General features: G+C 43.7%; 2 protein-coding genes and 2 long non-coding RNA genes across 5 annotated transcripts; 1 reads left to right on the forward strand and 3 right to left on the reverse strand.

Moving 5' to 3' along the window:
- Positions 1-10680: 10680 nt before the first annotated feature.
- LOC118553916 (uncharacterized) lies at positions 10681-19924 on the reverse strand. Its single transcript, XR_004926270.2, has 3 exons — positions 18630-19924; positions 18357-18470; positions 10681-11432 (listed from the first exon to the last, which is right to left on the reverse strand). It is a non-coding gene; the product is annotated as an uncharacterized LOC118553916 (long non-coding RNA).
- A 5590-nt stretch (positions 19925-25514) lies between these two features.
- On the reverse strand, positions 25515-43046 carry ZNF786 (zinc finger protein 786). Of its 2 annotated transcripts, XM_036121020.2 has the most exons (4): positions 42949-43045; positions 34163-34289; positions 29719-29871; positions 25515-28039 (listed from the first exon to the last, which is right to left on the reverse strand). In XM_036121020.2, the coding sequence occupies exons 1-4, from the start codon at positions 42964-42966 to the stop codon at positions 26004-26006; spliced, it is 2334 nt and encodes a 777-aa protein (XP_035976913.2). In that variant the 5' UTR covers positions 42967-43045; the 3' UTR covers positions 25515-26003. The 2 variants fall into 2 exon arrangements, with proteins under 2 accessions (XP_035976913.2, XP_035976936.2); XM_036121043.2 differs by lacking the exon at positions 34163-34289 and having other exon boundaries at positions 42949-43046.
- Positions 43047-43164: 118 nt separating this feature from the next.
- LOC144379620 (uncharacterized) lies at positions 43165-46475 on the forward strand. The gene is made up of 2 exons (XR_013442926.1): positions 43165-43400; positions 46259-46475. It is a non-coding gene; the product is annotated as an uncharacterized LOC144379620 (long non-coding RNA).
- A 3340-nt stretch (positions 46476-49815) lies between these two features.
- ZNF425 (zinc finger protein 425) lies at positions 49816-60684 on the reverse strand. Its single transcript, XM_036121062.2, has 4 exons — positions 60564-60684; positions 59222-59348; positions 56056-56211; positions 49816-53827 (listed from the first exon to the last, which is right to left on the reverse strand). Exons 1-4 carry the CDS (start codon positions 60579-60581, stop codon positions 51870-51872), a joined length of 2259 nt encoding a protein of 752 aa, XP_035976955.1. The 5' UTR covers positions 60582-60684; the 3' UTR covers positions 49816-51869.
- Between the last annotated feature and the right edge of the window lie 264 nt (positions 60685-60948).

A 60948-nucleotide genomic window follows, 5' to 3' on the forward strand; every position in this document is an offset into this window, starting at 1 on the left:
TCTCAAATAAATGAAATATATAAAAAAATAAAAGCATTTATAGTATAGCAATAGAAGTTCATTCAACAGCAAAACATTATCAAGTTGGAAAGATCCTTCTTCCTTCTTTATTCCTAAATCTCATTGATTTAGTTATGGGTACCAGCAGGCTGGGAGAAGGTCAGAATAGAGACGATATTTTCATAACTATCTCCAAGATCCCTATAATTGACTGTGAGTATAGAGAGGCTGACTGTTAAGTCATGGAACTCGCCCCTAGCTTGTCTCTTTGGCTGCCATTTAACTATTGGGCTATGTTTACAGGTCAGTTTGAACATGTGCTTTCCTCTTCGAAGCATCCCTAGAGAAATGACCCATGGGGAAGTAATCCTCCCCATGTAGATATTATCCAGGCGATCTGCGACATTATTACAGATCCTGACACTTAAGTTAGTCATCACATGCCAAGTATATATGGTCAGAAAACAGTACACTGGGGCACCTGGGTGGCTCAGGTCATGATCCCGGGGTCCTGAGATCAAGCCCCGCATCGGGCTCCCTGCTCCGCGGGAAGCCTGCTTCTCCCTCTCCCATTCCCCCTGCTTGTGTTCCCTCTCTCGCTGTCTCTCTCTGTCAAATAAATAAATAAGATCTTTAAAAAAAAAAAAGAAAAGAAAACGGTACACTGGGACCAGGCAGCTGCCCATCTGCATGCCCCGCACGATGAGGCTAACGATCAATCTGATCAGGGAATTAGACCATGTGGGATGAAACAATTTCTTATATGTGCTTGGAGAACTCAGGAATGGCCCGGACTACCTCCCATGGTTACGATAGAAGGTGAGAAAGCTGGAGGCACCTGGGTGACTCAGTTGGGAGTCCGACTCTTGGTTTCAGCTCAGGTCATGATCTCAGGGTCAGGATGATGGAGCCCCAAGTCGGCCCCATGCTCAGTGCAGAGTCTGCTTGGGATTTTCTCCCTCTCTCCCTCTCCCTCTGCTCCTCCCCCTGTTCTCGCTCTCTTTCTCTAAAATAAATAAATGAATAGGGGTGCCTGCGTGGCTCAGTCGTTAAGCGTCTGCCTTCGGCTCAGGTCATGATCCCGGACTCCTGGGATCGAGCCCCGCATCGGGCTCCCTGCTCAGCAGGAAGCCTGCTTCTCCCTCTCCCGCTCCTCCTGCTTGTGTTCCTGCTCTCACTCTCTCTCTCTCTCTCTCTCTCTCTCTGTGAAATAAATAAAATAAAATCTTTAAAAAAATAAAAAATAAAAAAATAAATAAAATGAATAAATGAATAAATACATAAATAAATAAAATCTTTTAGAAAAAAGGGGGGGAGCTGAAGCTGTCAGAAATAAAAGAATTCATTTTCAGAAATATCTGCTTCTTCAGCCAAACACTGTTGTAGCCAGAGATACACACACCTGCATGTAACTTTCTATCTTACATTTTAAACTCAATACAGCATTATGATCATTTTTCCCACCCTGTTACCTTGTCTTCTGAGGGAACTTCGCTTTTGCTTGAAGGCTCTGCCTTAACTAAGAAAATTAGAGATGGAAATGAGGACCCAGGCACACACTCAAATCCTTTCGCCGTTTGGCTGCTGCCTGAGAATACCTGCCATACTGCTTAAATTCATTCTGTGCACAGGCGTCTGGGTGGCTCAGTCGGTTAAGCGACTGCCTTCGGTTCGGGTCATGATCCTGGAGTCTTGGGATCGAGTCCCGCGGTGGGCTCCTTGCTTGGTGGGGAGCCTGCTTCTCCCTCTGCCCTTCACCCTGCTGTCGCTCACTCTCTGTCTCAAATAAATAAAATCTTTAAAAAAATGAATTATGAAAAAAAAGATTCATTGTGCGCACGGCTAAAACACTGAGCTCGGATTGGAGCACTACCTTTAAGAGGATATCACCATGTCCGCAGCTGCAACTTTTATTGTATCTTCCAATAACCTTGAGTACTGACTGTTTTTGCTGTGATTCAAAAGAGGGAAATGTTCACACATCTAGGGGTGGCCGACCATTGAAAATAAGGCCACGCTAACATTTTTGCAGGAGGTTGTCTGTGACAAGACATTCTTTTCAAGTTTGCAGAAATAGGTAACCGGCACAGTAATTTCATTGTTAAGCCAATGGTCTTGGCCACCACTTCTCATTGTTCCAAGGTGAAGAAATTCTTTTTTTTTTTTTTAAGATTTTATTTATTTATTCTGGGAGGGGGTAGGGGGAGCAGAGGGAGAGGGACAAGGAGGGCCAGGACCCTGAGATCATGATCTGAGCTGAGACAAAGAGCCAGACACTCAGCTACTCAACCGACTGAGCCACCCGGGGGACCCTAAGGTAAAGGAATTCTTTTTTTTTTTTAAGATTTTATTTTATTTTTGAGAGAGAGAGAGAGCATGAGCCACGGGGAGGGGCAGAGGGAGAAGCAGACTTCCTGCTGAGCAGGAAGCCTGATGTGGGACTTGATCCCAGGACCCTGGGATCATGACCTGAACCGAAGGCAGACACTTAACCGACTGAGCCACCCAGGCACCCAAAGTAAAGGAATTCTTAAGATGTTTTTAGATTCCAACTAAGATTTTTCCCTTAGTATTCAAATTTCATTGTCACCAAATGCTAGAAGGTTCTAGGCATTATTGGTATTTGTGGCAATTAAACAGTAAAACTTAAATCAAAGACATAATAAGCTCATATTAGAAATAAAAAATATTTACTGTATTTGTTGTGAAAGGGTAAGAGTAGAGGCTCTGGAGTCAGACTGCGTGATGTTGAGGTTAGACCCTACTCTGTTTTTTTTGTTGTTTGTTTTTTTTTTAAAGATTTTTTTTATTTATTTGACAGATATAGTGAGAGAGGAAACACAAGCAGGGGGAGTGGGAGAGGGAGAAGCAGGCTTCCCGCGGAGCAGGGAGCCCGATGCGGGGCTCGATCCCAGGACTCTGGGATCATGACCTGAGACGAAGGCAGACGCTTAACGACTGAGCCACCCAGGCGCCCCGACCCTACTCCATTTTTTACGCATTCAATATTTATTAAGTACCTACTATGTGCCAAGTAGTTATCAGTGTGCAATCTTCCATAAGTTTTGCAATATTTTGCTATCTTAAAGTGCATTTTTAAAATTTCAAATTCCTATTGTTCCTTGCACAATCAATTTTTGTGTGTTGACCTTGAATACTGCGACCTTTCTAAACTCACAATAGTTTTGGTAGCTTTGTTGTAGATTCCATAGGATTTTCTACATCAATCATATCCTCTGCAAATAAAGACACTTTATTTCTTTTTCATTATGGATGCCTTTCATTTATTTGGCTTTCCTTATTCACTGGCCAGAACCTCCAGTACAATGTTGAAAATAAGTAGTAAGAGTGGATATTCTTGCCTTGTTCCTGATCTTAGGAAAATAATTCAGTCTTTCCCATTACATAAGATGTTAGCTATAGATTTTTAGTAGATGCCCTTTATCAGGTTGAGGAGGTTCCCTTCTGATTCTAGTTTTCTGAAAAGTTTTCATTTTTTTATTTTTATTTATTTTTATTTTATTTTTTTATTTTTATTTTTTTAAAGATTTTATTTATTTCTTTGACAGAGAGAGACACAGCGAGAGAGGGAACACAAGCACAGGGAGTGGGAGAGGGAGAAGCAGGCTTCCCCCACCGAGCAGGGAGCCCGATGTGGGGCTCGATCCCAGGACCCTGAGATCACGACCTGAGCCGAAGGCAGACGCTTAACGGCTGACCCACCCAGGCGCCCCTATTTTTATTTTTTTTAAAGATTTTATTTATTTTTTGACAGAGAGACAGCGAGAAGGGAACACAAGCAGGGGGAGGGGGAGGGGGAGAGGGAGAAGCAGGCTTCCTGCTGAGCAGGGAGCCTGATGCAGGGCTCCATCCCAGGGATCATGATCTGAGCTGAAGGCAGACGCTTAATGACTGAGCCACCCAGGCGCCCCTTCTGAAAGGTTTTTAAATTAGGAATGGATCACATAGTTTTTCTTCTTTAGTCTGTTCATATAGATTATTATATTGATTGATTTCAACAGTTAAACCAACCTTGATTTCCTGAGACAAAGTGCACTTGGTCATGATGTATTATCATTTTTATATTGTTGGATTTGATTTACTAAAATTCTATTGAATTTATACATCTATGTATGTATGTTTTTATTCTTCTCTTGTTAGATTTTTGTCTGGCTTTGATAGCACATAATGTTGGCCTCATAGAATGAATTGGAAAGTACTCTCTCTCAGTTTTCTGGAAGATTTTGTGTAGAATTGATATATTTTTCTTTCTTAAATGTTTGGTAGAATTCTCTAGTGTAATTTTCTTTGTGGGATAGATTATAACCATAAATTCAATTTCTTTAATAGATATATAGGGCTATTCAGGCTATCTATTTCTTCTTGGGTGAGCTTTGGTAGTTAGTGGAATTTCCCCATTTCACATAAATTGTCAAATTTATTGGCATAAAGTTCATAATATTCTTTTCTTATATGTTAGTAACTATAGAATCTGTAGCGAGGTCACCTCTCATTGCTGATGTTGATAATTTTTGTCTTCTCTCTTTTTTTTTAAAGATTTTATTTATTTATTTGAGAGAGAGAGAAACCACATGAGAGGGGGGAGGGTCAGAGGGCAAAGCAGACTCCCTGCCAAGCAGGGAGCCCGATGCGGGACTCGATTCAGGGACTCCAGGATCATGACCTGAGCCCAAGGCAGTCACTTAACCAACTGAGCCACCCAGGCGCCCTCTCTTTTTTTATTAGTCTGGTTAGAGACTTGTAAATTTTATTGGCAAAGAACCCCTTTTTTGGTTGCATTGATTTTTCTTTATTCTTTTCCTATTTTCTGCTCCACTGATTTCAGCTCTGATCTTTATTTCCTTTCTTCAGCTTACTTTAGGTTTTATTTACCTTTTTTTCCCTCCAGTATCTTAAAATGAAAGCCAAAGTCATGGCTTTGTGGCCTCTCTTCTCTTCTAATATAGGCATTTTGTGCTACAAACTTCCCTCTAATTATGGCTTGAGACCATGAATTAGGCAGGTGGAGACGGTCGATATAGGAGAGTCTACACAAGAATTAGAACACACAGGATGAGAAACATAATACGGCTCAGATACACAGTGAGAGGTATTCCATGTAAGGGAGGACCATGCAAAGAACTGGAACGTGGAGAATTTGGGGAAAGGCAGGTTATTTAGTATAGCTGAGATATAGTGACAAGAGGTGCAGCAAGGGATGAAGCTGGAGAAGAGGGGGCCAGATAATAAAAGGCTTTGGCCTGAGGGCAATAAAGAGTGAGTGAAGAATTTTAAGCAGGGGAGTAGCATGATAATATTTGCATTCTACAAAGATACTCTGGTGGTCATGTGGAGGTAGAAGCACCTGTAGTCAGATACACCAGGTTGAAGGTGGTCTTGTGCTAATCCAGGTGAGAGATGGTGGTGGTGGGGATGAAGCAGAGAGACGAAAGTGAAAGTAAAGGTCTAAAATCAGTGTGAAAATGATGACCGACAGAGATGTGTTGGGCAGGGTAACTGAGTCAGTAGCTAGTGGTGCCACTCAGCGAGATAGGGAAAGACAAGGAGGAACTTGGATACTGGCAGGCAGGGACTAGGGTGGGAGTGATGCTGGGAACAATTTCAATTGGGGGCATATTAAGCATAAGATGCCTGTTAGGCATCCGAGTAGAGATATATAGAAGCCAGGTGTATACATGGGTTTGGAGCTCAGGACAAATGCCTGGCCCACGGATGAGCTGGCTACCACCAGTATCTGAAGGCTAAGTGAAGCACTGTGAGCGCGTGGAATCACCCATGGAGAATGTGTTGAGTGAGAAGAAAGTGGAGGATGACACTTTGGAGAACAACAGTATCTCAGGGATTGTCATAAGATATAAGAGAGGTAAGAGTGACATTTCGCTATGAAAGAGAGAGCAATAAGACAAGGAACAACAACGTCTATGAGATTTATCAACAGAGAAGTAGTATGGACTCTTCACGACGTATTTAAAAATAGTAATATGTATTATTTATAGAATACTTGAAAAGTACGAAAAGATATAAAGAAATACAAGAAGGAAAAAAAAAAATCCGTAGGCCAACTACCCAAAGACTACTACTGTGAATATTGTGGTTATCTCCTTCCTTTTTTTTCCCCTATCAGTGCGCATACACATTACACACACCCACATGTCCACATTTTCTTGTACAAAAATGAGATACTAGGGACACCTGGCTGGCTCAGTCAGTAGAGCATGCAACTCTTGATCTCAGGGTCATGAATTCAAGCCCCACGTTGGGCATGGAGCCTACTTTAAAAAAATGAGACACTATCTGTATTGTCGTGGGGATGTATTGGTTTTCTTTTTCCATTAACATTATATTTGACATATTTCCCCCCACTTATGTGGGTACTTTAAAATAGTTGGATATAATAAAGAAATAGAGGCAAGACATGATTTTCTTTTTTTGGAAAGAAAAACCATTTTTTTATTTTTAATGTCTATTTAATTAATTTTTAAAAGATATTTACAGGGTGATGTTTTATTTAAAACCAGAGTCTTTTATGAATTAAAAAAAAAAATCTAATTTGAAGTCCAAAGAAAACATAATAATCCCTCTAAGCTCATCTTTGGGTGGTTTACTCAAAGAAGAGACCCAAAGTGATGTTATCCTGATGGGTATAATACAAACACTATCTTGAATGAGTATTATCAGGCTGAACTTTCAAACTGTCAGTAGGCAAAGCTGTATTTTTCAAAATGTAGTAGATCCATAAGAAAAACCATTTTAAAGAAAAGTTTTTTGAAACTCTTCCTTTTAGGGGTGCCTAGGTGGCTCAGTCATTAAGCGTCTGCCTTCGGCTCAGGTCATGATCCCAGGGTTCTGGGATCGAGCCCCACATCGGGCTCCCTGCTCCGCGGGAAGCCTGCTTTTCCATCTCCCACTCCCCCTGCTTGTGTTCCCTCTCTCGCTGTGTCTCTCTGTCAAATAAATAAAATCTTAAAAACAAAAACCAAAAAACCAACCTCTTCCTTTTAAAGGTAAAGCTTACTCAGAGATGAGATGCATTACCTTATCCCTATTACTGTGGTTAATATCTAGCTGAGCTAACTAGTCACTAAGAGGAAAAAACACCTGTATGAGGATATGATAATTTTCAATGAGGGGAAGACTTTGGGCATTGGCAAAGCTAGAGTCAAACTGAACCTCTTACCTGGATGGGTGCAGTCAAGTAGGTGACTATTTATTATAGTATCAGGGCCACATAATTTCCTGATTTACAGTATGGGGAGAAGCACACTAAGACAAGTGTTCATGGAATGCTAACTGTGGGGCAGGCATCCAGTGAGGCCCAGGGATAGAGTGGTGACCATAATTACTGTCACTTCCTTACGAAATTTATAAACTTAGGAGACTAGTGATCTTTGAGCACTACATGACAAGCACTCTGCTGAGCATTTCTGCATGCATTTTTCCCCCCACTTAAATCCCACAATAATCCTATGGCCTGAGCATTGTCCTTATCCTCATCTTAGAGATCAAACTGAGACTTGAGGAGCCTGCTTATCTTGTCCCAGGTCACACCGCTATTAACTGTCAGAACATATGACAAGTAATACAGGCTATCAACCTTGTGACTCCAGCATTCCTGGTTTTAACTGCCTCTCTGTGATCTCTGACATTTTATTTTTTATTTTATTTGTTTATTTATTTATTAAAGATTTTATTTCTTGGGCGCCTGGGTGGCTCAGATGGTTAAGCGTCTGCCTTCAGCTCAGGTCATGATCCCAGGGTTCTGGGATCGAGTCCCGCATCGGGCTCCCTGCTAGGTGGGGTGCCTGCTTCTCCCTCTGCCTCTGCCTCTCTCTCTCTCTCTCTCTCTGACCCTCATGAATAAATAAATAAAACATTTAAAAAACAAAACAAAACAAAAGATTTTATTTCTTGGTGTGCCTGGGGTGCCTGGGTGGCTCAGTCGTTAAATGTCTGCCTTCGGCTCAGGTCATGGTCCCAGGGTCCTGGGATCGAGCCCTGCGTCGGGCTCCCTGCTCAGTGGGGAGTCTGCTTCTCCCTCTCCCACTCCCCCTGCTTGTGTTCCCTCTCTCACTGTGTCTCTCTCTGTCAAATAAATAAAATCTTTAAAAAAAATAAATAAATAAAGATTTTGTTTATTCGAGAGAGAGAGAGAGAGAGAGAGAGCATGGGGGGGGCAGCGGGGGAGGGAGAGGGACAAGCAGACTCGATGCTGAGCTCAAGCCCGACATGGGGCTTGACCTCAAGACCCCGAGATCACAACCCCAGCTGAAACCAAGAGTCGGCCGCTTAACCAGCTGCGCCACCCATATTTCATAAATGAATAGGTCTTATCATCTATTCTACTCGAACAGCAAAGACGTCCTGGAGAAACCTCAGGGCAGCTGCTGCACCAGCTGAGGAAGCGCTGTTCATACTGGGTCTGCGGGAATGCAAATGCTGGATCACACCGCAGAGACAATGTGAATGGTGCCCTGTCGTGGTCCATCTGGGCTGCTATCGCAGGAGTTCACAGACTGGGTGGCTTATGAACAACAGAAGCTTATTCCTCACAGTGCAGAGGCTGCAAGTCCGAGACCAAGGCTCTGGCAGATTCCATGCCTGGTGAGGACCGCTTCCAGGTTCATAGACATCATCCTCCCTGTGTCTTTGAGAGCTGTGTTGGAAGGGGCCCGGGCGCTCTCTGGGGTCCCTTTTATAAGGACACTAATCTCGTTACTGAGGGCTCCCCCCTCATGACCTAATCTCCCAAAGACCGGCAAGACCAGCTTCCTAAAACCATCACAGTGGGCAGTAGGATTTCACATATGAGATGGGGGGGGGTGTGCACACAGACTTTCAGTCAATAACATACTCCTTTGAGTTGGGCAATCCCTGGCCCTGTGTCTCCTGAAGCAAAGTAGAAAAGGAAGGTTCCCTGTGAAAGGAACGGATTTTGCAGTGTTGCCATCTAGTGCTCAAATCTAATACCCACTCTGTAGATGGTATTTTTACATAATCTCTAAAGAATTCTGTTGAAAAAACAAACCTATAGCCATGGGCTTGATGCACCAAATCAGCCCACTCAGGGATTTGGTCCATCACTTTATTCTTACTACTCTGGTGAGATGTCCACTAGAGCTAATTAGCTACTGATAGCCAATAAAGAAAACCCATCTGAGTTTACGGTCATTTCCAATGAGGGGAGTCTTTGGCCACTGGTAAATGAGAAAGTTACTTTCACAAGCTTGATGCTCCTTGATATTTTAATATGGAATGATTTATTGTGGCTTTTTTTTTAAGCCACAAAAGTAGGGGCACCTGGGTGGCTCAGTCAGTTAAGCATCTGACTCTTGGTTTCAGCTCAGGTCGTGATCTCTGGGTCATGGGACTGAACACTGAGTCGGGCTCTGTGCTCAGCACGGAGTCTGCTTGAGATTCTGTCTCTCCCTCTGCCCCTCCCCCTGCTCTCTCTCTCTCTCAAATAATAAAATTAAAATAAAATAAATCTTTTAAAAAATAAAACTGCAGGGGCACCTGGGTGGCTCAGTTGTTGAGCATCTGCCTTCGGCTTGGGTCATGGTCCCAGGGTCCTGGGATCGAGCCCCTCATCAGGCTCCCTGCTCAGTGGGAAGCCTGCTTCTCCCTCTCCCACTCCCCCTGCTTGTGTTCCTGCTCTCACTATCTCTCTCTCTGTCAAATAAATAAATAAAATCTTTAAAAGAAAAAATAAAAATAAAAACTGCAGAAGCTTGTACACCTGAAACAAATGTAACATAGTGTGTCAACTGTACTTTAAAAAAAAAAAAAAACTTCTCACACACACAAAAATAGTATGGTGATTTAGGGCAACCCTCTCAGGTCCCCTCCCTCTTCAGGAGCTTTGTACTATCACTTTACTATAGCTCAATAAACCTTGTTTTGCTGCCCATCAAAATAATAATAAAATAATGATAATAATAATAATAATAATGGTGAGGGCGCCTGGGTGGCTCAGATGGTTAAGCGTCTGCCTTCAGCTCAGGTCATGATCCCAGGGTCCTGGGATCGAGTCCCGCATCGGGCTCCCTGCTCCTTGGAAGCCTGCTTCTCCCTCTGCCTCTCTCTCTCTCTCTGTCTCTCATGAATAAATAAATAAAATCTTTTAAAAAATAATAATAATGGTGATTTAAGTCCTATAGATATTTCACTTCTGTGGTTTTAAGCAACATGAAATAGTTGGTAATTTTTAAAAATCAGCATGTCTTGATCTAAAAAAACTGCATTTAGGTGAATTACATTGTTATAAAAACTGATCTCATTGTCATTGTATGAAAAGCTCTAAAGAGAAACATATTCAGTAGGTGTTCAGTTTTCAAATGAGCTATGGTTTCTCCAGTTGGTCAATCAAAATATTCTGAAATTCCTTGGAGACTTTTGGATAAGCCCTATTATTTCTGCTGTATAACTATGCAGGGATCATAAGACAATAAGCTCTCTTCCATTTTCACAGTACTTGGATACATCCCTGAAAGTAACCTTGTAAACAAAATGGTATTTAAATTTTAAGCTTGACACTTGTACCTCGTACGTAAGGAAACTATTATCAACCATGTTAAAGCTGAAGCATGGACAGGTTAAGGTTATCAAACATCTGTTATTAAATTAGTAATGTTTTACAAAGCATAGCACAATTGGACAACATACGTGCTTCAGAAAGCTTTGTCTAACTTGAAAGAAAGAATAGGTTTTTTTGTTTTGTACAGTGTTGTATTTTTTAATGATTTTTTGCCAACTGTACTGAAATGCCAGCAAGACAAAGGGAGTATTTTAGGCTGGTATCTTTTGATCTGGGGAGCTATAGGTTTTTAAGATTTTTATTTTATTTGTCAGAGAGAAGAGCAAGCACAAGCAGGGGGAGCGGTAGGCTCCCTGCTGAGCCCGATGTGGGGCTCGATCCCAGGACCCTGGATCATGATCTGAGCCAAAGGCAGATGCTTAACTGAGCCACCCTGGTGTCCCTGGGGAGCTGTGGGTTTTGTGTGCCAGGTCTCTGGGTAGAATCCTTGCATGCGTAATTCTGGAGATGGATCTGTGCATATCCTCATATACTTAAGTAACCTGAGTGGTTGTTCAGTCGGCGTTTGTATAGAATTCTTCCCTTGCCTTTGAATTCTGACTTGGAAAATCTGTGTATTCTGGACTATGGCTACCTGATCTTCTCCAAAGCACATTGTGCAAGAGAAGGTGACTGACTTCTCCATTCTAGGACCTACGTAAGTTGCAGCCACAAGGATTCAGCTCCCTGAACCTCAGGGAGGTTGTTAACTTCGTCCCCAGATTATTATTGGCATTGATCCTGAAGACATACTTGATGTACCGAGGTATAGGGCCATCAGAATAAGGACACCAGGAAGTCCAGGATCAGTAAAGCAGCCTGTGATGTGGCAGATACCCTATAAAGAAAGAGAGAAAATGGAACCAGACATGTCAGGTCCTCTCAACTATGTTACTGTCACATCTTCAGCTTGTTACTGGTGCCAGAGGAAGACTTTGGGATAAGACTTATTTTAGTTTCATAACTAAAGGCAAGAAAATTTTTTAAAAAGAGGACAGAATTGGGGCACCTGGGTGGCTCAGTCGTTAAGTGTGTGCCTTCGGCTCAAGTCATGATCTCAGGATCCTGGGATCGAGTCCCGCATCAGGCTCCCTGCTAGGCCGGGAGCCTGCTTCTCCCTCTCCCACTCCCCCTGCTTGTGTTCCCTCTCTCGCTGTCTCTCTCTCTGTCAAATAAATAAATTAAAAATCTTTAAAAAAATAAAAAATAAAAAGAGGACAGAATTGAGAGAGGAGTCTAGGAAAAGGATAAAAGAGCTTCTTGAATGAAGAGAGTTCACTGAGAAACAGCTCCGTTTTCCAAGGAACCCTGTATTGGCTGAGGCACATGATACCTGGATATGGCCAGTGGTGTTCTCAAAGGAACAGATGTCAAGGGATCAAACTGAGTTAGGTGTTAAGGCAAGACGTAGTCTGCACTATTATCATGGCTTTCCTGGAGCTGATTTAATTTTTATCACAGAAAGGTCTTGAAGGCTGAAATCAGAGAAGTCTACATACTGCTAAGTTCAGGAGAGAACAGCACTGGACAGTGAGAAAGGGATCACATCAGGATCCAAACTTGTCCAGTATCTGATTAGATAATCTAATAGGACACTATAAGTCCCACCTCTGGGCTTCACTGCTTTATTTAGGTACCTACAGAACCATCTCCATGACTCAGACCAACATCAACTAAGATATAATATCCAAAATTCCCGTCTTGGGACGCCTGGGTGGCTCAGTCAGTTAAGCATCTGACTTCGGCTCAGGTCATGATCCCAGAGTCCTGGGATTGAGTCCCGCATCGGGCTTCCTGCTCCTCGGGGAGCCTGCTTCTCCCTCTCCCTCTGCCTGCTGCCCCCCTGCTTGTGCTCTGACAAATCAATAAATAAAATCTAAAACAAAAACAAACAAAATTCCCATCTTATGTATTATTTTAAAAAATCTATTTGACAGGGACACCTGGGTGGCTCAGTTGGTTGAGCATCCAGCTCTTGGTTTCAGCTCAGGCTGTGATCTCAGGGTGGTGATATCAGGATTGTGAAATCGAGTCCCACATCAGGCTCCACACTCAGCTCAGAGTCTGCTCATCCCTCTCCCTCTGCTCCTCTCCCCTGCTCTAAAACAACAAATGAACAAACAAATAAATAAGTAAAATCTTTTAAAAAAATCTATTTGACAGTTTAGAACTCTCATTAAATTGGTGAATAACCGGATGTCTTTCACTCTTAGACTAGGGGAGTTAACTGTGTATGCTTACAGGTAGTTCTTCCTCAACGTATAGTTAGAAGCCTAGTGATCTTTTTGAAAGTCTTGGTTTGTTTGCTCCTGAGAAATAAAGCCATAAGTGAAACCAATATAATGTTTTGCAGAATCTTCTTTTATGATGTGACATATTTAACTTCAACACTTTACTGAACGTTTTAACTTCTCAGAAATCAGTGGCAGAAACCCCAAACATTAAAAAACAAAAACAAAAACAAAAGTACAGTGTATGTCCACGTTTCTAAATGTAAATTACAATTTGACCATGGCACTGATATGATATATGATATATCGTATATACGAAAAAGCATCAGTTGCCTTTGAAGGGGAACTCTACCTTCAGCTTATCTCTAGAGATGAAGTCTTGGTCACGTTTTAGGGTTTTTGTCCTTTTTTGATATCAGCTTTATAAATCAGTCAGTGAACAAACCAGCATCTTTTATTCCTATCTAGAAGAGCAATGTGCTCTTCTCCTCTAGTTCAGTCACTTTCATTTCCCAAACCCCAAGGCCACCACCACGCCAAGGAGACTAAGAAAAGGGACTTGTATGATCTCTATGCGGAGTCTCAGACGTAGGTGCTCTTACACCCAAACCAGCCACGCTCTGATGCTCTTCAAACCCACATGCTTACCGGCATCGGAGTTAACTGCCTTTTCTATCTCCATGCTCCTCCATCCCCAAAGAAGAAGTGGCTCTCGCCCCATTTCAGTCTGGGATATCAAGTCTGGTTTGGGACTATCAGAGTCTACACAGAGAGGCCACCATGAGGTCGATTCGTTTCCTCCAACTTTATGTCCAAAAGCACCTTGAGGGGTGCTGGAATTCCCATATTTTATCAACCGCACAAGACACTGGGAGAGAGAAAATCAAAACGAAAACCTAACAACCTGAGGACCCAGGGGTGCCAGGGAGGGAGAGTAAAACCATCGGCACACTGCCCACGTGACTAAGAAGCCGGGTGCGGTGGATACGTTATGGTGTTTAGGGTCGTAGCAGAAACACCGCCCCGGGAGGGCTGCTCTCAGGCACACCGCAGCTAACAGTTCTCAGCAGCATCTAACCCAAGTAACCGAACAGTCATTCTGCTCCGAACCAAAGGGCAGTTCCCGCCGTTCTCCCTCTAAGAGGCCGGACAGCACAGTCCCAGAGAGGAGTGGAGGAAATGGCCGGGTGTAGTTTAGGAAGCAGATGCCAGGGCACAGTGAGGAACCTGGCGCATGGTCCGGGAGGCGCCGACGGAGGGGCGCCGCCGTCTCATGTGTGAATCTTTTTTTTTTTTTTAAGTTTTCATTTATTTATTTATTTAGAGCTTTCTTTTCGTTCTTTTTTATTTATTTGACAGAGAGAGACACAGGGAGAGGCTTCCCGCCGAGCAGGGAGCCCGATGCGGGGCTCGATCCCAGGACCCTGGGATCATGACCTGAGCCGAAGGCAGACGCTTGATGACTGAGCCACCCAGGCGCCCTAAGTTTTTATTTATTTAAGTAATCTCTACACCCAACGTGGGGCTCGAACTCATGACCCCAGACCAAGAGTTGCAGGCTCTACCGACCGAGCCCAGCCAGGCGCCCCTGAGAGTCTTACCTGCTTCCTTCCCAAACTGCCTTCTTTCATGGACCACACACGGACCCCTTTGTGGAAAAGGAACATTCCTTTCCTCCCTGGCTCTGTTAGCCTATCCAGCCTGCATTTTTATCAACTTCTAGTCTACTTGGGCAGCAGCCCTCCCCTTGTCATGGGGTCAAGGCTCAGCTGAGAAGTCGGTTTCTCTGGGACAGCTTCCCTGGCCCCTCCAGTTCCAGTCAAGTGCCCTCCGTGTGTGCTGCCCTCCCCTGGTGCTTTCCCTCTGGCCTGGCGCTCATTCCACTGTCCGGATCTGCCCGGGCATTCCTCTCTCTGCCCACGAGACTGTGCGTTCTCGAGGGCAGGGGCGGTACCTGGCCGGATCAGCGCCTGTCCAACGCATGGGACTGCTTTCCTTCCTGCTGCTGTCCTTTGACCTGGTGCTTTCCAAATGTCCGCTCGTGGCTGTCACGCTTTGCTGTTGATGTTTACGATCCCAGTGAACTACTCCGAATTTTTTTTAAAGATCTATTTATTTATTTGAGACAGAGAGAGAGCGTGCGAGCAGGTGGAGGGGCAGAGGGAGAGAAAGAGAATCTCAAGCAGACTCTCTGCTGAGCTCAGAGCCCAACAACGCGGGGCTCGATCTCATGACCCTGAGATCATGACCTGAGCTGAGATCAAGAGTCGGACGCTCAACCGAGCCACCCAGGCGCCCCTAACTACTCCTCATTTTATAGCATTAGAATCACCCTTATTGAAATGATTCCCAAATCTATAACTCTAGATTCACTTCTGGGATTAATTTCAGTCATATAGCCACTTGCATATTACATTATCTCCGGTGTATCTTTTCTACTTCCACATTGATTCCTTTTGTCAACTAACCCATTTCCATGAACTGTCACTGCCTTCTCCTTGCCTTCCTCTTTCTCTTCCCTTCCTTTCCTGAACCACCCCGTTCCAAAATCATTAAATGGAGCCCAGTAAGGAAAGCATCCACACCAGCGGGGGATGGGAGGGGAGTGGGGCGGCCGGAGCAGAGCCTTAAAGCTGCAGGGGGAGGCCAGGAGGGCATTCGCTCAGGGCAGGGAGTGGCAGTGGCCACGTGAGATGGGTTACATACAGGGGGACCGGTCAGATAAATAAATATATTAAGGATAATGGGTGCAAAGCTTCTTACTGTCTGAGACAGAGTTACAAATATGAGAAGGGACAAAACTGGAAAGGACACTGTGGTGTCACATCGGAATTGGCAGTGCTGCTGGGCAGGCATTTTTAAAAAGAGAAAGGGAAATGAGTGCACATGTGAACATGTGTGTGTTATACGTATGCATGTCCTCGCACAAGCCACTGAGAGGCCTGGGAGTAGCAATACTCGGGTAGCAATGAGCACACCTAACACCAGATCTTGGCTTCTAATCCACTGCCCACTATAAGGAACCAGGGCTCCTTGTGGAAATGTCCAGCTCCAGCGCTCAGACAGGGAAAACAGAAGATGCGCCTGGAACAACATGTGCCAGAGAACAAAGGAGGTTGCTCGAGAATGATGGGAACGGGTCAAAAGGACACAGATGCCTGTGTAAGAGGGGGCCCCTTCAGGCCAAACTTGGGATAATTTGAGTATCGCAATAAATACTGATAGGAAAGGCTTATAAACCACTGGATAAAATGAGAATAGGAAACTATGAGTCCATATAGATACAAAATATATAGTTAAGTTGGGGCACCTGGGTGGCTCAGTCGGTTAAGCGTCTGCCTTCGGCTTGGGTCATGACCCAGGGTCCTGGGATCGAGCCCCACATCAAGCCCCCTGCTCAGCGGGAAGCCTGCTTCTCCCTCTCCCACTCCCCCTGCTTGTGTTCCCTCTCTCGCTGTGTCTCTCGCTGTCAAATAAATAGTCTTTAAAAAAATATATATAGCTAAATAAATGAAAAATTTGATGAGGAGTGGGATATTTACATGGTTTCAAAGTACATCCCCACAAAATCACCACATATTTAATAATTACAAAGAAGAAAAAAGCAACTTCACCGTGGAGAACTCTGGCAGATATTAGTGTAATTAAATGATCCAGGTGAACATCATCAGTAATGGAACGAACTGAAATCCTGTGCTACCCAATAAGATGCAGTGAGAACACAGCACCGCTCCCTGGCTATCCCTCCAAAGACAAACAATCCGAACCTAATCCTGAAGATACATCAGGCTCACCCACATTCTACAAAACATTCTACAAAACAACTGTCCTGTATTCTTGAAAAGTATAAAGGTCCTGACAGCCTAAAGCTGTCTCTTTTTTTTCTAGAAACTTACTGAGGGCCGAAACAAGCAAGCTGCAACACCTGAACATTCTTTCTACCCCCCAAGCCCCAGTGCTACATACTAGTAGGTACATGGTCTGAGCCCCAGGATTCAACAGGTGACGGTTACTACCTAGTGAAGACGGTCAACTTCTCAGACCAGGACATTAATGACTTCCCTCCACTCCACTTTCTCTCTGCAGCCAATTCCACATTTTAGTCTCTGCAAACCCCCTTCTGTCAACAATTTCCATGTCTCTTCGGACTCTTTATTTTGTAAGAGAAAACTCAACTCCCAGACATTTTAAACAAGAGGGAGCTGTCTCTGGTTCACTTAACTGGAGAGCCAGGGGTGGTATAAGTTCAGGCATAGTTTAACCCAGGGCTCAAATAAGGTAAAGGAAGAGGTTTCCCGGTCTCTCAGTTCTGCTTCCATATGTTGGTTGAGCAGTTCTTAGGGCCACATCCTTCCTCATCCTACCCAGCAGGAAAGAGAGTGTTTTCCCCCATGTAAGTCATTCTCACTGAATAAAAAAGTTATGACATGATTTTCAAATAGTAAAATTGCAGGCATTTTCTCTTCTCCCTGCATGAAAACTCTAAGCGGCTGGAGAAAGGGGATAATTTCCTGTACATTTACGCTCTTTCACTCCTATGTGGATGACTTACTGAATCACTGCTGAATCTTCAACAGCAAGTGACTCAAAAATAAATATGTGACTTTAAAAGTCATTGGAGGGGTGGATCAGGGAATCCTGATAAAGAAGCTGGACGTCTCAATAAAGTCTGGCCAAACAGCAAACGGAAAGAATGGATGAATTGCTGAGACTCGCTTGGTCTTTGATTTCATGAATTACTCTCATTTTCAACAAAAAACACATCAGGCCTACAGAGATCAGTCTCGTAAATATTCCCCATAACGTGTGGAAAGTTCCTTCTTTTTTTCTTGAGAGAGAGAGAGAGAGAGCGAGAGCGCGCAGGCATGGGGGGAGGGGTAGAGAGAGCGAGAACCCCAAGCAGGCTCCACGCTGAATACGGAGCCCAATGCAGGGCTCAATCTCACAACCCTGATATCATGACCCAAACCAAAATCAAGAGTCAGACACTTAACTGACCGAACCACCCACGTGCCCCGTGAAAAGTTCCTTTTTATGCTCATCCAGATTCTCCTCCTCCTGTGCTTAGAAATAGATGGCTACATCATCAAAGACCCTGCCACCCGGGCCCACAAACACACCTGCTTTAGTCTCAGGACGGCTTCACGCCTGTCCTCATCAGAAATGTTTAGAAAACTTCCACGTTTGTTCATATCACGCAAGGGGTTCTGACATGGATCTTGAGGAGCCAGACTTTTCAGTATGTAAGACAGGCAAGGCTTTGGTGACATAATTACAGGAAGAGCTTGTGATGATGTTGCTGGTCCTCCTTCCACAAGTCAACATTCACTTCACACAAACCAGATTTACACCCTGGCAGAGGTGGAATATTGAATACGTAGGTTCTCGTTTCATAAGAAGAGTATGTGTGTCGTGGGGGGACTCATAAGGGAGTCAGTCAGTGGAACTGCCACAGACCCTCATTTCTAACTGGAGAAACACAACCTGAAATGCATAGTTTGATTCAATTAAATGAACATTTAAGTACATACCATAGGACACAGTCACGTACTATAGCATGTAGTCACGTCAACAAGGTATAGCACTGCACGATAAAGTATGCACAGAACTGTCTTCAACACTTTCTGGGAGTGTCTTTAAAACACCTGTGTTTGTGAGAAAGAAATACAGAAGGTTACATCTGCAGAGACTTCTACATTTGGTACTGTTTCACTCCACTAAACGTGAAATTTAAATTGAAAACGGATTATTTGCCCCAAGAACACATTCCAAATGTCAGAAAGAAATGAGAGAACATCAATTACCTGTAGCACCAGAAAATCAAAATATCACTTCCCCTAGAAGGTGACGAAGAGGAATACGGAAAATGTCCTATAGCTTCCTAATAACTTGAAAAATGTGGAACAGGAGCTTGATTAGATAGCCACAATCCAAGAGAAGAATATTATTAATACTTGTTAAAAGAAAGGAGTCCCAACAGATATTTGTTGAAGGAGAGGAAGGAAAGCATGGAACTGAAACTCAAGGAACACAAGTATTATCAGTCACCTAGAGCAAATCACTTCGACCTCTCTGTAAGTCACTTTCCTCACCCATAAGATGAGGGCGTTAGATTATGGTCACTAAGGATTCTATTTTTAATATATATATGTATTTTTTGCGTTAGTGAAAAAAGCAGTAGGAAATAGTCATGTTTTTGGAAACGTTGTTTCAAATTAGGCTAAGCATCAGGAAACTGAATTACTGTCACCCCTGGGGGTTCTTTGAAAAACTTCAAACTAAAGAGTTGCGACCATCATTAGCATTTTCTAAAGAACTGTTGTTAAAGTGACAGGGCCTAGTCAAGACTGCGACTTAGAATTGTACTATCCTATGTCCCCCTATGGGACTTATTTCCTTTTCTCAGCCATAATCTCCTCTGCTCCTCTTTCTCCCACTCTGCACCTCACCAACATGCAAGCTGAGCTTCAGGGAAACTGCGACACTCAGAGCGCCCGGGGCTGACGACAGAATCAGTGGCTATGAGCAGGACTCTTTCATTAATTCATTGACTGATTCACCGAGCGTTCGGAGAGCGCCCACTGAGGCCATACACTCGATGGGTAACGAGAAAAAAATCAGTCTCTGCTTCATGGAACTTAGTCCTGGGCTGAGCGCACGAATGTGCCTGCACCGCCCTCTCCGGACCCCAGAGCGCGAGCTCAGGCTGATGTCATCGTCCGACCGGCCCGGCCGGCGCCCCCTACCGGCCCGGACCGCCCCGGCCGGCTGCCCTCCTGCGACCGCGGGCAACCGCCTCTGCCCGGCCGAGACGTCACCGCTCACACCCGACGGCTCCTGCAGCGTCTGCGTGGTCCGAGACCCCGGGCCGAGCCGCCGGTCCCGCCCCCGGGATGGTCTCCGGGCGGAGACCAGGCTTCCGCCGGGCGCACATTGCCCCGTCCCCGGGCCCAGCCGCCGCCGCCGCCCCCGCCCGGCGTAGTGCGGCCGCTTAGTGCGACTGGCGCGGTCTGGTCGGTCCAGCGGCCGCTCCAGCAGCCGCCCCGGGGGTTGGGCCTGCGCCTGCGCCCGTCAGCTCCGTCCCGTGGCGGCCGTCGCCCTGGAGATACGCAGGGCATCCTGGGAACGTTGCCTTTCCTGCGCGTGAACTGGGCTCCCACAGCGCCGCCTGCGGGTGGGAGGAGCAGATTGCTCCGGCGGCCTCGGGCAGCTCTGTGCTTGTTTTAACAGCATCCGGATCTCCTCTGCTCCCTGGACTGGGAGAACTGGAATTGCACCAGATTCTCCACAGCTATGACCTTTCCTCCTTTGAGGGCTACACAAGGTTAGATCTGAAATTGATCACATAGAAGTCAGGGAATTGGATCCTGTATAACGTTCCTTTTTCTGCTTCTATTGTTCTTGCCCCAGATTGCCGCTTTTCAAAATGAAATTGTGCGTCACTGCGTAGCCATTCACTACTCTATCCACCTGTCCGCCACTCACCTGTCCACCGTGGTGGTTTTCACGTTTGGTCGTTTTGGGAAAGGTTTGGGCTGCCTTGGGCTCAGAGCAACTCCTCCAGCTTCAGAGCAACTCCTCCAGCTTCTATGAGGAGCCAGGAGGTGTGGGAGGGGCCTGATAAGGGAGGCGAACTGGGGAAGGTGTACTATGGCCAAAGGTGTGGGGCTCGATCCCAGCACCCTGGGATCATCACCTGAGAGGAAGGCAGATGCTTACCGGACTGAACCACCCCGGTGCCCCTGGGAACTATTACTTTGGTTTAAAAAAAAAATTTTTTTTTAAAGATTTTATTTATTTATTTGAGAGAGAGAGCGAGTGCACACGCAGGGGGAGAGGCAGAGTGAGAGAAAAAGGGAGAAGCCGACTCTCCGCTGAGCAAGGAGCTCCATGCAGACTCAGCCCAGGACCCCGGGATCATGACCCAAGCCGAAGGCAGCCAATTAACCGCCTGGGTCACCCAGGCGCCCCAGGAAACTATTACTTTAAAAGAAAACTGAAATGTCCTAGATCTCTGTGCTCTTAAAAGGCCTCCCCAGAGCCTATATTGGTTACAGCAAAGGAAACTTGTGATCAAGGTGGTAAGTGGGGCGAGAGAAGGAGAGACTTAAACCATATACTATCTAGCTTATAGAAAATAGGCCCAAAAGAGTTTTCTGAGAAATGCTAAGGCAACAGGAAGCAATAGAAAGGGCTCATTCAAGGAATACCTTACATAACTTGTCACCGACTTTGGAAGTTAGGCATATTTTAGTTTCGCTTAGGAGCCTTCTACTTCTAGGGGAGGAGGTGGTTAGCCCGGTGATGGGTATTAAGGAGGGCACATATTGCAAGGAGCACTGGGTGTTATTCGCAAACAATGAATCATGGAACACTATGTCAAAAACTAATGAAATACTGAATGGTGACTAACATAACATAATAATAAAAAAAAAAAGAAAAGAAAAGAAGCCTTCTACTGGGGACGCCTGGATGGCTCAGTTGGTTAAGCATCTGCCTTCAGCTCAGGTCATGATCCCAGGGTCCTGGGATCGAGTCCGCCATTGGGCTCCTTGCTCAGTGGGGAACCTGCTGCTCCCCCTGCTTGTGCTCTCTCTCTCTCCCTGACAAATAAATAAAATCTTAAAAAAAGAAAAAAAAAAGCCTTCTACTGTGACATTCACCAATTCAGCCAAATAAATTTCCATCTCTGTTTTTTGCTTATGCCTCTAAGATAAAAACTTCTGGAAAAAGTACTTCCTCTTGTCCCTAAAATTCTCACTAATGTTTCAAACTCTCCCCCTCTCTCATAAATTTTGGGGATCTGCTGTGCAAATTTCTGTTCAAATTTCTACACCAGTCAGAAATTTCCAGATTCCCTTGAGATACTCAGCTCGGCTTACTGAGTTTGCTCTATGTAAGACATCCTACCAGATGCTATTGGAGATAATTTACTCCCAACGGATCAATTTTGCAAGGATTCAGGTGACTCATATTTTCATGTTTCTCCTCTAATTTCCCCTATTCTCTCTTAGCTAAAGAAAAAGTCATCAGATGCGAACCCCCAATTCTACAACCAAATTGTATTTGTAGTAGCAACCTCTCCTGTCCTCCAGTTACTTGGGAAAAGTGTCTCTCCCCCACCGAAGGCCAATTCCTCCACCTGCACAGCTGTCTCCTCTGCTACATCTTCACTCTCCTTTTTCAGAATCCTTCCCCATTAGCAGGCAGATTTGCTCTAGTATCAATAACAGTAACTTTTTCAGCTACTGTCAATTTCTCTGCTCCATTTTAAACTAAACTTCTGGAAAGAGTTCTCTATACAGCCTGTCTCCAATTCCTTATTCACACCGTGTACCAGTCAGCCAAGGTCTGCCTTTCTGCTCCAACACAAAGGAAAGTGTTCTTGTCTAGGTCAATATCTACCTCGATGTTGCCAAATCTTCTGGCCACTTCTTTGCTCTTATTGCACCAAACTTCTCAGCAGCACTCATCTCTGTTGTCCTGCTTCTTGGAATATTCTCCTTGTTTGGCTGCTGAGGCACCACTCCTTCCTAGGATCCCTCCCACCTCACAGTTCCCTCCTTTTTGTTCTCTTTCCCTACTTCTCCAAATCGGTTGACCCTCAAATTATTAGGGTTACTGAGGACTTGGTCCTCCGTTCTCCTTTGTCTACTCTCGAGCTCTAGGTGATTTCAGTGCCAGGGAGTTTAAATATTTAATGCTGATGACCATGTTTCTTTCTTTAGGCCAGACATCTGCTCTGAGCTCCAAACTCACAAATCTGTTAAACAACACCCCTTGCATCTTTCCCTTTGCCTTTCTGGTGCTGCTGCTGGTCGTAGTGGAAGGAGGGCCTGACTAGTCACTGACAGACTTTTAGTTAATTGCCCTGGTCTTGGGCTTCCATCCTGCCTGGCTCCTGGGCTGAGCATCTGCTCAACCAGTCACACTCCTCCAAGCCTCAGTCCCCTTTCTGCCTCTTCCTGCTTGTGGTGACTCCACTTCCCTTCATTAGATACCATTCTGCCAATAACTTTCTGGAATCTGTTGAACTTTCTCATCCGCTGATGGTTTCCTCTGAGTTCTCTTCATGGTTGTGGATTTATATAAAAAAATTCCTTTACTGTAATATTACTGGGATATCCAGAGGCAGAAAACAAATATGAGTGTGCTTGGGTCCCATCTTGAGTCAAAACAGTGACTGGGCTTTTGTGAATAGGATGTTTTTCTTACTTGTGATGGTTATTTAGGTGATTCTCTTGGATGATCCAGGTATACAATAATAGAATGCATTCCGTAATGTTGAGTAATGGCTCAGCAGAGACCATTGCCTTCTTGACCTTAATGGAAATTTTTTTTTAAAGATTTTATTTATTTATTTATTCATGAGAGAGAGAGAGAGGAGAGAAGCAGGCTCCCAAGGAGCAGGGAGCCCAATGTGGGACTCGATCCCAGGACCCTGGGATCATGACCTGAGCCGAAGGCAGACGCTTAATCATCTGAGCCACCCAGGCGCCCCTTAATGGAAATTTTTTTAAAAACCATTCTGTCCCTTTTAGTATGATCTTCATTGTTGGGCCAGTCAGATTTATTATTCTTTTGGAGGTGATGGGATTATTTTTTGGATACTTGTAGGCATCTTTCCTTATTCTTGAAATTCAGGGATTTCTGCAGGATATCTCAGCATGGATTTTTCTTTTTGGGTATTTTGGGCAGGATAGAAAAGGAAGTTTATGAACCTGTGCTTATGATACCTTCTTTTCCAGAATCTCTCTCTTCTTTAAGTACCACTCTGGGACCTGTTTTTCATGTTGAGTGCGAGCAGCCTAGGGTACTTGGGTTTAGTTGGATCTTACCCTTTTTCTTGACATCTTCCAAAACGCCTTCAGTTTTTAACAACACTTTAAACACTCTGAGTCTTTTACCATCTCTGAGATCCTGCAATTGTACCAGGCAATAGGTAAGAACAGCAACCTAGAGTCTCTGGCCTTCAGTCTCCCTCGAAACCCCTGCTGGGTTCATGATCACTTCCTACTCTCTGGGTCCCCACTATGGGCATTCACCTGCAGCACGACCTCTATCCTTTCTTTGCTTATGTTGAGTCTAACTCCACGCTTTTTGAGGCTGGCTGTCCCGTGAACACAACAGACATCTTAATGTCTTAATGGAGCCGAGCGTGCTTGCTCTTCAGTAATGTTTTACAAAATGAATCCTGCAGAACTCTACGTCCACGAGATCATAGTAAATGTTTTTGAAAAAGAATCCCAAGGTCAAATATATTCACAATATAAGAAAATACTACACATTAGATCTTCCTCTGGGAGAGCCATAGACTGTGTGGGGGTGTGTGTGGGTGAGAACTGTTTTACTTTAATTGGCCACGTAGTTCTTTCCTTTTCTCAATTTTTTTTTAAAGATTTTATTTATTGACAGAGAGAGAGCGAGCGAGAGAGGGAACACAAGCAGGGGGAGTCGGAGAGGGAGAAGCAGGCTTCCCGCAGAGCAGGGAGCCCGATGTGGGGCTTGATTCCAGGACCCTGGGATCATGAACTGAGCCAAAGGCACACGCTTAACGACTGAGCCACCCAGGCACCCTTAAATTTTTAATTTTTTTTAGAGAGGGAGAGTGCAAGGTGGGGAGGGGCAGAGGGAGAAGAAGAATCTTAATCAGGTTCCATACCCAATATGGAGCCCGACGTGGGGCTTGATCTCACAACCTGAGCCAAAAAATCAAGTCAGAGGCTTAACTGACTGAGCCACCCAGGCTCCCCTCTTTCCCTTTTTTAAAAAAGAATCTTTGGAGCCAGTGTTCCAGAGAAATCATGTGTGACATGTTGTAGTTTAGTGACAATCTCCTTTTCTGTCATCCCTCAGAATTTCAGGTCTTTTTTTTTTTAAGATTTATTTATTTATTTGAGAGAGACAGAGTGAGGGAGAAGCAGACTCCCCACTGAGCAGAGAGCCTCACGCGGGGCTCAATCCCAGAACCCCAAGATCATGACCTGAGTGAAAGGCAGAGACGCCTAACTGACAAAGCCACCCAGGTGCCCCAGAATTTCAGGTCTTTTCACGAAACATGAACCCTCTAGAAGTCAGGATTTCTTTGAACGGAATGTAGTTCTGTCCCTGAAGTACAGATATTCTGTGCTCACGCAGCCTTCACCTCATGTAACAAATGGGGTAGTTTCCTGGACATCTACTTGTACTACTTGTATTATGTTTACTTGTTTTAACATTTGCTTGAAAATTCTCCCCGCTACACTGTTGTTGCCTGTAGTGCTGCATGACAAAGCTGTTTGGTTTTGTTACTTTTTTTCGGAAGATTTTATGTTTAAGTAATCTCTACACCCAACATGGGGCCCGAACTCACAACCCCGAGATCAGGAGTCGCACGCTCTACCAACTGAGCCAGCCAGGCGTCCCTTGGCTTTGTAATTTTGTCTCTACTCAGATTTGGTCACCGCTTGGTCACTCGGAATCTCGTTCACTGTCTTGGCTTCCAAAAGCATCTGTTCTGCAGCTCCCAAACCCATCTCGTATCTATATTCTAGCCCCATAGATCTTAGCACCCATGCTTTTATGTTTCAACTCAGATGAGCCCAACTTTGCTGAAATTATCCACTTTTCCTTAGGGGGAACTATGCACAACCACTGTGGAAGCTGCCGTGAGACCTCAGCATTCACATAGACAGACAGACAGACTGGGATTCAGAGAACTCGTTTTATTGCTATCAGTTTCAAAATAAATTAATCAAAACCAAATCCAACATCATATCAGGCCTGCAACCAAATCCACTGGATTTAAACCCCCCAGTTTAGGGTCACACTGTGAAAAAGAGTCAAGTGGATGTTTAAGAGCCACCCCATCTCCTCAGCTTTGAGAACAGTACTGGAGGGACTGACTGTCTTAGTTCAAGCTGGGATTTCAGAGCTAGCTTAGCATTTGCGGGGAAATTAGCACTTAAGACGGCAGGAAGAACAGGTATCTCTTTTATCAGTAGATAGGAAATATAACAGGTGATGAGCTCAACGAGAAAATCCTGTGTGGTTTCTCATATTCCTAACTCGCGTTACATTCTCGCTCAAAAGGGGGCCCCCTGTTCCTAACATCTGTCTCCCGGTGGGTTTGGCTGTGGCCGCTGTGGATTCCCAGGCCACATGGACTCCGCTGAAGGCTCCGGATGCCCTCCACGGCCTCAACTCCAGTCAGCCTCGATCATTGCAAACAGCTGGCTGAGCCTCTTCTTAATGTCCGGCTCCTTTGGAGCACTGCAGGATTTCGCGTGCACCCTGATGTGTTCGGCCAGTTTAGACTTATAAATGAAGCCCTTACCACAGTCGCCGCAGGCAAACGGCCTCTCAGGCCTGTGTATGCGCTGGTGCCGAAGCATGTGGCCCCTTTCCCGAAAGTTCTTATCGCACTCGGGGCAGCGGAAAGGCCTCTCCCCTGTGTGCAGGCCTTGGTGGCTGAGCAGCTGAGCCTTCAAGCGGAAACTCTTGTCGCACTTGGGACACTGGAAAGGCTTCTCCCCTGTGTGGGTCCTGACGTGTTCGATGAGTTTGGACTGCTTGGCAAAGCCCTTGCCACACTCGCAGGAGAAGGGCATCTCCCCGCCGTGCAGCAGCTGGTGGGCCTTCATGTCGGCCTTCACGCGGTAGCTCTTGCCGCACTCGGGGCACTGGAAGGGTCTCTCCCCCGTGTGCAGGCGCTGGTGACTCAGCAGCTGCCCCTTCAGGCGGAAGCTCCTGTCGCAGGTGGGGCACTGGAAGGGCCTCTCCCCGCTGTGCACGCGGAAGTGCTCGGTGAGCTTGGACTGTCTGGTGAAGCCCTTGCCACACTCGCCACACGAGAAGGGCCTCTCCTTGCTGTGCGTGCGCTGGTGCGCCTTCAGGATGCCCTTCAGGCGGAAGCTCTTGTCGCACTCGGGGCACCGGAAGGGCCTCTCCCCGCTGTGCACCCTCAGGTGCTCCCGGAGCTTGCACTGGTGCGTGAAGCCTCGGCCACACTCGCCGCAGGAGAAGGGCCTCTCGCCGCTGTGGCGGAGCCGATGCGCGCGCAGCATGCTCTGGAGGCGGAAGCTCAGCTCACACTCGGGGCACTGGAAGGGCTTCTCGTCGCTGTGCAGGCGCTGGTGCCGCAGCAGCTGGCCCCGCTGGCGGAAGCTCCTGCCACACTCGGCGCACCAGAAGGGCTTCTCCCCGCTGTGGACTCGGCTGTGCTCCGTGAGTTTCCAGCGCTTGGCGAAGGCCTTGCCGCACTTCCGGCAGGAGAACGGCCGCTCGCCGCTGTGCACGCGCTCGTGCCCCTTCAGCAGGCCGCGCAGGCGGAAGCTCTTGTCGCACTGCGGGCACCGGAAGGGCTTCTCTCCCGTGTGCACCCTCAGGTGGCTGGCGAGCTTGGACCTTGCGGTGAAGCGCTTGCCACACTCGGCGCAGGAGAAGGGCCTCTCCCCGGGGGCGCGGCGCGGGGGAGCCTCCCCGGTCCCCTCCCGGGGGCACAGCTCCTCAGCGGCCGCCTCAGCCTTCCCGGGGAAGGCGCCATCGCCTCCTCTCCAGGAGCCTAGCCTCTCCCTGCCGGGCTGGCCCTGGCGAGCCTGCTTGCTGCTCTTCGAGAGAGAGCTCCCGTCACATTTGGGGCACTGGGAAGGCCTCGCCCCCTTGTGCCGGACGCGGTGGCCGAGAAGGGTGTGCTTGTGCGGGCAGGGCAGCGGGCTCTTCCCTGCGTGGACAGCCACGTGGCCGAGCAAACACTGCTTCCGGTGGAAGCTCCGCCCACAGTCAGGACACCGGAAGCGCCTGGGACCCTGACGGATGCTCCGTGGTTGCTGTGGGGCAGTCTGTTTGCTGAATTTCTTCCAGGACCTCCATGGCTGGTCCTTCGGGTGGCTCCTCTGGTGCTTCTCTGAGTGGTCCTCCTTCCAAAAGTTTTCCCCGCAGACAGCGCGAGGGTGCTGGGTGCCCTCCCCGGAGCAGGCCTCCTGCCAGCCAGGGAGCCCCGGCGCTCTGGGACTTGGGATTCCCTCTCTCTGGGTGGGCTCCCCGGAGCTGTGGACTACTGGAAGGGGAGCCTGTGCGGCATGTCTGTGTGGGCTCAGGAGGGCCATGGTTGGGTCAGGCCTGAAGGCACCATCTTCCCCTCCTCCTCCTGAGGGTTCAGAGGGGCACTGGCCTTCTCGGGGATCCAGCTGGAAATGGCGTTCAGCCTCTCCTGAATGCACAGCTTGTTGGCTTCCTGAAATGGAAAGCAAAAATTCAGTCAGTATTCCTGTCTGTGGCATGACTAAAGGCTTCTGTCACCAGGAGAGGGAGCGGTTAACGGTGACGTCTGGTGGCCAGGGAACCCAGCTCCCACGGAACTCCACAACCAGGGACATTTCAACTGTGGTTCTATTTCATGGCTGAGAGTTTGGTAAGAAGTCTGCTGAAACTAAACTGAAAAAAACATATCTTAAAAAAGGAAAATATAGGGGCGCCTGGCTGGCTCAGTCAGTCGAAAGAGCACATGGCTCTTGATCTCGGGGTCATGAGTTCAAGCCTCATGTTGGGTGTAGAGATTACTTAAATAAATTAAACTTAAAAAAAAAAAAAAGAGGAAAATATAGGTCTCAAACATAGGGCCTAAGCTTTGGAATCAGGCTGTCTGGATTCAAATCCCAGCTCTCCACTGTGTAGCCTTTGTCAAGCTAATCTCTCTTGGCTTCGATTCCTTCTGTAGACACAGGGAAGCAACAGGACGTATGATTGTCATGGTCGTTAGGTGAGATCCTGCATGTACGGTGCTGAGCACGTGCCTGGCATACTGCATGCACCTGTAAGGACTCACCACCACCATGATCACAGGACCATCACACTTGTACCATTTTGACGTGCAGACATTCCTGGAGACAACAAGTGACGACGGCACTGTCACTAACAGACCCTAACACCACAGTCATGACCCAGGGGCTGTCCCTAAGGCCAGGCAGCAGGGCCTGGCCTCTGCTCGCCCCTCCTCCCCCTATGCCCACAAACCTTTTAAAAAGGTTTCTTGGAAGAATTGATAACACATGGCAAAAAGTGAAATAATTTGTGGAGCAAAACTCCCTTACTGTCCAGAAAGAAGCAACAAAAAACTCAACAAACTATGACAAGATTTCTTGGAATGATGCTCCCATTGGCTTTCTCATTCCATACTTTAATGCTGACTTTTAAGAATCCAAAAATTTCAGGGGCACCTGAGTGGCTCAGTCGGTTGAGCATCCAACCCTTGATTTCGGCTCGGGTCATGAGATCGAGCCCCAAGTTGGGCTCCGCACTCAGCAGAGAATCTGCTTGAAATTCTCTCCCTCTGCCCCGCCCCCCGCTCGTTCTCGCTCTCTCTAATAAATACATAAATATTTAAAAAGAATCCAAAAATCTCAGACTGTCCCATCATAAAAAGAAACAACAGAGGAGAGCTGAGTTTCAGGTATTCAAGTAGAGTCAACAGTCTCCAGATAGGAAGGAAGCAATTTTGGACACTAGAATGTGGATAACCAGTCTCTGGTTCCTGCCACCATCCCCCTCGCCCTACCTACTACTAACAACAGCTCACATTTACTGAGCTCTTACTGTGTGCCAGGTATCACTTTAACACTTTACATATGTTAACCTATATAGTCCTATAATGTAGGTACTTTTATTATCTTCATTTTATAGGTCAGGAAATTGAAATACTGAGAGGCTGAACAACTTGCCCAGGGTGCCCCAGAAAAGACAAGATCCAGACTCAGACTCTAGAACCCACACTCCTAACCACTGTACTTTACTGTGTTTCTCTAGAGTACACCAGATGTCCAGCCTTAGCCCAGCCAAACAGGAAGACGAGATCAGAGAACTGGAATAAATGGAGCGTGATGTCTTAAGCCAGGGCCCTAATTTCTTAATACTTACCCCGAAACTGATGACCCTCGATAACTGGATCAAATTGCAAACCAGCAGAAGAGCAAATTATGTTTCCTGATTTCTGTGATTCTCCCCAGTTCTTGAAGAACTCTTTCCCCTGTTCAATCCAGGATATTAGTTCTGGTTTGGGAAGTCCATCATCTGTGCAAAGAAGTCAGAAAAGGTAGTTTGGTTTCTTTGAGCACTAAATTTAAAGCACACCAAGTTGCTTTTAAATTTTCAAAATGTACTCCTGGGAAAACATATGACACGAGAGGTCAAAAAATAGATTATAGGTTTATGCAAGGAGGAGCAAAACTGCCCACATATCCTAACAGTACTTCCTAATCTATTTGGACCTGTTAAATCAGTTTACTGTTTAAATCCTGTCTTGGTCCCCATATATCGAGCAATATGTATTTTGTTGTGGATTTCATAAAACTCACTAGTAGCATGCTTTGAGAATGGTGGGACAGCCCTGCAAACAACTGGAGATACCATGGGAAGAGGGGGGTATGCAAAAATAAGAACTCGAATGCCTATCCTAGGAAATTTCAAAGTAGGTAGCTCCAGCTAAAATACTCTCAGAAGTCCGCTGGTGACAGTGCTAATCACAGCCCAAAACATGGTTGAGTTCTGCTAGAATGAAAAGGGTTGCAAGCAATAAAATAAGCAAATGAAAATAGTTACAAGATTCTCTAATATATGACCCCATTCCCCTAATAAAATGTTTATGTATTTTCAAGTAAAACTTTCTTTCAATACTATCTCTTTTACAGAACCTAAAGTGTGCTTCATAGAGTGCTAAAGGGAGATCAGTGTATGGTTCAGATCAGAGAAAGAGGGTAAGCCAGGTAATGCCTCAGGGATAAAATGTCAGAGTGGTGTAGTACATGTGGAGACTGATCACTCTGTTCCAGATCCCTCCTTGCCCTCTGAAATCTGACTTCAATCCCAAAAGAATTCTAAGGCTGCTCTCATGAGAAAAGGAATCGCTATCTTTTATTTAAATCCATACACCTATTCTCACTCTTCATCTGTTGAAGTCCCAGCACCTTTTAAAATAAAAGTATTTTTCCAAAAATAAAACCAAGAAAACAATTCAATTTACAATAACACCAAAAAGAATAACACACTTAGGAAAAAATTTAATAAAAGAAATACAAGACTTACACAATAAAAACTGTAAAATATTGTTGAAAGAGATTTTAAAAGTCATAAATAAATGGAAAGATATCTCATGTTCATGAATAGGAAGTCTTAAAATTGTTAAGATGACAATATTCCCAAGGGGTGAGAGGTGGGGGGATTGGGTAACTGGGTGATGGACATTAAGGAGGGCACGTGATGTAGTGATCACTGGGTATTATATAAGACTCATGAATCACTGACCTCTACCTCTGAAACCAATAATACATTATATGTTAATTAATTGAATTTAAATTTTTATTTATATATTTATTTTTAAAGATTTTATTTATTTATTTATAGGACAGAGAGAGACACAGCGAGAGAGGGAACACAAGCAGGGGAAGTGGGAGAGGGAGAAGCAGGCTTCCCACCGAGCAGGGAGCCCAATGTGGGGCTTGATCCCAGGACCCTGGGATCATGACCTGAGCCGAAGGCAGACGCTTAACGACTGAACCACCCAGGCGCCCCTTAAATTTTTAAAAATGAATAAAAAGATTAAAAAAAAAAGAAAGAAACCCTTGCTGCTTTTCTGATATAAGCATTTAGACTTATACATTTCCCTCTAAGTGCTGCTTTGGTGCATCTCACAAATTTTACTGCTTTATATTTTCATTTCATCCAACTTTAAATATTTTCTAATTTCTCTTGTGATTTCTTCTTTGGTTTATAATTTATTTAGAATCACCTCATTTGAAAACAAATGAGTAAACAAACACAAAGCAAAATCAGACATATAAATAGAAAGAACAAACTGATGGCTGCAAGAGTGATGGGGTAAGGAGATGGGCAAAATGAGTGACAGGGAGTGGGAGATACAGGCCTCAATTATGGCATGAATGAGTCACAGGAATGAAAGGCACAGCACAGGGAATATAGTCAATGATACTGTAAAAGCATTCTATGGTGACAGATGGTAGCTACACTTGTGGTGAGCATAGCATAGCATACAGAGATGGTGAATCACTATGATGTACACCTGAAACTAATGTAATATTGTGTGCCAACTATAATTTGAAAAAAAAATTTTTTAAAGAATATATTATATAGCTATAATTAAGCAATGTGAATGTAAAAAATAAAAATAAAATAAATTTTAAAAAAGATGACAATATTCCCCAAATCCAAACTGGTTTTTGTTTGTTTGTTTGTTTTTTACAGAAATTGACAGACTGATCCTAAAAGTAATGGTAATCAAAACAGCGTGCTATTGGAATGAAGATAAACATATAGATCAGTGAAACAGAATTGAGAATCCAGAAATAAACTTCTACTTTTATGGTCAATTGATTTTCCAAAAGGGTGCCAAGAGAATTCAATGGGGGAAAGAATAATCTTTTCAACAAATGGTGTTGGGACAACTGGATATCCATACGCAAAAGAAGCTGCTGGATCCCTACCCCACACCATATACAAAAATTAACTCAAAATGGATCAAAGACCTAAATGTAAGCACTGAGGGGCACCTGGGTCACTCAGTTGGTTGAGCATCTGCCTTCAGCTCAGGTCATGATCCCAGGGTCCTGGGATAGAGTCCCATATCCGGCTCCTTGCTCAGTGGGGAGCCTATTTCTCCCTCTGCCTGCCACTCCCCCTGCTTGTGCTCACACACTCCCCTCTCTCTCTCTCTGACAAATAAATAAAATCTTTAAAAAAATAAAAAAATAAATGTAAGCATTAAAACTATAAACCTCTTAGAAGAAAACATAGGAGTGAATCTTTGTGACTTTGGATTAGGCAATGGTTTCTTAAATATGACACCAAAAGCTCAAGCAACACAAGGAAAAAGAAATTAGACTTCATAAAAATGAAGAACTTTTGTGCCTCAAAGGATGCCATCAAGAAAGTGAATAAACAACCCACAGAATGGGAGAGAATATCTGTGAGTCATATATCTGATAAGGGTCCAGTATCCAAAACAAACAGAGAAGGCTTAAAACTCAACAATAAAAAGACAAATGTACCAATTCAAAAATGGAAAATACTTGAATAGACATTTCTCCTAAGAAGATATACAAATGAAAAGATGCTCACCATGATTAGCTGTTAAGGAAATCAAAGCTACAATGATAGACCATTTTGCATCCATTTGATCCTGATGTTGGAACATTCTTTTTGGGTGGAACAGGATTAACGATATAGGATTATATTTCTTTCTCTACAGATTCAATTACTTTAACTGGTCCTTCAGTAACAATAAAAATATGTAATGTCTTGGATTACATGTTTTAGAAACAACATTGTATACATAAAGCCTGGAAAACATACATATGGTAATGGAATAGAATATAAAGCATTAGAAACCTTGCAATATAAAGGAAGTGGTATGGCTGTCAGGAGCTAGCCAGAGAGATGGCAGGAAGTACAGGAGAACTAACTGCCTTATCTTCATACACTGATGGAATCAAGACATATAAAGTTGATGGACCTTGATCTAGAGATTTAATTTATAAAGGTAGACAATAGAGGCATGAAAAAACCCCAAAACTTGGGGAAAATGGAAAAAGGGAGATAGAAGAAAGATAGTTTAAGTGAATTAATGTCTCATTTTTCATAGTAATGAGTTAATGCTGCCTACACTTGATAAATCAAGTAATAGAGATGGAAGCATGATAGTTAGATTGGAGGAAAGTATAGTAAGAACTAAAACAGTAAAAGTTAACAGTGGTTGCCTTGGGGAATTATCTGAGTGCAGGAGTGAGGATGAAGCAGAGACTTTATCATTCATTTGATAAATAAAAAATATATATGTTTAAAGACCAAGTAAGCAAAAAGACTAAAAAGAACACCCATTACCATAACCATGAAGAGACTGCTGCTGTTAGCCATCTCAGTGTATAGCCTTACAAAATCTCACGGCAGGGAAATATTTTAGCTTTTCTGAGTTATACAGACCCCACGGTAAAAACTGACAGGTAGGGACATCCTAGGGTAAAGATATACAGGTACATTATGGACACGAGCTAGGAGTGCTCCCATATGGAAATCACGGCCATCTGTGAGTGTGTAGCGACTAAAAGCCCTGACTTAGTCACCCCTGACCACCACACATCAAAGTCTTAAATATTCTCCTTACTCAATGTCTACCCTTGAGTAAGGATTAGCAATGCTTACAGAATTATTAACCAATAGGACTCTGGGGTAAAAAATACCATTCTGAGTTAATTTCTGAGAAATCTGACCTAACAAACAGGAGCATCAAGGGACTGGGGCCTTCTTCCAGACCCAGTTCCATGACTTACCCACAAAATTGAGCACTTCTTACCTAGAGAAACAAGAATCTCGTAATTGGTTCTCATTACATGCTTGTAAAGCTCCTTCTGCCATGCCTCTAGATTCTGCCATTCTTGCTCAGAGAAATAAATGGCCACATCCTCAAAAGTCAGAGGTAACTGAAATTACAGACATAATACATACACAGCATTAGTGCTTCAAAAGGACTTCAGCTCCTTCTCATCAACTTATTTTTTTGTTTTGTTTTGTTTTTTAAGTGAACTCTATCCCCAAGGCAGGGCTCGAACTCACAACCCTGAGATCCAGAGTCACCGGCTCTACCCACTGGGCCAGCCAGGTGCCCCTCCTTGTCATCAATTAAAAAATTTTTTGTAGTGGACACTGTTTTTGTCTATTCAGCAGCTTCTTCCTTAGGAACTGTTCCTTCCCCCACTCCAGTCTTGTGGTTCTGCTCTTACCCACTACACCATCCGAGGTTCTTTATGCTTGTTTGAACTATATATGCATATGGACAGTAAAGAATTTTTTTTCTTTTAAAGTAACAGTGGGAATAAATCACTGGGTAATTTCATTCACTTAATATATCACAGATATCTTTCCAGGTCAATGTGTAGAGGCAAAACCAGGTTTTTGTAAACTGCAGTGTCTTTCATGCCACCGGTACATACACCCCACTGATAGGACATACATTGTTTCCATTTCCTTTATAAATTACAAACAATGCTCTGAAATGCTTCCTGATATATTTAGTGCTTTTACTTCTGTAAGATAAAGCCTAAAAAGGAGAACTACTAAATCAAAAGGTATAAACATGTTCAGTGTAATAAATACCATTAGATTGCCTTCCAAAAAGAATTCGGCATTTTTGCCCATGCTAATAAGATGAGACTTATTTCTGTACACTTTGCCAGCACAGGTTGTTCTTAAACCTTTTTTTTTTCTTTTGCCAATGTAATGGGTAAAAAATTGTATTTCATTGTTTTAATTTGCATTAATTTGTGAAGCTTAGCACCCTTTTCATCATTTTCTGGGGAGGGGGGCATTCCACATATCTTTGTGCAGGTCTATTCACATCCTTTGCTGAAATTCCAGTGGGCTCCTATAATTTGAACGGATTCCTTATATTGGGGTTAATAATCCTTTGATTGACTAGCAAACACTTTTTTTTAAAGATTTTATTTCAGAGAGAAAGAGAGAACGAGTGCAAGCATGAGCGGAGGAGGGGCAGAGGGAGAAGCAGGCTCCCCGCTGAGCAGAGCACCTGATGTGGGATGTGGGGCTTTATCCCAGGACCCTGGGATCATGACCTGACCCGAAGGCAGACCCTTAAGTGACTGAGCCACCCAGCCGCCCTAGCAAACGTTTTCTCCCAGTCATTTGTATTTTGAGTTTATCTTCTGCCAAATACCCTTTTATTTAGTTTTAATCTGTAAGTCTTTTCCATTGTTTCCAGCTTTCTAAGTGGTCCCCACATCAAAAAGTTGTACAAATACTCTACTTTTTTGCATTTAGATTTGCACTTAATTCTGTAGATGAGATTGGCATCTATTATATACGTATGGATAGCCAATCACAATTAAATATACCATTCTTTCTCCTTAGATTGAAATGCCAACCTTTGCATGTATTAGATTTTCATAAATATGTGAATCTGTTAATTTCTGCTATACTTTCCCTATGTATCTTTTTACAATACCTATGCAATATCTAATATTGGGAGGGCAAGTCTTACCCCCTCCTCCCATTCTTTTCCAAGTTACTCCTGTGAATTCCTGGATATTTATTCTTCCTTATAAATTATTTTGTCCAACAACAAAAAAAGTGCATTGGAATTCAGTTTGAATTGCATTAAACATATACACATATTTAGGAAAGATTTTGATCTCATTTAGGAACATGTTTTATCACTGCATTTATTTGGTCTTGTTTGCTACCCTAAACAAACTTATTTTCTTCTTAAATGTTCTGAATCTTTTTAATTAACTTTGTTTCTGGTATTCTGTGGTTTTTCCAACAATTGTAAATGGGATCACCCCTGCCATTTCAAATTACTACTAGTTAAAAAAAAGTCACTGAGTTTTGTAAACTTATTTTGTGTCCAGTTACTGTACCATATTTATCAATCTTATTTTTTGGTGGGATACAATTTTCAAATAAAGATAATTACTCCATCTTCCACACTGTTGTTTTTTTTTTTTAAGATTTTATTTATTCATTTGAGAGAAAGAGAGAGAGCATGAGTGGGGGGGGGCGGGCAGAGGGAGAGGGATAAACAGAGGATCCGGCTGGATCCCATGACCTCAGGATGAGGGGAGGCACACATTTAATTGACTGAGGACCCAGGCGCCTCTCACACTGCTTTTTTCTTGCATTATTATACTTTACAGAAGAACGTCTCCTGTGGCTTCAGGGTTTAGTATCTTGATTTGGAAGACTTCCTAAGATTATAAAATATTCTCCTAAATTCTTCATAACATTTATTAGAATTAGACCTTTTTCATCTGGAACTTATATCTGCATATCATAACAAGAAGGAATATGGTCTTTTTGTAAGTGGATATTCACTTGTCACAAAATTTATTAAACAGTCTATTCTTTTATCATTGATTTGGGATTGTTTTTTATTAACTAGCTTTCCATTTATATTTGGGTATATTTTTGTTCCACTGGTGAATGTGTCTATTTTTGCTACAATACTGCACTGTTTAATTCTTATAGTTTTATCAGATATTTTGCTATTTAAGAGGACATGGTCATCCACCACCACCTCCATCAATTTCCACAGGAAATTGTCTTGACTTTTCTTGTCTGTTTTCTCCTCTACATACACAGGAAAGATACTTTGTCAAATTTATACAAATTCTATTGGGATTCTGATAGGTATGTGCTTAACATACAACTTTTGAGAGAACTGTATCTCTAAAACCCGGGATCTTTCCATCCAGAAACATCTATCTAGATATTTTTATGTGCTTTGGCTAAACTTAGCTTTCTTCATATAGACCTTATATAATCCTTGCTAGGTTCATTTCTAGAAACTGTAGAGTTTTTGTAGCTACCATGTTTGAGGGGTTTGTCCCACTAAATTTTTTTTTTTTTTAAGATTTTATTTCTTTACCCGACAGAGACACAGCGAGAGAGGGAACACAAGCAGGGGGAGTGGGAGAGGGAGAGGGAGAAGCAGGCCTCCCGCAGAGCAGGGAGCCCGATGCGGGGCTTGATCCCAGGACCCTGGGATCATGACCTGAGCCGAAGGCAGACGCTCAACAACTGAGCCACCCAGGCGCCCCTGTCCCACTAAATTTTCTAATTATGAAAGCTTGGGAAGCTAATTTTTATGTTTATTTTGGAAACAAATTCCCTTGTTGGCTAACACTCCCAAGTTGGCTGCCTTGGAGTGTCTACATAGAGAATGAGATCTGCAAATTAACATTTCTTTTAATGATTTAAACCTATCATTTCTTTTTTTTTTTTTTAAGCAAAAGATAAACTGTTTAAACTAGTAGGTTTTCACGGAACTCTATAAATTACACATCTGTAGATCTCCTGCATACGAGGCTAAGCCTATCATTTCTTATCTTTATCTTATTGTATGGGCTGAAATGATGTTCAGTAATAGTGATGATAGCATGCAACTGTCTTATTCTTTAAAGGAAATGTTTCTAATGGTTTACAAGTAATATTTGTTGGTTTCCTTTAACTTACTAACCAAGATGCCTTCTGTTCCTGGAATACTAAGAGTTTATCAAGATTTGGCTTTGAATTTCACTGCTTTTTAAAACAATGCATTAGAAAAAATAACACATGCAAATATTTAAAACTTTTATTTTTTATTGTGATGGCCTTGGATAAATTGAACACTTTCTAAGATGTGTAACTAGAAACATGTAAATTATGTATTTGTTAAAGTACTCGAATTTCATTAAGTATACATTCTTTTAGGGGCACCTGGGTGGCTCAGTCGGTTAAGCGTCTGCCTTCAGCTCAGGTCATGATCTCGAGGTCCTGGGATATAGTCCCGCATGGGACTCCCTGCTCAGCCGGGAGCCTGCTTCTCCCTCTCCCTCTCTCCCTCCTGCCACTCATGCTCGCTCTCGCTCTCTCAAATAAATAAAGTATACATTCTTTTATTCTTTTTTAATATACTTTATTTTTTTAAAAAGATTTTATTTATTTATTTGTGAGAGAGCGAGAGTGCACAAGCAGGGAGAGCGGCAGGTAGAGGGAGAAGCAGGCTCCCCACTGAGCAAGGAGCCGGATGCGGGGCTTGATCCCAGGATCCTGGGATCATGACCTGAGCTGAAGGCAGACACTTAATCGACTGAGCCACCCAGGCGCCCCATTACATACACTTTTCAAAGAGTTTTTATTTTTTCAGGTAATCTCTGCACCCAGCATCGGGCTTGAACTCACAACCCTAACATCAAGAGTCACATACATGCACTACTAAGCCAGTCAGGCACCCCTACTGTTTTCTTTAAATGAATTTTAACTCCAAATGTTTTGCCATGTGTTTATTTCCTATGGGTATTAAAGTACAGCTTCTGTCAACTTTTATTTTTATTCATCTTTATGAAACTTAGATTTATGTTTTTATTTTAATTTTAAGATGCTATTTGAGAAAGAGAGAGATAGCGAGAGAGAGCACATGCAGGGAGAGGGAGAGGCAAGCTCCCCAAGAGCAGGGAGCCAGATGTGGAGTTCGATCCCAGGACCCTGAGATCATGACCCGAGCTGAAGGCAGATGCCCAACCGAGTCACCCAAGCGCCCCTAGACTTATGTTTTTAAATAATTCCTTTACATTTATATTTTTTTCTTTTTTTTTTTAAGATTTTATTTATTTGACTGAGAGACAGAGATAGCACAAGTAGGCAGAGTGGCAGGCAGAGGGAGAGGGAGAAGCAGACTCCCCGCTGAGCAGGGAGCCCAATGTGGGACTCGATCCCAGGACCCTGGGATCATGACCTGAGCCGAAGGCAAATGCTTAACGACTGAGCCACCCAGGTGCCCAATTCCTTTACATTTAAATCAGAAATTATTCTAATGAAATAGTCATTTCTATGTTTTTGCTACGTTTGTTCTAATATGATTGATAACATAGGGAATAATTTGTCACAAAATTCTACACTTGCTTACATGCAATTTTGTCTGTGAGAAACTCTAAGTCAGTTCTACCTTCGGGCAATTTTAGCCCCCCCACCCCCGGACATTTGGCAATGTCTAGAGACATTTTTGTCATGACTGGGTGGGGACTGCTACTTGCATCTAGTGGGTCGAGGCCAAGGATGCTGATAAACATCCTACAATGCACAAGATAGCCCCTCACAACACAGTATTATCCAGTAGAGAATGTCAGTAGCAGCAAGGGTGAAAAACTGCACTAGGTGAACAAAGAGATCCAAGTAGGAGTATACAACACACACACACACCCTTCGAGAATCTACCAGCTACCTCAGATTACCTTGTTTTACGAGCCCTACCTATCCACACCTGGTGTTACAACTTTCCAACTGATTTCAGATAATGGTCCTCTCACTTCACAATAACTCACAAGCACTACCCCTTCTTACACCCACTTCCATAAGTCAATTTCAGGTAGTTTTTAAGATAGCTTATTTTTTAATAATTTAACATGCATAAAACTGTGTTTTTATTGGGTTATCTTTTCTTTTTAACATGTCACTGACAGGAAGAAAAAATAAGATAAACAGAGAGGGAGGTAAACTATAAGAGACTAAACTATAGCAAACAGAGGGTTGCTGGAGGGCTAGTGGGTGGAGGGATGGGGTAACTGGCTGATGGGCATTAAGGAGGGCACTTGATGTAATAATGAGCACTGGGTGTTATATGTCAGTGATGAATCACTAAATTCTACCCCTGAAACTAATAATACAGTATATGTTAACTAAATTGAATTAAAACAAAAACATGTCAGTGACAAACTTTTAGAGTGTTATGTGCTAACACCCTTTCTCCCATAAGCTGTGGTTTTTATTGCATGATTTTGCATTGCACTGTGATTTTTAGAAATGCATGTGATGTATTACAGCAGAAATGAATGCATGTTTTTGCTTAAAATATACTCATTCTCTTCTTCTGATTAAATTCCTTACTTTTAAAATGTTTTCAAGAAATGCTCAAAAAGCCTTCATTGGTTATTAAATTTTCAGAAGTTTAAGGTTCAGAGAATTAGAGAACATTGTAACAAGTATCCTAGTATTTACTACTGATTTAACAAATTTAACATCTTTCTTCAGATTTCCTTTTAATGAAATAGAATATGACAGATGAAACTCAAGTCCTCTAGTCCCTCTTTAATACTGTTGTTATACTCAGTCCTATTTTCTCTTCCAAGAAGCAAACATTATGGTGCATGTAGTAACTTTTGTTTGTGAATTCTTACATAGACATAAGTAACTATAAATAAGTATTACTTTGTCTTTTATGCACAAATCCTTTATTATACTGTAGCTTGTATTTTTCACTCATCATCTGTCCATATTGATACATACAGAATTGATTTACTTTTGTGTCATGTTCCACTGTCTGAATAGGTCATAATTTTTAATCCATTCTTTTATCCATTGACCATTTGTCTACAGTTCTCTGAACTGCCTGTTCAGATCCTTTGCCCATATTTTTACTGGGTCATCTATCATTTCATTTCTAGGACTTCTTTAATTTTTAAAAAAATTTTATTTATTTATTTATTTGAGGGTGGGGTGAGGGAGAAAGAGAGAAAGTCTTTTTTTTTTTTTTAAGATTTTATTTATTTATTTGACAGAGAGAGACACAGCGAGAGAGGGAACACAGGCACGGGGGTTGTGGGAGAGGGAGAAGCAGACTCCCCACCGAGCAGGGAGCCCTATGCAGGGCTTGATCCCTCCTGACCTGAGCGGAATGCAGACACTTAATGACTGAGCTACCCAGGCGCCCCTTTTATGTAATTTGTGTATTGATTAACTGTTGAGTATATTAGGTTACAAATACTTTCTCCTTGTGTACGTCTTATCTTTTAATTTTATTTATGCTTATATTGTACATAAATTTTCAGTTTCGATGCAAACATATCAATCTTAGGTCGTTTTGCTTTCTGTGTTTTAAAAATTTTTTCTATATGTAGGTTACAAAGATATTCTAAATTTTTTTCCAAAAGGCTTGTTTTACTTTTCATGTTTAGATTTTAAATTTATCTGGAACGTAATGTAATTTTTTTGTTATACAGTGGTGATCTACCTTAATGTTATTTTCCAACTGGAAAAGGCAATTGTCCCAATACTGCTTTTGAAGGTCTCTGTATTACTTTCCTAAAGCTGCTGTAACAAAGTACCCCAACTGGGTGGTTTATAACAATAAAAATTTATTCTCTTATAGTTCTAGTGGCTAGAAGTCTGATACCAGGTGTCAGCAGGATCATGCTATCTCTGAAGCCTCCAGGGGAGAATCCGTTCCATGCCTTTCCCTTAGGTTCTAGTACTGGCTGGGAATCCCTGGCATTTCTTGACTTAAAGCTGCATAACTCCAATCTCTTTCTCCACTGTAACAGTAACTTTGTGTGTCTGGATCTCTGTGTTTCCTCTTAAAAAGATAACAGTCACACTGGATTAAGAACCTACCCTACTCCGCTATGATCTCATCTTAACCAATTAAATCTGCAACAACCTTACTTCATGTAAGGTCACAATCTGAAGTTCCAGAAAGGGCATGAATTCTGGGGAGACACTAGTCAACAGAGTACAGTCTATATCTGGGTTCCCTTTCCGTTTTCACTGCTGTGTGTGTCTATCCCTGCACAAAATAGCACAGTAGTAATTCTATGGGCTTCTAATAAGTTTCATTATCTGCTAGGGCAATTCCCTTTTCGTTGTTCTTTTATCAGAATCATATTTTTGGCATTTTTCCAAATGAAATTTAGAATCTGTTTGTCTAAATTCACAAAAGTCTTACTGCCATTTTAATAAAACTGCAGTAAATGTATATGTTAAGTTGGAAGAAAAGTATCATTTTTACTGTATTTAGTCTTTCCATCTATAGGCCTGGTTATCTCCCATTTATTTATAATTTCCCCATAAAGGTGTTGCGTATCTTTTGAATATTTAATCCTAGAAATTACATTTTCTTAGCGGAGACTGTTAACGCTATTTGGAAATTAATAACCTCATGAATTCGTTTAGTAATCAGGAAAAATGGTCAAAATCAAAGTTTATAAGATATTTAAAAAAAAAAATAATGGCCATTCCCTCTAAACCTCGATTACAACAAAACATTAAGTAATCAAATAACGTGTACTCTGTTTAGGGTTTTATATCCTATTCCTTCCAACCTCCCTTCCTTCCTTCCTTCCACTCAACACAAACTGTTAACACGTTAGCAGCTGAATTATCTTATTCAAGCTGCTGCCAGACAATCGCTTTAATCCTCAAAATCTTGTCTTTAAAACACTTGTTCTCAATTCAGTAACTGTGATGTCAACTGGCTGAGCTCTAACACACACCGCCGGCACCAGACCCATTTCTCTCCTTTCCCTTGCCCGCCCCCGCCGCGCCCGGGCGCCCCCCGCCCAGGCTGGGCCCGCTGCTGAGGCCTGGTCCACGCTCGGTTTGTTCGCGAGGGCGGCCACGGACGAGCCCCAGAAGTGGCGGTCACCGGCTCCGTCCAGGGTCCAGACCGTACACTCGGAGCCTCGCGCGACCTCCAGGCTCCGTTTCCACCCGTTCTCTGCTGCCACCTCGCGAGGACCCCGGATGGGTACCCGCCAAGCCGGAGCCCCGCCCCGAGCCCGGAATCCGGGCGTCCGCACGGGAAGCCTTTCTTACCGGAGCCGGCTCGGCCATGGCCCTCCGCGGTCCCGTCCGCCCGCTGCCCCGGAGACACCTAGCGCCGTCTCCGCCCCGCGAAACCTCGGCACGCGGCCTCCCGCCCCGCCCCGCAGGGCCAGCCCCCACGCGGTGCACGCTGGGACACGAGCCTGCCCTCGCCCCACAGCGCCCCCTGCGGCCCGGAGGAGCCAGCGACGCCCGCGGCACCGCCTTCGCAGGGCTGGCCGCGCTGGCCACAGTGCGGTCGGTGGCGGGTCGTCTCGCTCTGCCGGAGTCTCCAAACGGGGAAGACCGAGACCCAGACGCGCTGGAAGGCGCTGGAGAGAGGGAGACGGAGAGGTGGACGTGCAGACTGAGCTGCAAGTAGGGAGGAGACTCACTCTTCACTGAGCCCTGGACGGAGAGGGGGTGCGGGATTGGTTCCTCCCCGAAGCGGACCCCAGGCGAGGGTAGGATCATCTGTGAGGCCATCCCGGGAACGGAGCGAGGGCGGTGAACCGGCCAAGGGGGTCAAGGAGCAGGTCCCCGCCGTGGGCAATGGGGAGTCTGTGGTGCCGGGCACTCTGAGAGTGTGCAGACCCGCTCAGAATCCTCCCGCCACGGGCCAGGGGCCAGGAGGCTGGAAATTCATTCTCGGGGAGTCAGGCAGACACACGGCATCGCTGACACCATGGACTTAAATTAGGAACATGACTTACAGTTCATAAAATCAAAGAAATTGTATTATAACCTAAATATGAAATGGCCCTTAAATGTACCCCGTCTTTCACTTATTTTTTAAGATTTTATTTATTCATTTGACAGAGACAGAGACAGCGAGAGCAGGAACACAAGCAGCGGGAGTGGGAGAGGGAGAAGCAGGCTTCCCTCGGAAGAGGGAGCCCGATGTGGGACTCGCTCCCAGGACTCTGGGATCATGACCTGAGCCAAAGGCAGACGCTTAACGACTGAGCCACCCAGGCGCCCCCGTTTTTCACTTTTAATCACCCCGGGTGGTTGAAGTGCTGAGATATATGTAATTGCTATACCCACCTTAAAGGTTTAAAAAAAAAAAAATCAATTAAAAAGTATGAAATTTAACAACAATAAAGCAAATTTAAAAAGTAAAAGTTGTTTATAATTCTGGTACTCTCATGTAAATGCTCTATTTCTTCATATAAATTTCCAGTCTCTGTCCACAGACATGTACTCTTTATATGGTTCTGAGACACACACCATTTTTTCTTGTTTCACTTACCACATCAAAGTTTTCCATGTTTCTTGTAATTTTATAATTATATTCGTAAATGGATGTAATTCAAGGCAATGTATTAATCTGCTAGGGTTGCCGTAACAAAGTACCACAGACTGGGTAGGTTAAAGAAATTAACTTTCTCATAGTTCTGGAGGCCAGAAGTGAGATCAAGGTGTCAGGAGTGTTGCTTTCCTCTGAGAACTCCTTGGTTTGCGGATGGGCACCTCCTTCCTCTGTCCTCCAAGGTTGTTCCTCAGGCTAGATGTTCTGCATCCTAATCTCTTCACATTGGACTAGGGCCCACCCATAATGACCTCATTTTACCTAAATTGCCTCTTTAAAGGCCCTATGTCCAAATACAGTTCTGTTCTGATGTACTGGGGGTTAGAACTTCAACATACGAATGTTAGGAGAATACATTTCAGCCCATAGAAGGTAGGGTAGTATGAAATATTTAGGGGCAATTAAAAAAATGTGGCCATAAATAATGCTGCTTGAATATTTTCATATACATAGTCTTAAAAGTGCTAAGGATAGACCAATACATTAAATTAGATTAAGATTTAAAACATTTTTGTACATCAAAAAACACGATAGCATAGCCAAAATTAGGTCAGACTGGGAAAAGATATTTGCAACAAGCAAAAGCATCCAGAGAATATAAATGACTTCTAAAAATCAAAAGACTAGCCAGGAGGAAAATGTGCAAAATTATGAACAGTAAAGTCACAGAAAGAGGAAAAAAATGAATAGGCAATAAACACACAAAAATGTTCCATCTTGTTAGTCAGGGAAATGCAGTATCTGCTTAAGAAGATGTGCATATCCTATCACCCAGCAAGTCTTACCTTGCTATTTTGCACATTTACATGGGAGCCATACTTAAGAATCTCTCTAGCAGCATTGTTTTAAGAGCAAAAACAGGTAAGCAATTTAAATGTCTGTCACCCAGAGGATGGGTATCTGGTGGGGTTTTTTCCCCATACATTGAAAACTAGCAGCAAAAACTAATGAACTGCAGCTAAAAACAGCACACATGAATAGCATTAACACAATGCTGAGTGAAAAGGCATGTTGCAGATTACATACAGTATGGTACCTCTTACAGAAACTTTAGAACATATAAAATAGCACTATATTTAGGAATATTACATATGTAGGAAAAGCATACAGACATGTACAGGAATACTCAACGGGACAGCAGTTATCTCTGGGAGGTGGGATGGGGAGGAGGTGGTGAGGAGAGGACTGAGACCAAGGTTACACAGGTGCTCCATCAGTACAGATGGTTCCCGATCTGTGATGCTACCGCTTATGATTTCTCAGCTTTACAATGGTGTGAAAGCAATGTGCATTTGGTAGAAACTATATTTTGAATTTTGATCTTTTCCTGGGCTGGTGAATGCTGGAGGATCCTCTCTCGTGATGCTGGGCAGCTGCAGCTCCCAATCAGCCATGCGATCACAAGGGGCAAAACCCGATAGCTTACAACCATCGGCACTCACAGAGCCATTGTTTGTCAATTTCAGTACAATATTCAATACATTACATGAGATAGTCAACACTTTATTATAAAATAGACTTTGTGTTCGGTGTTTTGCCCAACTGTAGGTTAATGTAAGCGCTTTGAACACATTCAAGGTAGGCTGGGTTAAGCTATGATGCTCAGTAGGTTTAGGTGTTTTATTTTACTTTTTTTCAAAAAGATTTTATTTATTTATTTTGACAGAGAGAGAGAGTGTGCATAAGCAGGGGGAGCGGCAGGCAGCGGGAGGAGAGGGAGAAGCAGGCTCCCCACCGAGCTAGGAGCCCAACATGGGGCTCGATCCCAGGACCCTGGGACCATGATCTGAGCCGAAGGCAGATGCTTAACCGACTGAGCCACCCAAGCGCCCCGGTTTAGGTATTTTAAATGGTATTTTCAACTTACGATGGGTTTACTGGGACGTAACCCCACTGTAAGTCACAGATCTGTACTACTAATGACTTACTACTCAAGCTGAGCCAATGGCTCACAGGTGAACATTCTTTACACCTTCTGAATCTTTTTTTAAAAATTTATTCATTTGACAGAGAGAGATACAGCAAGAGGGAACACAAGCAGGGGGAGTGGGAGAAGGAGAAGCAGGCTTCCCGCTGAGCAGGGAGCCCAACGTGGGGCTCAATCCCAGGATCCTGGGATCATGTCCTGAGCCGAAGACAGACACTTAACCGACTGAGCCACCCAGGTGCCCCACACCTTCTGAATATCTTTGATTGCAAGATACATGTAAATAAATTAATCAAGTCATCACTGAGTTTTGCCATCTCATGGGGAGGGACACAGGCTTGTAAAAAAACAATGTCAAAACAATATTCAATAATACTATTAACAGAGGAAAGTATGAAGCGCTACAGGAGCATCAGAGAAAGGATTAGCTGGCTATCTCCAGAGGCAGAGTTCATTGAACTACCTTTGTCCTAGCGTTTTGACTATGAAACTGTTTTCACAAAATTTTACAATATGTATGTATACACACACACACGCACGATTTGTCATTCTAACTTCAGTTCACAAATACGGTAATATATAACTTCTAATGTTTATTCTAAAATTGCACTGTGATTTCCTCTTTAACCTATGAGTTCCTTAGGAGTGTATTTTTAAAGTTTCTAAGCCTAGGAAATTTTGTTTTTAGTTTAAAGTTTTCTTTCTTATTCCTAAGTTAACAGTTCATGGTAGGAGAAATTTGATCAAGATGAAACGGACTTTTAAAAATATGCTGAGACTTCATTGTACCTATTACATTGTTAATTTTTGTAAGTCCTCTGTATGTGTTTAAAACCAATGTTATTTCCTATACAAGGCTTTCTATTGGGCAAAACTAGTAAATTTTTTGCTGTTCACATCAGATTATTAATGGCTATTAAGTTTATTGTCTGCTTGATGCACACATTTATGAAAGGTATGCTATCAAACTAAAATTATGGTATGTTTATTTTGGTCGTTTTGTAACTTTTGCTTTTCTTTTATATTTTATTTATTTATTTGAGAGTGAGCAAAAGTGAGAGAGCTCACAGAGGGAGAGGGAGAAGCAGATTCACCTCTGAGCAGAGGTGGGGCTCGATCCCAGGATCCTGGGATCATGACCTGAGCCGAAGGCAGACACCTAACCAACTAAGCCACCCAGGGTGCCCCATAACTTTTGCTTTTCGTATTACAAATCCACATTGTTAGGTTCACGATTTTTTTTTTTCCTTTTCTTTTTAAACAAGTTCATGATTCTTAAATCTTAGTGGACTTTTATGGACTTTGCCATGAATTCTAACTCGTTCTCATTGTAGTTTCACTACTTCATTCAGTAAATCTTTTTCCATCATTTTATTTTCATTCTTTACTGTTTGTAGTCATCTCTATTGTAAAACTTTATATAGTAAGTATGAAGTTTTAAAATACCTGACAGTCTTCTATGTAATTAACTAGTTATTTTAATCACCCTGGAAATTATTTTCTTTATTCCTTTTTTCTTCAGCTGTTTTAGAAACTATATATTAACAAATTAGTGATTGATCTTGATTTATTTTAATAGCTTCATTGAGGTACAATTGACATACCATAAACTGTATATATTTAAAACTTATAATTTGTTAAGTTTTGACATGTATAAGTTCACAAAACCATCCTCAAAATCAAGATAATAAACATACCTATAATCCCCCCACATTCTCCATGCCCTTCATGTTTTTCTCTTTATTCTTTTTAAAGATTTATTTATTTGAGAGAGAGAGAGAGAGCATGAGCAGGGGAAGGAGCAGACTCCCCGCTGAGCAGGGAGCCTGACATGGGGCTCGATCCCAGGATCTTGAGATCATGACTTAAGCCGAAGGCAGATGCTTAACTGACTGAGCCACCCAGGTGCCCCGATTTTTCTCCTTATTCTTGAAGCTAGTTTCACCATCATTGCTAGGTGTGGACTAATTTTTACCATCTTCCTATGTAATGGAAGTGCACTTTTCAATTGAGAACTTTGGAAACCTCTCAGCCATTTTCAGGTATCGCTACTCAGCTACTCCCTTTATTTTATTTTTTAAAGATTTTATTTATTTATTAGAGAGAGAGAGAGAGAGAGCATGAGAGGGTAGAGGGTCAGAGGGAGAAGCAGACTCCCCACTGAGTGGGGAGCCCGATGTGGGACTCAATCCTGGGACTCCAGGATCACAACCTGAGCTGAAGGCAGTCACTTAACCAACTGAGCCACCCAGGCACCCTCAGACACTCCCTTTATTATTTTTTTCCTTCTGGAACTGTTAGTTATATATTAGAAGCTCTCAAACAATTCTCTATGTATCCTCACTGCTTTCGTACTTTTATTATTCATATTTATCTCTCTACTTCATTCTGGATGGATTCCTAAAGCTTATTCTATTCAGGATCTTAGTTCAGTCAGTAACTTTATTTTCTCATTTCCAAGGCTCTTTTTCATATCCACTTGTTTGTATATCTCATTTTTTATTTCCTAGTATTTTTAAATGTTAGAATTCATTTATATTTTGGTAAATGAAATGTACTGATTTTAAGATATCTTCCAGATGTCTCTATTATTTTAAATTTATATGGAGTGGGCGCCTGGGTGGCTCAGTCGTTAAGCGTCTGCCTTCGGCTCAGGTCATGATCCCAGAGTCCTGGGATCGAGCCCCGCATCGGGCTCCCTCCTCGGGGGGAAGCCTGTTTCTCCCTCTCCCACTCCCGCTGCTTGTGTTCCTGCTCTCGCTGTCTCTCTCTGTCAAATAAATAAAAATCTTTAAATTTATATGGAGTGAATTCATCTTCTGATTTTGTTTTGTTGGCTCACTTAAACTTAGATCTCCTAATGGGTTTTGGAATTACAGTCTACAGGATCATTTAGAAGGGAGTGGGTAGAGTTTCTGTGTATACGTGAGAACATGTGCACATCCAACTATTCCTTCTAGCTGTTTTGCAATTGTGTCTACCTGATTCCCTAGAACCCTCAAGTCCATAATCAAGTCCTATGTAGTTCAGTGCTCCTTCACCCCTACCCCACCCTGTGTTAGTGGGTATATCACAGATCCAAGTATTAAGCCACAGAACAGCTTGATCTGGATAGAGAAAATGCAAAAGCAAGATCAAATCCCTGCCCTGGCAGGGGTTCAGTCTATGAGGGAAGCAGGCAGGTTACAGCTGAATGCAAAGAGTGCTATTAGAGAAAGGTATTTAGAGGATGTGCTGACATTGTGCACATACCTCAAATGTTCCCGGTGTTGAGACTGAATGGTGGAACAAGGAGTTAGGAAGATGAGGGAGCAGTCATGAGAATATGATGCACTTGGGAAAGATAAGAGTCATTTGGTAAAAGTGAAGTTCATACGGTGAATAAGTAACAAGCTTAAGCTGAAAAGGCAGGTCTGGGTCAGCTCGGAGGTTTTTTCCTAATGTCATGTTAGAGTTTCCATTTATAATAAAATCGGAGACTTCTAAAAATATTTTTTGAGAATAACCGAGTTGCATTTTAGGAAGACCAATCTGTTACAAGGGTGATGAATCCACTGCAGGAAAAAACCGTTAATAAAAACACTAAAATTTTTAAAAAGTTGGCTTAAGTTAGTGGTGATGGTAGAGATAAAGAAGGGCATTTGGGAGGAATTTAGGAGACAGGTTGGGTGTAGGAAAACCCAGGATCATTATCAGATTTACAGCTTTGGGGATTAGTTAGTATAACTTTAGAGGTGGGAAATACAAGAGAGTGTAAGGAAGAGGTGCAGAGGGAGGGTTGATATGGATGAGGAGTCTTATTCTGGGCATTTTGTGTTTGAGATGCCTGTGGAAGTCAGAAATACTCGGGAGGAAGCTGAACTATGGATATGGACTTGTAGATTTGAAAGTCATCAGCACCTAAGAGATAACACATGACATTACTACACAAGCTGTGGCTCAGGGGAGAGATGGGCAGACACATACAGCTAGCTGTTAGTTTTTTTGGGGGGAGTTGCTTCTTCCCCACTCTTGGTATTTTTTTTCCATTTAGGAAAGCACAGCACTCCTAATCTCTGTGCTTCCTCATTCACTTTGCTCAGGTCTAGTGCACATCACCAGGTTCTCCAATATTAATTAGTTAAGGCTAAATGAGGTCATAGGGTTGGGGCCCTAATCCAATAGGATTGGTGTCCTTCTAGTAAGAGGAAGAAACACCGGAGATCCCCCCGCCCCCACCCTGTACCCAGAGAAAAAGTCATATGAGGACCAGGGAACCAGTTCTCATCAGATACCAACCCTGCTGGCACCTTGATCTTGGGACTTTTAGCCTTCAGAACTGTAAGAAGATAAGTTTCTGTGGTTTAAGCCCCCTAGTCTGTAGCATTTTCTTATAGCAGCCTGAGCTAATACACCCATAATATATGAAACTTTTATCACAAGAAGCTTTATTACAAAATGGAGGACAGAAAAGGCTTAAAGGAAAAGGCCTAACCTCAACTGCACAGGATGACTGACTAGAATGCTTTCAAACAGAGCTTTCCTGCCTCCAGTTTCTCCACTCACTAGATCAAATGTTCTGAAACTTTTCAAACAAGTTCACTTGAGAAGACCGTCACTCAGTACATCTGGGGAGGGTCCCCAGGGCCTGCATTTTCAACATGTATCCCAAGCAGGCACAGAGTTGTCCTGAGGTACGCTGGTGAAGAGGCCAGCCAAGGCTGACATCCAGCCCACACGCGCCCCGGCACAGGTTACGGAAAGTGTCTTTTTCTTTGCACAAACGCACACTGACTCACCGAGAGGCTTGCGCCTACAGGAACGTACCAACCAGAGGTGGCACTTATCCTTTTTGTATAAACACTGATTTGTAGGGTGCCCTTGGATCCAGCTGATTCAGGTAATCCACGACCACCATGTACTACAAAAATGGAAAATTTACATAGACCCCAAGGATTCCCTAAGGAAGCAAATCTATACATTTTTGTAGGAATGATGTTAAAAGATTGACAGTCCAAGAGACAGATGAAGGTTTGCTAGAACAGGCTGGAAAATCACCTTATAATGATAGATTAAGCCATAGAACAAAAAATGGAGTGATGTCTTGGACTGGCAGTATTTTTTCCTTTGGTATTTACCTAAGAGACCCCAATATTAAGGCAAGTATGTTTCTTGGAGAATTTACATACACTATTGAAATGCAGAGGGGTTAGATACAAGTCATTGCTTGTTACTCGCAATGGTGGGCTTTTAGATGATTTAAATTAATCCAGAGGGAAATGACACTTATGTGTGCCATTGTTAACAAAGGAGATGGTAGATGACATTTATTTTTGGCAATAGAGAGAAATCCTCCCGAGACGCAGATGCTCTCTCACCACGTGAGAGAAAATGAAAATTCACTATGAGAAAACTGAAAATCTCAACACAAATTTAAATGAGGAGGCCTGGTAATAGGGAGCAGAAAGAAAATGTTCCTTCCATGACTGGCAGGCCTTGCCCATGGGGACTACAGAGGGGAGATGCCTCTTTTTTTACGTCTGGATTATTTGGAATCTTCGTAAAGGAGCCGTCACGCCGCCCTGCCGGCTCTGCAGCTGGCCAGTGTATCTGAGGTCAGCGTTTTGTGAATTCCTTATCCAGCTTATGCCATGGATCCAAGAGCTGCTAGCTCCGCCTAAAAGCTGTCGCTGCTTCCTTTCTGCGCGGCTTGACCTAGACACTGAAGGGCTTTTCCCTGGCATGTACCGCAACATGGGTGTTGAGTGCCCCCATGTACGTAAAGCTCCTTCCACATTCATCACAAGAAAAAGGCCTCTCCCCTCTGTGATGGTGCAGATGGGTCTTCAAACTTCTCTTCTGGAGGAACCCCTTGCCACATTCAGAGCACCTGAAGGGCTTCTCTCCACTATGCGTATGCAAGTGGACCTTCAAACTTCCCCTTATGCAGTAGCTCTTGTCACACTCGGGACACTGGAAGGGCTTCTCACCACTATGGACTCGAATGTGTTCAGTGAGCCTGTACTGCTGAGTGAAACTTTTGCCACATTTAACACAGGAGAATGGCTTTTTGTCACTGTGCTGGAGCAGGTGGCTTTTCAAATTTCCTTTGAGACGGAAACTTTTATTGCACTCAGGACACTGGAAGGGTTTCTCTCCACTGTGGATTCTCTTATGTTCAGTGAGCTGAGACTGCTGAGTATAGGTCTTACCACACTCGCCACATGCAAAGGGCTTCTCGCCCCTGTGTATCCGCTGGTGGAATTTCATGGAGGCCTTCCAGAAAAAGCTCTTGTCACACTCAGGACACTGGAAAGGCTCCTCCCCACTGTGAAGTCTCATGTGCTCAGTGAGGTGCGAGTGTCGGCTGAAGCTCCGGCTGCACTCAGAACAGGAGAATGGCTTTTCTTTGGTGTGGACCTTGAGGTGCTCCGTGAGCCTCGACTGCCGAGGAAAGGTCTTTTTGCACTCGTCACAGGAGAATTCCTTTTGCCTATTGTGGACTCTGCTATGGCGAGTGAGCTTAGAGGGCCGGGTGAACCTCTTGCCACACTCCCCACAGGAGAATGGCTTCTCCTCACTATGTAAACGCTGGTGGGCCTTCATGGCATTCTTCCAAGAGAAGCTCCTGTCACACTCTGGACACTGGAAGGGTTTCTTCCCACTGTGCTGAAACAGATGGGCTTTTAGGCTCCTCTTTAGGCGGAAACTTTTCTTACACTCGGGACACTGGAAGGGCTTCTCTCCCGTATGAACTCTGATATGTTCAGTGAGTTTCGTCTTGTGTGTGAATTTCCTACCACATTCGTCACAAGAAAATGGCTTCTCTCCACTGTGTATCCTCTGGTGGGCCTTCATGGCAGCCTTCCGGGAGAAGCTTCTGCCACATTCTGGACAATGGAAGGGCTTCTTCTCATTGTGTTGGCAAAGATGGGCCTTCAAACTTCTCTGCTGGCGGAAGCTTCTGTTACACTCTGGACATTGGAAAGGCTTCTCCCCAGTGTGCACCCTGAGGTGCTCAGTGAGCTTGCATTGCTCAGTGAAACCCTTGCCACACTGCTCACAGGAAAATGGTTTCTCCCTTTTGTGCAAACACAGATGCTTCTTCAATGTGGCTTTACACTGGAAGGTCTTGTCACATTCAGGGCATGGAAAGGGCCGCTGCCCCGTGTGAACAACCTGGTGGTGAGTGATCAGGCTGCATTTGAGATAGTAGCTCTTCTCACACTTGCCACACTGGAAACGCTTCTTCTTACACAGGATCATCCGGTTCCACCTGAGTTCAGGGTTCCCTCTGGATTTGTTTTTGTGCTTTGAATATTTACAGGGCTGGCTCTTAGCGTGGTTTCTTTTGTGCTTTACCAAGTCCCTCTTTAGCTGAAAGACCTTCCCACAGACAAAGCAGGAATAAAATCTTGGTCCTGGTGGAATTTCCAAGTGACCTGGAGTATCTACCAGCTTATGCCATGGATTGCTCTTATCCTGATTAGATGCTCTAAGGTCGAGGTTTTTATGTACAATCCCTATTTCTTGGAGACTTGGATGCTGTAAGGTGGCTCTTTGATCTGATAAGATCTTTCTTTCCTCCCCTGGTAAGGTAGCACATGAACCCTGCTTTAGGAGACCATTTAAATGGCCTTCCTCCTCTTTTGCCCTGAGAGTTCCTTGGTCACCTGGAGAGAAAAAAAGAAGACCCACCCTTACCAGTAATGTGTCTGTGCTATGGTGGGGTCAAGAATTGTGTTCACATCTCTAACAGCACAGGAAAAGGAATCTGATTGATTTTGATAACTCTGTGCATCTCCCTGCCACAGGTAAATTATATTTAACTTTGATATGTAAATCCTTCTGTTATGTGTTAAGAAATGGCTTAGTGTGGGGAAAAAAAATTGCAGGCAAATATATCTTGTGAACTTATGGATGACCCTCAGAGGCTAAGCAGAAGTTGAAAGAAAATAAAGATGAGTTAGTCTGAGAATATGACCATTTTATTTCCTTAAATCTGTTAAATAAGGCTTTGGGTCATATTCTTGCCCCTTCTACCACAGATTTCAGGAAAAGCTTTCTGGAAGAAATGCTAATAGGTATCTTTTTTAGGAATGTCAAATGGCAATTGACTAAATTCACAAAGAACACTATGGAGATAATTCCCTTTTCCAAGAACTCTGCATTATAAGAAAGGTATTAATATAAGCCCAGTCAGTGCTGTTCCCAAAGTAAAAGCCACGAGGACAGGAAACGGGGAGCTGAGTTAGCACCTTATTCTCACCCACAAAAACTGGAGAGAACAATTTCAGATGCTCACTGGAGCCTCTATATCTCAGAACTGCTTTTTCTCCCACCTGTTGAACTGGGTCCTGGGGTTCTCCTTTTTTAAGTCTCTTAACACAGGAGGAAAATTCACCTGTCAGGAAGGGCGGGCCTATCCCCAGAGAAGGACTCTGATTATGCTCTGTGGTCATCTTAACAACAACACAGATTATGTTTCCAACCGGGTGATGTCATTTAGTAAGTTAGCGCTCCACAGCTGATGTCTAGATCATACTTACCTGTCTCCTTGAATCCTATTTCTTATCACTTACTATTTATGCCAGGCAGAGAAGCAGTTGTGATTACTGGGTGAGTGCCACCTGGCACGAAGGGAACATTACTTTCTAGGGATAGCCACTAAAGTTGTCCATTCTTTGTTATTCAGAAACCTTTCTAGGTCCTCCCTTTCTATAGGATGAAGTCAAACTTCCACCTTGGCATTCCTAGCCTCAGATAAACTGGCATTAATTTATGTTTCCCCTTCTCTATCTCCCATACCATCCCAAGAGTAACATTCAGCTATACATTTTCTAAATACAATAGGCTTGTTCCCACCTCTGAGCCTCAGCTCATGTGTGACCCCTGCTGATCTCTGTCTAACCAAATCTGCCCATTCTTTGCTATTTAAATCCTAATTCCTTAGAAGTCCTCCTGGGAAACTGCTATCTCTACTCCACTCATTCTCCTCTAAATCCCTATAGCACTACTACCACTGCCACTTACTATTTTATTAAATTGTATACAGTCCCATTTTATAGATGACTAGTCCAACAGTTCAATATAATCGACTAACTTAACTGCCATGTCAGGTCAGTAAGACAATAAACTCCTATAGGAGAATATACATATAGATATATAGATCTCTCCATCCCACCCCCAGCCTAAGTAATAACTGACAGTCCTATGAACATGGTAGGGACTCAATAATCATTAGATGAATGAAATAAGAGACGGTGGCAATGAAATAAAGTCCTTGGGAATTCTTTTATTCTTTTGATGGACCTAACCATACATCCCTGGGTTCAAATCCCCTCCTCTTCACGAGAATCCTTTGACTTCCAGGGACTTAGAAGATCTCCATTTAATAAAACATTAGCATAGTCTAAAAAATGACCTATTCCTTTAAGTATCTAAAGTGTTATAAAGTGTTTCCAATGTTTTCCTTATGATAAAAGGAATTCAAAAAGGAATCCTTCAAAAGGAACTTAAAAAAAAGCCCAAGTTCTAAAAATCTGTACAATAAAAAATAATACGTTATACCAAATTGGACACTTTTCCATTTCTCTCTATTCAAATGGACACAATGGTGTGATGGAGAAGGTGGTTGTTCCTCAGGACTTGACAAGAGGGTCCTTTACTTGCTCTTTTACAGATACTTCTTTCCAGGGTCATAATTTTTTTTTTTTTAATAAAACATACACAACTTCCCTCTTTATAAAAAGTAATACATTCTTATGTTTGTTTCCCACTTGAATAAAAAAACCTAACATTCTCCAACAAAACAATGTTTCTTATTCGCTATGTCCAGCTGCCTATCCAGAAAGATTCAGGAAAATGAAATGAGTCCTGACCCTAAATCCATCATACTCACCAAAATACGCCAACTTTCCAGTCTTCTGCAAGTCCCACTGCTCATCAGTAGAAGGGCTAAGTGTCATGTTTTTCTCCAAGGGTCCCTGGTCTCTGATTAACAGCATTCTCCCTTGTTCTATCCAGGAGATCAAATCTGGCTTGGAAAAAACGCCACCTGCAAAGAGAGACCACATAGACTCAGTCTAGGTTTACCTGAGTACTTCACTAAACGTGATTTTCACAGTTAACTTGGATTCCTGAAGATACATCATCAAAGTTAGGTCAAAAAAATTGAAACCCTTGAAATTACATGAATGACAATAAAATATAACCTAACCAAAACTGTTTAGCTTAAACGTCCTCTGCAATATTTCACAAAATTAAAGGAAACAGAGAAGTTAAGGGCGATGATTTTTTTTTTTTAAGATTTTATTTATTTGTTAACAGAGAGAGAGACAGCAAGAGAGGGAACACAAGCAGGGGGAGCGGGAGAGGGAGAAGCAGGCTTCCCGCCGAGCAGGGAGCCGGATGTGGGACTTGATCCCAGGACCCTGGGATCATGACCTGAGCTGAAGGCAGACGCTTAACGACTGAGCCACCCAGGCGCCGAAGGGCGATGATTTTTAACAACAGATCCGGGCAGAAAGCATTAACAAATGATCATTATGAGAACAATAAAAAGCAAAATCACAGGGGGTCAAGAAGGGAGCCCGATCACTAAACACCTCTGACTAGACATCCAAGGAAATTAACTACTGAGGTACAGTGAAGGAACCAGGAAGTTCTTCAATGACAGCGATTATGAAGGAGGAGAGAGTAATGTGTCTAATGACATAAGCATGAAGGGAAGGAGGGTGGTTATAAGGCAATGGAGTGATTTTAGAAGATGCAACGGATACTATGTAGTAGCGTTAAAAATGTAGATTCCTGGGCCTGAGGCTGGACCTGCTGAATCCTAATCTGTGGGGCTGATATCTGGATGTCCTGTAAAGAAAATCATTTGTAGCGTGCCTGGGTGGCTCAGTCTGTTAAACATCTGCCTTCAGCTCAGGTCATGATCCCAGGGTCCAGGATCGAGTCCCGCATCGGGCTCCCCACTCAGTGGGGAGTCTGCTTCTCCCTCTTCCTCTGCCCCTCCCCCTGCTTGTGCTCTCTCTCTCTCTCTCAAAAAATAAATAAATAAATAAAATCTTAAAAAAAAGAAAAGAATTTGTAAATAATGCCCTTTGGGTTTTAAAATGTGGGAAAATCAGACTGGATTTTCCAAGCCCACGGACACTAGTTATTATAACTCCAAACTCAACACTGGATTAGCACATGGCTCTAGTTTCTTGTACCTTACTGGCCTCAGACTGCTTAGCCTAAACTCCAAAAGTTGAGGTGTCCCGGTGCTCTGTCCTATCTACATTTCTCCCTAGATGATCCCATGTAGCCCTCAGGTTTAAAACACTAGATTTGTGAATCCAGTCCTGATCTTCACTTGAAATTCTGGTCTCGCATACCCAATTATATGTATTTCCATATAAATATCTAATAAGCATCTCAAACTTAAGGCTCTCTCCCCAAGCTTCGTCCTGTCAGTGAATAAAGCCATTGCCTTCAACATACTTGAGCCAAAAATCTAGTTGATTTTTCTTTCACCCTGAGGCTCCATATCCAATCCACCAGCAAACTCTCAAATGCTACCTCCAAAAGATATCCAGAGCCCATCTACTTCTCTTTGCATTACTAACTACCTGGTTCAGCTGCCATAAAGCCTCACCTGCCCTGCTGAGATTCTTTTTTTTTTTTTTTTTAAGATTTTATTTATTTGACAGAGAGAGACACAGCGAGAGAGGGAATACAAGCAGGGGGAGTGGGAGAGGGAGAAGCAGACTTCCCACTGAGCAGAAAGCCCAACATGGGACTCCATCCCAGGACCCTGGGATCATGACCCGAGCCGAAGGCAGACACGCAACGACTGAGCCACCCAGGCGCCTCCCTGCTGAGATTCTTGGCTGGTGTCCTTCTTTTCATTGCTGTGCACTGCTATGTGCACTGCTATTCATTCTCCCCATAGCAATTCAAGTAATTGTTTTTTTTTTTTTTAAAGATTTTATTTATTTGACAGAGAGAAACACAGCGAAAGAGGGAACACAAGCAGGGGGAGTGGGAGAGGGAGAAGCAGGCTTCCCGCCGAGCAGAGAGCCCGATGCGGGGCTCGATCCCAGGACGCTGGGATCATGACCCAAGCTGAAGGCAGACGCTTAACGACTGAGCCACCCAGGCGCCCCCAAGTAATTAATTGTTAAAACAAATTTTGACATGTTACTCCTGTGTAAATCCTCTCATCATCTTATCTTCCTTTCGTCTAGAATAAAATCCTAGAGGCCCTTTTCTCATTTGGTGTACCACTGTCCCCTTCTCCTAGCCTTCTACACATGTGCTCCAGCAGCCTCCCCGTGGCTCCCACCACACACTGAGCACATACATTCCAACCCCTGAACTTCTGCACTAGTCCTTCCTCTGCTTAGAATTCTCTTCCCCCGATTTCACACAATGGACTCATCTTGTCCTTCGTATCTCAGATGGGAGAGGTTTATAAACCCCAAAGGAAGGAGAGAATGCCACAGGCTACACTGAGATCAGCTATTAAAATGAAAATAGAAATGGTTTTAATGATACAAGAATGAATTCAAGCAAGTTGGATAAACAGCAAGGTATAATCTCCACAAATTTCTCTTCAAATCTGCTCCCTGAGTATTTCTCTAGGGATACCTAAATGTCCTATCCCCACTGCTCTTTCTCCCTCTACCAGGGAACAATTTTCCCAGATCTTATGAGGATAGAAAATTCATCCTATTTAGGCAACATAAGCAGGCATCAAAGTATCAGTTAAAAAATAAAAGAGTACACTTAAAAAAGAGAGAGACGAATTGATTATTTAATAATTTTAACTGTAGGAGAAACAAGGGAGGGTTTGTGTGAAAGAGACTGCAGAATTGATAAGACTGAGGGGTGCAGATACCACTAGATAAAAAGGGACAAGTTAAATATTCCCAGGCCATAATAGGAAGTTAAGGACATATTCTGAGTGTAAATTAAGCATAGAATTATATTCAGCCAGCCAATAGCTAATACAGAGCAGAAATCCTATTGGTATTAGGCAGGTTCCCCCAAAATGATTCCCTTGAAGCCCAGCTTACCCAGGGAATCAAGAGTCTCATAATTGGTCTTCATCACTTGCTGATACATTTCCTTCTGCCACTTCTCCAGGATCTCCCACTCTTGCTCCGAAAAATATAAGGCCACATCATCAAATGTCATCCTTACCTGGAATCACAAACCGTACATACATACATTTTCACTTTCAAGCTACTGTCTTCCAATGTCCATGTCTTTAAGAGACAAGAAGAAACTATACTAAAGTCTCCTTCTCTCTGGATGGTGCCATGAACAATGTAATAAAGGGGTCACAGAAGTCTATTGGACCCACATAGTGAATGAATGACTAGCAGACCTTTGAGCACATGGACCATCTAGAGAGGGATCCTTTACTTAGCAGCAAGCAGTTATTGCTACGCAAGACTTTTTAAAAAACTTTTTATTTTGAAATAATTACAGACTCATAGGAAGTTGCAAAGAGAGTACAGTCCAGAAAGGTTCCCTGTATCCTGTACCTGTTTCGGGAGGGGGTGAGAAGCAGAAGGGAAAATGCATTACTTTAGGGCGCCTGGGTGGCTCAGTTGGTTAAGCGACTGCCTTCGGCTCAGGTCATGATCCTGGAGTCCCAGGATCGAGTCCCACATCGGGCTTCCTGCTCGGCAGGGAGTCTGCTTCTCCCTCTGACCCTCCCCCCTCTCATGTGCTCTCTCTCTCTCTCTCATTCTCTCTGTCTCAAATAAATAAATAAAAAAAATCTTTAAAAAAAAAAAAAGAAAATGCATTACTTTAGTAAGATTATTAGATACGAAATTTCAGGAAGGGTAGAAGGAAAACTTGCATAGGTAAGCAGATTATACTTAACTGAATTTAACAGTTTCCTGGATTAAGCTCAGGATATGCGTTTCAAACTCTAAAACCAGCGTTCACATTTTCCATTAACAACCCCAACTGGTTTCACATTTTCTCTCATTTCCGAGAGGCAGCAGTCTCCGGTCCTCTCAGGCCCACTCTCCCTTCCCGTGACTTTTTTCATCCGTTTATACAGCTGACGTTCGCTGAGGCCACATTCACCAGCAGAGCACAGAACGAGAGCCCAAGAGAAACCACGACGTTCAAAGAGCCCCGACACAGGGCGGGAAAAAGCGGGTGACCTGAGGGGACGACCGGTAAAGACCCTGGATTTCTCGACTTGGCCCCTTTCTTCCGGCTCAACTGCAGAACAACTGGAGCACCTACACGGCGCCTTCACCGGCCAGGGGCTCGGAGCTCAGTCATGGGTCACCGACAGCCCCCCGCCGCCTCACTCCCCGACTCGGGACCCCACTCCAGACCGCGACAGGGACGAATCTCTACACAGCCCGCATCCTCCGCGGTCCCTCTTACCGGAGCCGGCTCGGCCATGGCCCTTCGCGCTCCCGCCGGGCCCCTGCCGAGGGCCCGGCCCCAGCCCTAGAGACGCCGAGCGCCCGGCGACCCCGCGGAACCTCCCTCGGCGCGCGGCCTCCCGCCCCGCCCACCCCGCAGGCCCAGCCCCCACGCGGTGCACGCTGGGACTCGAGCCTGCCCTCGCCCCACAGCGCCCCCTGCGGCCCGGAGGAGCCAGCGACGCCCGCGGCTGACGTCTTTGCAGGGCTGGCCGCGCTGGCCACAGTGCGGTCGGTGGCGGGTCGTCTCGCTCTGCCGGAGTCTCCAAACGGGGAAGACCGAGACCCAGACGCGCTGGAAGGCGCTGGAGAGAGGGAGACGGAGAGGTGGACGTGCAGACTGA

Source organism: Halichoerus grypus, chromosome 12, assembly GCF_964656455.1.
Source record: "Halichoerus grypus chromosome 12, mHalGry1.hap1.1, whole genome shotgun sequence".
Classification (NCBI taxonomy): Eukaryota; Metazoa; Chordata; class Mammalia; order Carnivora; family Phocidae; genus Halichoerus; species Halichoerus grypus.

Coding starts and splice junctions, on each gene's coding strand:
- ZNF786 (XM_036121020.2), bottom strand. Junction 29,872..34,162: donor CGAGATTCTTGTTTCTCTAG/GTAAGAAGTGCT, acceptor TTCTTTGCACAG/ATGATGGACTTCCCAAACCA. Junction 28,040..29,718: donor CGAGGGTCATCAGTTTCGGG/GTAAGTATTAAG, acceptor TTTCCATTTCAG/GAAGCCAACAAGCTGTGCAT.
- ZNF425 (XM_036121062.2), bottom strand. Junction 56,212..59,221: donor TGAGACTCTTGATTCCCTGG/GTAAGCTGGGCT, acceptor CTCTCTTTGCAG/GTGGCGTTTTTTCCAAGCCA. Junction 53,828..56,055: donor TGGAAAGTTGGCGTATTTTG/GTGAGTATGATG, acceptor TTTTCTCTCCAG/GTGACCAAGGAACTCTCAGG.